The sequence below is a fragment of the Sorex araneus genome, chromosome 2 (assembly GCF_027595985.1).
Source record: "Sorex araneus isolate mSorAra2 chromosome 2, mSorAra2.pri, whole genome shotgun sequence".
In the NCBI taxonomy this organism is placed as follows: Eukaryota; Metazoa; Chordata; class Mammalia; order Eulipotyphla; family Soricidae; genus Sorex; species Sorex araneus.
In genome coordinates, this window is record NC_073303.1 from 355,043,375 (window position 1) to 355,115,463 (window position 72,089).

Here is a 72,089-nt window from a genome sequence, read left to right on the forward strand (position 1 = left end):
GTGTCATGCATTTTTTTTATCACCGTGAGAAATAGTTGCAAAGCTTTCATGATGAGCTTCAGTCATAAAATGATTGAATGCACATCCTTCCACCAGTGTATAATTTCTACCACTGATGTCCCCACGCTCCCACTGAACCCCCCCCCAATTCCATCCCCTGTCTCTATGGCAAACAATTTCCTTCTTACTCTCTCTCTACTTTTGGTTATCATGGTTTGCAAATCATGTTTGGTTCTTTATCGACTTTCAGCACACATCTCTCATCCCAAGAAATCCCTCCAACCATCATTGACTTAATGATCCCTCCTCTCTCCCAGCTTTCTTCTCCCCCAGCTCATGAGGCAGGCTTCCAACCATGGAGCAATCTTTCTGGCCCTTGTCTCTACTGTCCTTGGGTGTTAGTCTCAGAAGCACCAGTGATGTAGCAAAAGTCTTATAATTTTCTCAAGTTTTGTGGGGGAAAATAAGCATATTTTTGAAGAAAGAAGAGATGGATGTTGAGCAGTACTCAGGATGCTATGGGCACTCTGTCAAGGAGCATTGTTGCTGGTACATGCAAGAGTGCTACATCAGATACTAGCACAGGAATTATGTTCACACAATGCCATAAAGGGGATTCACAAAATTGATTCTGGAACCCAGGTTTCACGATACTTTAGCCTAGATGATCTCCCTGATTTCTCAAGATACCATGATTGTTTTAGGAGTACATGAAATGGGTACGTAAAGTTCCATGTGTGAATAGAAGGGCACATGATTCTCTTTGGTTCACTTCACTACACATTGTTTTTGACTTACAGACTGTTGATTAAAAGTCTGTTCTATAAATTATTCAAAATAATTGCTTTATGTGTCTTTTTTGTTTGTTCTTTAAACAAACTTACCACAGTGGTCACCTGTGCAAAGGTTGAGTACCACTCACCAGAGAATAATCACTTTAGTTGGATACAGGTTAATAATGGTTCGAATTAATTTAAGCATATATAAAACAGTAAACCTTTATCTTAGTTTAATTTTATACTGTATATTCATGTATAAGTCCTTACATATATGGCCAATGATTTTCTCTTAATTTTCCTTCTAATTTTAATCTATTTTCTAATTAAAGTTCTGCATTTTAATTTATAGTAAACATTCCAAGAATAGATACTTTACTTGATCAGTTTTTATATTTTTGTCTGTTTGTTTTGGGAAGCACACCATATGTGTTCAGGACATACTTCTGGCTCTGTACTCAGGGATCTCTCGGTGGGTTCAGGGAAACATGAGGGGAACCTGGGATTGAACCCAGGTCAGTCATATGGAAGGCAAGCACCTGGCATGCTGTACTATCTCTCCAATCCTATTTTTGTTATTTTTTTAACTAATGAACTTGAAAATTATTTTCCAAGCAATACTAATACAGAATTTAGTCTAGACTATTGTGTTTTGACTGATCTTTTAGCTTGAGTTATCTTGTTTACATTCAATTTAATATCAATTTTTCTTTTTAATCAAATTACATTTATTGACTCTTTCCAAAGAAATAAACTTGTTTTTTAATCAAAAAAGAAATCATGTACTTATATCTCATAACTTGTATATTTATATCAATTGTGTAATTATAACTACAACCAGCATAAAAGACCTCAGAACGAACATGATTGATTCTTGGGTACATTACAGTGAAACAGATAGGAGTAGAGCATGCCAGCTTCCTAGAGATAAGAGTGTGCTTAGCCTCAGAAGTTCATCAGAATGTCATAAAAATAAGGACGACAGCATCACTTGAGTAATCATATTTTAAGGGAAGGCCCACAGTCAGTTTCCATTTACTCACATTTCCTTAAAACTATGCATTAAAAGGACTGCTCTTTGTTCTCTCTCATCAAAAATCAAACCAGCATAACAAATTAAACTGATGATGCAGCAGATCAGATCATCATAATTCATTAATCCATCCTCACCTAATACATAGAAGACACCTACTTAAGGTCTCAAGGAATGGGAAGAAGACTGAAGGGTTTGGCTTCAATCCTTAGGGCAGAAGTGCAGATCAGCTCCAATCCAGTGCTGAAGAAAACATGTAGGCCATAAGAGCAGCAACACAATGCTGAATAGTCAGGGTAAGCTCCCCAGTAGAAGTGTCTTGACCTCAATTAGGAATCGAAACACCCAATGGGATCAACGAAAGAGTTAAGTAGAAGAAATGCAAGTTTTAAAAGTGAATAGAAGGGCAAACAAGCAAGTCTCAAAAATGAGGGCGATTTGGTGCCATTGATAAATTTAGATGTCAAAGTAAAAGGAGTCTGTAGTCTTTCTTTGAGAATACATCACAGCTGACTGGGAAAAGAGAGGGGCAATGAAGAGTCTGGTGGGAGATTAAAGTCAGAAGGACTGAACCCAGAGAGAAGGGACAGAACCAAAAGGGTTAAATTCAAGAACTGCCCCACAGTGAGAAGATTAAACCACTGGGCAGATTAGGCCTGCAGAGAGAGTGAAGGTCATTCCATCTGGACCAAACCCCTGATACATCTACAGAGCCAGAGTTTTTTTCACACATAAAAGCTTTTTGTCACACATATTCAATGTAAGGGCAACCCAGTAAGACCTGACATCCTTGATATTGCATCTCTTCATTCACTCCTTTTGTGGACTCTACTTGAACTTGGGTTTCTTCTCTCCTTGTGTTTCCATGTAGATAGTGGGCTATTCGACTTTGTAGAAGCATATGCTTCATTTCAGTCCAGTTTTTATTTTACTGTTGTGTGTAGACTCATTAAAGTATAGGTTAATGTGCAGACACAACCTGGCTACCCCCTTTCTTAGTTCTTTCTGCTCTTTCATTATTCTCCTCCTCCAAACTTCCCTGTTGATTCCATTGTTTTAAGTTTCCTTCTTGTTAGGGATGAGAAGCCCACCATTAATACCCCATACTCCCATGTGTCACATCATTTAGATATCTTTATCACTTTTCACTGGGAAAAACAGTAATTGGCAATATTTCCATTTATCTTCGCTTTCTATGCTCCATTTGGGGGAAAGATGACATTTTTTAAATAGCTCATTATTTATTTTCTACTCAGGCTTAAGTTGGATTCTAGCACTATCCTTACAGGGACCCAGAGAGCCAGACTTCCCAGAATCCTATAATATTTTATGAGCAATTTTACAATCCAGACACTGTATTATCATGTCCTTCCAAAAGGTCGTTATGTGAATTGTCAGCAAACAGTAGCTGAAAGACAGGATAAAAACTCCTGCTTTATGATTGACTCACAACCTAATCAGAACCCTTTGTTCTGGAGCACCTGTACATAGGAGCTAATGGTTCAGAGTAGCCACTAATGCTGATAGGCTCTCATGTTCCCAAATACTTTAACTGAGAAGCTTCACTGGGACATTCTAACCAGAACATTAATGAATATCAAACTATCACACTAGTTTTATTAATAAGCATACTGGGTCTCAGACTCAGAATGTGATTGGCCAGAGACATACATATAGTGACAACTTCAGGACTAAAAACAAACAAATCTTTCTGATAATCAAAGCTGTCACTGTCACTGTCATCCCGTTGCTCATCTATTTGTTTGAGCGGGCACCAGTAACATCTCTCATTGAGAGATTTATTGTTACTGTTTTTGGCATATCCAATATGCACGGGTAGCTTGCCAGGCTCTGCCATGCAGGTTCCATACTCTCAGTAGCTTGCCGGGCTTTCCGAGAGGGGCGGAGGAATCAAACACAGGTCGGCCACGTGAAAGGCGAACGCCCAACCGCTGTGCTTTGCTAAATATATCACAAATACAACATCTACAGTGTATATTCAACTATTTTAAGTAGAACAAACAGGATGACATGCAGTAAGTCTAACTTGATGTGTTCAATTGAACAACAGAGAGAGCATGAGTCCTAATAATTGACACACTTTCATCTTATCTCCAGAGCTCTTATTTTAATACTCTGTGTGTATTTACCTTGTTAGATTGCAACATTTCACCAGATTTGTTTCAATGCGATTGAGATTTTTCTGTCCCATATTCATCTTCACTTTTCTTCAGAGTGAGCTATAACTGGAACTGAATAAGTAGCGTCTCTCCAGTGTATTTGGAACATGCTAACCAATGCCACTGTTGAGACTGGCTTTCTGAAAGAAATCTGATGTGTATAGAAAGAGGGCACAACTTTCAGTTAAGCTTTCTAACTGAACCCTGGACAAATGGGATTTCCAGTAACAAAATAATGGTTGGATGTGCAAAGGGACTAAAAAGAAGTTTAGGAAGAGAACATAGAATTCATTTTCTGATTCTGAGTTTGCAGATGATTTGATGACCTTCCTGATGCATAAGAAAGGAAGTTGGTTTTGTAAGCTCAAAGATGCCATCCAATTCTAACATTCTGGGAGTCTGTGGAGACTTCACATCTGGGATATGGTGAGAAATGACTGTAAGGAACATGGACCAGAAGGGGAATGCAAAGGAAAAGCTAATGGGAAACACATGGTATGGATGACTAGAGTCAGGAAGGAAGGAGGTAGAATCAACAAGCCTGGGGGCTCTCCATAAAGTCTTCACTTCTCCAGGGGCAAAATGTTTCCAAAATCACAACTGAGCACAAGCATAAAAAGTTGGAAAGCCCTAACTCACTTTTCCATTGCTCATCAGAACAGAGCAATTCTTAATCCACCCACTGATTTCAAAACACCCTTCTGAAGCAAACAGATTCTATCATCATTTGTTTACGGATAAGATAACCGAGACTCCAGGAAGGTAAAAGATTTACCAAGATTTATCTTTTAGTGCTGTTTTGGACAAGTCCCAAGATTTTCTAGGTCTGCTCACAGGTCTTTTCCAATTCAACTTGTTGTAGTAACCACATATTTCTGCAGAATTTCTAACTTTTAAAGTGTGTTAAAAAACCATTACCTCATATTTATCCCACTCTGGCCCTGTCAGTAGGAAGTACTAGGGCTGCTTTCTCTTGCTTTAAAGATAAAAAAAAAACTGAAGCAGAAGGAAATTAATTGATGTTACCGGAATTTCCCACTTACTCAGAAAACCCTCATGAGGCATCCATAGTTCATCACACACATTCCAGATACAGTTGCCTACTGGAAAAGCCAACTTTGATCACCAAGCACTTCCTGAACATCCAGGAAACCTTAATAGTGGTGAAGATTTTTTGTTTGTTTGTTTTAAGAAACAGTTTTATTGATTTACTGTTGGTTTATAATTCAGTAAAGTTTGGGGAGTAGAAACTGATTTTAATTTTTTTTATTTTATAAGGTAGTTCACAATATTTTATTACATTTAATATTAACACCAATCGCAACACCATTACACCTTCCCACCACATTTCAGATTTTTCCATCCCTAACCCAATCCCTGCCCCAAAGCAGAGCCAAAATAATATATTTTGAATTGTTTGTTCTGAAAAAAAAGCTAAAAATGCTATTAAAAATTATCCTTACGTGAAAGAGTGTAAAGATTTACTATTTCAACAGGGGCCGTTAAGACCTTCTGTAAAAGATCACTAACATGTTGTTAAAGGTTGAGCCTTGGGGTTGGAGCAATAGTACAACGGATAGGGAGTTCACCTTGCATGCGGTAAACCCGGGTTCGATTCCCAGCATCCCATATGGTCCCCCAGCACGGCCAGGAGTAATTCCTGAGTGAAGAGCCAGGAGCAACCCCTGAGCATCACCGAGTGTGACCCAAAAAAATGAAAACAAAAAAAAAGTTGAGCCTTGTGTGCTTTTATATATATGTGTGCGTGTGTTTTTTTGTGTGTGTGTGTTTGTGTGTGTGTGTGTGTAAATATCACGATCACGAAATCCCGTTAATCACCTATTTCTAGAGCCAGCTCAGTAACCTCTCCTTTCATCCTTTCCCTGAGATTTTAGAAGTCTATCTCCACTCTGCTCTCCTAATGATGTCACACTGGGGGCTCTTTCAGGGTCAGGGGAATGAGATCCAGCTTGTTACTGGATTTAGCATATGAATACACCAGGGGAAGCTTGCAAGGCTGTCCCATGAGGGCTGGAAACTCTCAGAAGCTTGCCAGTTTGTCCCAGTGGGAGAAGTAGGCTACAAGATATTGCACACGCTTCTGGGAGCTCGCTTTTAAGTCTCTGGATGTTGGCCGTTGATGAGATTACACACACCTGGGTTCCTCTGCCGGTACCTTCATGCGTGAGGCCCGTCCGAACGTGTGGAGAGGGGCCTCCAGCATGGCTGTAGCTAGGTTCTGGTGGTCTTCAGCTGCCAGGAGCTCTGCTTAGGGTGGGGAGGGAAGCTGGAGCTCATCCCCTGCAAGGGGCCCCGGGGAAGATAGCCAGGCATGCGGGCAAGAGACTCTGCATCATTCTCTTCTGAGAGCTTGCTTTTAAGTCTCTCTCTGAATGTTGGCCGTTGATGGGATTACACACACCTGGGTTCCTTTGCCGGTACCTTCATGCATGAGGCCTGTCCGAACGTGTGGAGAGAGGCCTCAAGCATGGCTGTAGCTAGGTTCCGGTGGTCTTCAGCTGTATAAATATATATGTATACATTTCCTTCTAAGATTTGTTGCCTACAACTTCAAACCATCAAATATGGTGCAGTACTATTGGAGTATGAGTAAGGTGTGTCCTAGGAAGTGTTGCGCAGCCATAAATGTGGCCGTGTAGTCCAGGAATAGATTCACTTGTGGGTGAGGCTCGGCCAGAGCATGAAGAGAGCAGCCTTGAGCATGGTGGCGGTTGAGTTCTGGAGGTTTTGGGCTGCCGGAACTAGGTCCCTTGGGGCAGGGAAGGCTCTCCCTGGCCCCCCTCTGGAGCGCCTTGAGTGAGACAGTCTAGCACAGGGTCTAGCAGCATGGTTATTGCGAGCGTCATGTTATGCACCCTTCCAGGAGAGAAGGACATGCGATCTGAAACTGTGATTTTCATTTTTTTAATTTTTTTTTATCTTTTCTTCCCTTAATTATTGTCATTATTTTTTTAAATTTTTTTAATTGAATCACAATGTTGAAAGTTACAAAGCTTTCAGGCTTAAGTCTCAGTTACATAATGCTCGAACACCCATCCCTTCACCAGTGCATATATTCCACCACCAAGAACCACAGTAAATATCCTCCCAACCCCCCCACCTCCCAGCCCCCTACCCCACCTGTGTAGTTGATGAATTTCACTTTACTTTCTCTTTACTTTGATTACATACAAACCAAAAAACTCACTATTATTGTTTGGAGTTTCCCCCCCAGAGTCGGACCTGCTGGAAAAGAAGCATTTGATAATTTGGTTTCCATTGCTGAGAATAAAGAGATATGAGGTCATGTGGCCACAGTAGCGGCCGCAAGGTTCTAGATTTCTGTATTTTAGCATTTTAGTGACTAAGTCCAGAGGGCTTTCTGCCAGAGGTTGCATCATTGCTAGCTTGTACCTCTCTGCTACTTTATATTCCACATATGAGTGCAATCTTTCTGTGTCTGTCTCTTTCTTTCTGACTCATTTCACTCAACATGATACTTTCCATTGTTGATCCACTTATATGCAAATTTCATGACTTCATGCTTTCTAACAGCTGCATAGTATTCCATTGTGTAGATGTACCAAAGTCTTCTTAGCCAGTCATCTGTTCTCGGGCATTTGTTTTTTTTCCAGATTCTGGCTATTGTAAACTGTGCTGCGATAAACATACAGGTGCAGATGTCATTTTGACTATACTTTTTTGCTTCTCCGGGGTATATTCCCAGGAGTGGTATTGCTGGGTCAAATGGAAGCTCAATTTCTAATTTTTTGAGAATCAACCATATTGTTTTCCAAAAGGGCTGAACCAGTGGACATTCCCACCAGCAGTGTAGGAGGGTTCCTTTCTCCCCACATCCACGCCAACAGCAGTTGTTTTTGTCCTTCTGAATGTGAGCCAATCTCTGTGGTGTGAGGTGGTATCTCGTGGTTGTTTTGATCTGCATCTCCCTGATGATTAGTGATGAAGAGCATTTTTTCATGTGCCTTTTAGCCATTCGTATTTCTTCCTTGAGAGAGTTTCTGTTCATTTCTTCGCCCCATTTTTTGATGGGGTTGGATGTTTTCTTTTTTGTAGAGGTCAGCCAGTGCTTTATATACCCTTGACATCAACCCTTTATCAGATGGGTATTGGGTGAATATCCTTTGCCATTCTATAGATTGCCTTTGGATTCTGGTCACTGTGTCTTTTGCAGTGCAGAAGCTTTTTAGTTTAATACAGTCCCATTTGCTTATCTCTGTTTCTACTTGATTACTTAGTTCCGTGTCATCTTTGAAGATACCTTTAGCTTCAATATCGTGAAGGGTTTTGCCGACCTTGTCTTCGATGTACATTATGGATTGTGGGCTGATGTTGAGGTCTTTAACCCATTTTGATCTGACTTTTGTGCATGGTGTTAGGTCGATGTCCAAGCCCATTTTTTTTGCATGTGGTTGTCCAGTTATGCCAGCACCATTTGTTGAAGAGGCTTTCCTTGTTCCACTTCACATTTCTTGTCCCCTTATCAAGGATCAGATGATAATATATTTTGGATTGCATGTAGGGGTATTCAACCCTGTTCCATTGATCAGCGGCTCTGTCTTTGTTCCAGTACCATGTTGTTTTAATTGTTACTGCTTTGTAGTAAAGTTTGAAGTTGGGGAGGATGATGCTTCCCATCGTCTTTTTCCCAAGAATTGCTTTAGCTATTCTTGGGTGTTTATTGTTCCATATGAATTTCAGGAGTGTTTGATCAATTTCTTTGAAGAGTTTCATGGGTATCCTTATAGGGATCGCATTGAATCTGTATAGTGCTTTGGGGAGTATTGCCATTTTGACAATGTTAAGTCTTCCTATCCATGAGCAGGGAATATGTTTCCATTTCCTCGTGTCTTCTTTTATTTCATTGAGTAGTGTTTTGTAGTTTTCCTTGTAGAGATCCTTTACTTCCTTAGTTAGGCTGATTCCTAGGTACTTGATCTTCTGGGGCACAATTGTGAATGGGATTTTTTTTTAATGTCACTTTCCTCTGACTCGCTATTTGCTTATAGGAAGGCCATGGATTTTTGGGTATTGATTTTATAGCCTGCAACTTTGCTGTACAAGTCTATTGTTTCTAGGAGTTTCTTAGTGAAGGTTTTAGGATTCTCTAGGTATAAAATCATGTCATCTGCAAATAGTGAGAGCTTGATTTCTTTCTTTCCTATCTGTATACCCTTAATGTCTTTTTCTTGCCTAATTGCTATTGCAAGTACTTCCAGTACTATGTTGAACAGAAGTGGTGAGAGTGGGCATCCTTCTCTTGTCCCTGATCTTAAAGGGAAGGCCTTTGGTGTTTCTCCATTGAGGATAATGCTTGCCATGGGTTTGTGGTAGATGGCTTTGACTATCTTGAAGAAAGTTCCTTCTAAGCCTATTTTGGTGATAGTTTTCATCATAAATGGGTGTTGGATCTTGTCAAATGCTTTCTCTGCATCTATTGAAATGATTATATGGTTTTTATTTTTACTTTTGTTGATATGATGGATTATGTTGATTGATTTCCGAATGTTAAACCATCCTTGCATCCCCGGGATGAATCCTACTTGATAGTGATGTATGATTTTTTTTATGAGTTGTTGGATTCTATTTGCTAGTATTTTGTTGAGAATCTTCGCATCCGTGTTCATCAGGGATATTGGCCTGTAGTTTTCTTTATTTGTGGTATCTTTGTTTGCCTTTGGTATTAGGGAGATATTAGCTTCATAGAAACTGTTTGGTAGAGTCCCTGTTTCTTCAATTTCCTTGAGTAACTTGAAGAGAACTGGCAACAGGTCCTCTTTAAATATTTGGAAGAATTCGCTAGTGAATCCATCCAGGCCTGGGCTTTTGTTTTTGGGAAGACATTTGATAACAGTTTCAATTTCCTTGATATTAATGGGTCTATTCAGGTATTCCAAGTCATCTTGATTCAGTTTTGGGAGATTGTAGGAATCAAGGAATTTGTCCATTTCTTTTAGGTTCTCTTGTTTCATGGCATAGAGATTTTCAAAGTAGTCTCTGATGATCTTTTGAATTTCATTGTGTTGTGATATCCCCCTTTTCATTTCTGATTTGGTTTATTAGGGTTCTCTCTCTTTCTTTCTTTGTGAGTCTTGCTAGCAGTTTGTCGATCTTGTTTATTTTCTCAAAGAACCAGCTTTTTGTTTTATTGATCTTTCGGATTGTCTTTTGGGTTTTAGAACTGTGATTTTTAATATGAAAATAAAGCACTCAAGAAATTTCTAAACAGAATGTGGGTGATATTTACCTGGAAATAGTAATGTCCATCAAGTACAGGTAGGCTATTGCCTACCCTTATTTTTAGATGGTTTTTTACACCAGAGTTAATGACTTAAATGTACCCATATAAGTCTCAGAGACATGACAGTAATAATCACAGTGGATAAATTCAGCTTCAATTTGGGCTCAAGCTTCAAATGTGTTCTAAAATATTTGGAAGCATTGAAAAATGCTTTCCAAACTTTCAATTCTCTCTCCACTCTAATTTATCAGCACCATTATCCACCCTAAAACTTTTCCCTTGGTTCAATCCCTTGGAATTATCCCCATTGATAGATTGTCAATACATCAATAAAATAAGTTGTTTCTAAACAGAAGCTGGTTGTCAACTCTTGAAGATGGTTGTGATAAAGATACCTGCTCCATGAGAGCATACCAAGATATTCTTGGCTTCTAAGAAGAGAGGATATTAAGCAGAAATATTCAAGTGCTTCCTAATTTCATGAGCCAGCCTAGAAGTGGGTTGGTCCAGCAGACCCTCAAATATAATATTAAGTTCTCCAGAACTACTTAGTAGTCCAATATTCCATTAGCCTACTACAGAGCTGTAATGGTATCTGAGTTTCCATGTGTCCCAAGTCTTTTCTACAGAGAGGTGACACAATTGCTTGGTAGCTGTGAATTAACATGGTTATTATACTATGTATATCCTGGTATATATTTTTGGTTTGGGGGTCATATTCACTGTTCTCAGGGATTAATCTTGCCTCTGTTTTCAGGATCCCTCCTGCTCGTTCTCAGGGAACCGTATGTGGTGTCAACCTAAAGCAATGCAAAAGATTTATCAGCTGTACTACCTCTTCACCCCGCCAGCCCCCCAGTGTAATGTGGGTTTCTTTCTAAGTTGCAGAGAGATTGTAACTAAAAGCTAAATGCTATGCCTTTACTTTATAAATGATGCTTCTTACCCAATGTCACTCAGGAAGCCCTTTGAGCCTTTGGAAATAGAGGTAAACTTATCTTGAGTTAATCACATTCTGATCTGTAATAATTTTTTGATTAGGAGAGAGAAAGTCCCGGGCACAAAAGGGAAATCTGTATCCAAAGAAGTGAGCCAATACAATTTCTCTGCTTTCATCCACCTCCACCTCTCTTCTTGCCTGTGGACCACCCCTCCCACACTGCAGCATTCCGCAGATAAGGTCTACCCTGAATTCTAACTCTGCTTCTGACTCTTTGTGAATTATCCCATTCATCTACCGCCTCATCTTTCTCTTGTCTAGGCTCCAGAAGTCTGTATTTTTTGCTCCTCACTTACGGCCACCTATCATCAAATAGCTTGCTCATTTGTCACATGTTTAATTGAGACTTTTCAAGTGATATATAACTTCCATTAAAGGCAGTTGGAAAATTTTCTTTTTCTTTTTGTTTTTTCTGTATTCATTTTTGGGGGATAGACACCTGGCAATACTCAGAGGTTATTCTTGGCTCTGCACTCAGGACTCACTCTTGGCAGTGCTCAGGGAACCATATGGGATGCTGGAGATCAAACTAGGGTCAACCCCACACAAGTCAAGTACCATACCCGCTGTGTTATCTCTCCGGCCCCCAGATTAAAAACTTTATCTTAGTTCTTCTCACTCTAGTACATAGGTACATGGAAGATGTGAGTTGATTTGTAAAAATAATTTCTGCATGGACAAGGTCCTTTCTTTATCCCTGACTGCTCAAGTTGAATCAGCTAATGCTGTATATATGAAGTAGAGTAACAGATCTGGAACAAGATCAGGCATTTTCTAAGGGAAACATAGTACTGTCCAAGGCTTCTGCCCAGGAGAATTTGCATTGGTCACACATACTTGTATGAGGAAGTCCCTTCTCTGCTGATTCTGGACCACACATCACCACAGCAGGAAATCTATCCATCTGTTCTCTCTCCTTAGGGAATGACAGCATTGCAACGATCTCCTTTTACCTCTTAAGATGCCAAATTTATTCCTTCTTTCTTCATCACAGTGTTGAGGAAATATTGGTATTGGCTAAGTTGAGATTTTGATTCATTTTACCCAATTATTAGTGACCAAGTATTGCAAAATACCCGCTGAGGGACATAAGTAGCATGGAATTAGACACTCCGCCCCTTTCCCTGGATTACTGCATGGAATGAGTCTTTATATTTGTCACGGGGGAAACCAAACCCCTGATCTGACATTCACTTAATTTTCCACGGTAAAAGTTGTTGCCTTCTTCCATTAGTAAGATTAATTAAAAAAAAAAAACTTGACTGAAAATCAAGAGAATTGGCTTCTCACCCTGGCTCGATGCCCAATACCTCCTCCCCTAGTTCTCTCCATGCTAACACACCATTTTCACACCTTCCTGTCACTTAGTACCCAGTGTGATGGGCACATGGCATAGCATATCTCCATTGAAGGCCACCCAGGAACTCCTCTGGTACTCCTATTTTCTACTTAACATTGATGGAAGTGGGAAGCCAATCTTTGAAGCATTGTGCATGTGCTTGAAGGTATAAGTACAGGAACGTGTCAGAGACCCATCTGGAGACCCTGGGGACCTTAGACCTTGCTCTCCTTATCCATTGGTCCATATGCAACCAGAAAGCTTCTAAAATCTCTGTGTGTGGGTCTATGTCCGTGAGCTGGAAACAGTGATGCAGATAACCAGTGCTGACGGGGCTCTTCTGAGAATTAAATGGAATTAGAAATGTGACCATATTTTAGAAGCAAAATGACAGGGGTGAAACAGATGTTTGTCAGAACATCCTTGTGTGTGTTGCTAAGAGGACCATCCAGGAAGTAATGCTGACATCTGGTTCTAGCCTTCCTGCCAACTACGGGATCTTAGGCAGATCATAAAACAACTGAATTTCTTCATCTGTCAAATGGGTATTAAAATAAGTTTCCTGCCTTTGACACTGGGACACATTGCAGATCGAAAAAGTTAGGTACAAAAGAGTATTGATAAGTATATAACACAGTATTCAACTAAGGAAGCATTCACTGTTTCCAGCAAGTCTACCCAGACTGAAGTCCACTCCTTGAGTGCAGAAAAACTGTCATCCTCAGAGGAGTCCCAGAGGGAGAGCCTGTAAACACCAGGCTACTTTATACCTGCATAAATCCTCTAGATGTGCCATTCAACACAAGGAGCACCAGCCTGGGAGCTAAAGATGAAAGCTAGATACTTACCATGAAAACTCACATTGCAGGTCCCTTAGGAAAGCATACATCTTAGCAGTGTTGCATCCACCTGAAATAAAACAGCACCTTCCAAGGGCACAGTTTCACTCCTTCGGATTGTTGGCTAGAAATGTCCATGTTTAAGAAGCTATAAAATGGCTACCACAGACCATAACTTTAATATATATATATATATATATATATATATATATATATATATATACACACACACACAAAGGAAAACCTGCTTTGCAGAATTGTAGCTGAAGGAATTGTATAAAATGTCAGAAGTGTGGGGGTGAAATGATGCTATGATGACTAAATGCAAAGAGCAGCATCAACTGTAGATGTCACTGATTTAAAAGAGAAAAAAAAATCCCATGAAGGTTAAGAAGCAGCCATGTCCCTGAGCTGGGGTTCATAGGCACCTGCAGAGAACATACCACTAAGTTGGTCCTGAAATATGATCTATGATTTGAAGAGCACAAAGGATACCCATGCCCAAGAAAAATTGAATTAGGAGAACAAAAAAATAGAAGCTTTAATAATAGAATGATAGAATTGACCCATCCTTGAAATAGCACTTAAGACCCTACCCCAACCTATCCCAAGTTGAAGATTGAAAACTAAAACTTCCATTTTAGTTCTGTTTACTAGATTTAAAATAGACATTATAAAAATTCAACTTCTCTATTATTTTTCTGTTTTGTTGGGGCCACACCTGGTGGTGCTCAAGGCTTACTTCTGACTATGCACTCAGGAATCACTCGTGGCCATCTCAGAGGACCAGGGGTGGTGCCAGGAATCAAGCCAGTGTTGACAGTGTGCAAAGCAAACATGTACTATGCCTTTGGCCTCCAAATTCAATTTCTCTAAGGGTCAGAGTGATAGTACAGCATATAGGGTGCTTGCCTTGCACACAGCTGACCTGGGTTCAATCCCCAGAAACTCTTATGGTCCCCCAAGACCCACCAGGTGTGATCTCTGAGAGCAGAGGCAGTAATAACCCTCAAGCTTCACTGGGTATGGTTCTCTACTTAGAAAGAAAGAAAGAAGAAAGAAAGAAAGAGAGATAGAGAAAGAAAGAAAGAAAGAAAGAAAGAAAGAAAGAAAGAAAGAAAGAAAGAAAGAAAGAAAGAAAGAAAGAAAGAAAGAAAGAAAGAAAGAAAGAAAGAAAGAAAGAAAGAAAGAAAGAAAGAAAGAAAGAAAGAAAGAGAGAGAGAGAAAGAGAGAGAGAGAAAGAAAGAAAGAAAGAAAGAAAGAAAGAAAGAAAGAAAGAAAGAAAGAAAGAAAGAAAGAAAGAAAGAAAGAAAGAAAGAAAGAAAGAAAGAAAGAAAGAAAGAAAGAAAGAAAGAAAGAGGAAGGAGGGAGGGAGGGAAAAAGGAAGGAAGGAAGGAAGGAAGGAAGGAAGGAAGGAAGGAAGGAAGGAAGGAAGGAAGGAAGGAAGGAAGGAAGGAAGGAAGGAAGGAAGGAAGGAGGAAGGAAGGAAGGAAGGAAGGAAGGAAGGAAGGAAGGAAGGAAGGAAGGAAGGAAGGAAGGAAGGAAGGAAGGAAGGAAGGAAGGAAGGGAGGGAGGAAGGAAGGGAGGGAGGAAGGAAGGGAGAAAGAGAGAGGAGGGAGGGAGGGAGGAAGGAAGGAAAATCAACTTCTCTAAAAATATTTGAAATGATGAGTGGTGGTTCTTAATGAGTTCTGATAAATGGCAGTTCCTTATTAGAGATTTTTATGATCCTCTTTACCCTGCCACAATGTTTCCCTTCCTGTTGGTTCACAATGTCCAAAAAGAGCTAAGTGTCTGTTGCCCTGGTGAGCAAAATTTGCATACTGTTACTGTAAGCACTGACACTATCCCCTCACACATGCCCTCCATCAGAGGGGAGAGTTGCTGGTAGTTGATGCACTACTGACCAATGATAGAATGTAATTTCTCACATATTTGGAGCAACATTGATGCTAAGCACAAATGAGTTGTCTGTAAGGAAGATGAAGAAATATATTAAAATTCTGATTTTTTACATAAAGAAACATTTGCAATATTATTACATTTTAGATAACTATATGAAACAACATATACTTTGTATTTTTATTTTTGCTAAAAGAAAAATGTCTTCTTTAAGCACTGTTACATTTTAGAAGCCCAAATGCATTGAAACAGGAAGCTGTGGGGAGTCCATGTCTCCAGTAAGAAACTGTGACTATCAGTGGGGAAGCAGGAAGGGGTGTGTGTGTGTGCGCGCGTGTGTGTGTGTCTGTGTGTGTGTGTGTACAGTGTGATTTCAGAGGCATTGTAATCCCACCAGACAGCCAACATCCAGAGACTATAAAACCAAATTCCCGGAAGACATCTTACAGTCTAGTTCTCCCTCTGGGAGAACCTGGCAAACCACTAAGAGTTTCCTGCCCACATGGGAGAGCCTCGAAAACTTCCCATGGCGTATTCATATGCCAAAACCAGTAACAATGATGGATCTTATTCCCTGACCCTGAAAGAGCCTCCAATGCAGCACCATTGGAAAGGATGAGTAAAGAGAGGCTTCTAAAATCTCAGGGCTAGAACGAGCGGTTACTGAGACCACTCGAGAAATTCGACGATCAATGGGATGATGATGATGATGATGATGATGATGATGATGATGATGATGATGATGATGATGATGATGATGATGAACCCATTTAAGCAGAAACATACTGGCAGAGTCAGAGAGAACCATCTAACCTGCCCACTCCCATAAGTTGTGGTTCCATAGTCTCCAGAAAAACCTATGAGGGAAACCTTTCCCATCACTCAGTCCTCTCTTGTCAAACTTCTGCCTCACAATTAGGCAGCTCCCAAAATCTTCACTTTTCAACAGAGACTGCTCCAGCCTAACCATCCTAGAATAGAATCAACATATTTCAAAAATATATTTTATCTCAAAAATAGAATTTAGCAAGTATCTGGCTGAAAGAAATACAGAGAATTTAGTTCTGATTATCACAGTCAAGTTACCTCCTTGGGTACCTGGCAGGTTCCTTCCATAGCTCCCCTGAGGTTGTGAATTCTGATCTCCTGGAAGTACTTGCCATTGGAACTGAGTCCAGGGAAGGTCTGTGACTAAAGAAGTAAATCTACTTTTCTCCAAAAGTTATATAGCATTTCCCTATGGAACTAAGATGCTGGTGCCTGGGAGATGGCTTAAACGGCCAGAGCATATGCTTTGCACTTGGGAGCTCCTGGTTTGATCCTCAGTAACATATGATCTCTTGAATATTGCTGGAATTATTTCCTCCAAACCCCAAATAATTAGAAATCTCACTTCAAGTGGACCAAATTGTTTTGGTCCAAACTATTAGAAACAGAGAGTTGCAGGCCAACAAAGGAAGAACGGGGTATAAACCATGTGTGTTAAGTGGAGGAGACCAGCAATATCCCCAGATCAATGAATCAGAGATAGAGCTGACATGATCACATCATCCTGAGGGCTCAAGACTGGACTTTCTGATGGTGCTGTGCTAATCAGTGCTGAGGCAATGATTTTTCTTCTCCAAAGAAGGCACAAGGAAATATGATTCCTGGGGAAGGAAATAATGAACTGCCTTGGTTTGAGCCCTTAGCCATGGAAGGTCCTTATCATTTGTCCAAGAGTCTCTTTTACTGGTTACTAGATAGTGGCATGCAGTGCAATGCTAGTAAATGTGTCCACCCACCCCTGGTGTATGCAGTCAAAGAGGGACATGAAAATTGAAGCACAAAGCTTCACTCTTGAATATCATTTCCTTACAAGACAATGAAAGCCTCATTTGAATATGTGTTCTTAGTCACTATTTGTTTTTATTCAAGCAATCATTAACCTCCTACTATGTCTCCATCTTTTATAATAAAAATAGCAGTGTTACGAAGGATAACAACACTCCCCAGCATGGCACCCTCCCTGTGCATCATTCTGCATGGCAAAGACGGGAGAAAAATGACAGACACCCCTGAGCTAGTCACTGATAAGGCCACCAAGGCTGGCAGGAGCCAGGTGATTGTGTGAGAGATGCTGCTTGCATAGTGTTTGGGAAATTTCCATTATGAAACCCACTTACAAAGAAGGTATCTAAAAGAATAAAGGGGTGATTAATTAACAAGTGACTTGGAATACTCAGTCCCTGAGCAAACTGGCAAGGTATGCAAATTTTTACAACCTAAAGAGTCAGCTAGGAACATACATCCTAATCCAGGAGGGCTGAATTCTGTAATGAAAAATAGCCAGCATGATAGGAGTGCGGGTGGGGATACTGATAGTGTAGGGGAGGCAGATTCCAAGAGAAGGCACCAATTTCACAATTTCCGCTTCTCTGATAAAGTCCTGCCATTCACTAGTGAATTTGCTCTACAACTGCTGTGAAATGGTCATGATTTCACATGTTCCTTGCTGTGACCTGCATTTCAGAGTCACCCCAAAACAGGTCTCAGGAATGTATAGGTATACTTGGTAGAAGGTGTCTGATTCCAGTGAGATTAACCTCAGTCAGCAGAGCCTACTTGGTTGACCTTGAGCCACTCAATCTAGTCATAGCAGCAAGGGTTTGGAATTTGTATTTCCAAGAGTCTGAAATTTGGAATTTTTTAGTTCCATATGGGCAAATACCCACTTGTTTCATTTTTCTCAAAGGTTATCACTTGTCACTAGAACATATTTGCTTAACAACCTTTTAAATTTTATCCACTACCTTATTTTTATCTTCACTTATTAGAAATATTCGTCATCATCATTTCCCTTTACCACTTCAAAGTAAGTCTTTGCCTCTCCTGTATAATATCCTTCTCAATATGGAGCGGACTTGAGTCCTCAACTGCAGGTAGAATTCTTAATCTGCTCAAGCCTCATTTTCACCATATGTGACAGTGAAGCAAAATAATGCCTGTAATGTGAATAGTGCATTGCCTATAATAGAGAACAGGCAATAGGTACTATTTCGTGATTCATAAAATTATATTATCAACACAGCCAGACAGAATTCTTTGATTTTCCTTGATTTTGATCTTAGCTCACTATATCTAAGCCCTTGTCTGCAAGTTTCCCTTATATTTCTAGGCCTTTCTCTGTGTTTCCTTAAATATGTATTTCCTTAAATATAACAGCCTCAGTCATTTTAAATGTCATCTCAAATGTTTCTCTTGTCCAGATTCTCCAGACATGTTCTCTTTGGCTCTGAAACCAGAGAGCATCATACTATTTTCATGTCACTTAATATGCTTTATTACTCTTGTCTACCTTGTACCTGTTCCTAAGTTAGAGAATTCAGAAGGCTGGGAATATATTGTGTTTGACTGCTAATATATGAAAGCAATAAATATACTTTGAGTTCTGGTATTTTCAAGTTTATGATACCTGTATTTGGGGCTAGACAGATGTTAAACTTACTTTCATTTAAACCAAGAGAATGTGATGGTTCTTTAAGGCCATAGGATACGCAAATCATGTGAATGATGAGACCGAGGTTCTGGAATGAGAAGGAGGTTTTGAGTGGTATTGAGGATGTCATTTGAAAGAGGGAACAAAAAGTGTGTCATTTTCTCCTCCCAAAAGAGGAGATGGGAAGAGGGGCATCAGTCTGACCAACTTCCAACTTCTTTTCACTTAAATCATGCTTTCATGCTCTTAATACTTTCTACTCCTCAATGTCAGATGATCCGTTTTACCTCATAACAGATCCTCATCTTCAACTTCAAAGAACCATCATGGGTATTGAGAACTACTCCTTCATCCCATGCCCTTGTTTCATCCATCTCTTTATCATGGTAGATCCCGTGACTTTGAACTTTCAACATTTCGGATTGACTCTTTTTCTCTCTCTAAATAATGACCTCCAAGACAGAGGTGCTGGCTTTGCTTCCCTGCCTTGATTTACAGCCTCGATTCCTTCTCACAAATGAAACTTGTCCTTAATGAGATAAAGAGACTTTTAAGTCTGATGAAACTCTGACATGTCGATTGCTAACAAGTAATGGAAAATGTTTTAGAGCTATTTTATACTTCATGGACTAAGAAGACACTATAATTCAATTAGGCAGCTTTACAGAATTTTTGTTTTTAGTATTATTTTAAATACGTTTTATCATTAATCTGTTTTTTTTCCACATAGTAGCAGTAATAGAAATCTGAAATTTCTTGAACTGAACCAAAAGCAGGGAAAATTTCTGAGCCAGGGCAATCCTTAGAATCACTGCATTGTTAGTAGGTTTACTAACTGGCAGCCTGAAGGCAATCTATTTTATTAAGAGATTGAAAAATAGTTTAAAAAACCAGCATGTGAAGATTTCAATCAGGAATAGATGGGCACTTTTTAAAACTGCAATTGGTTTCTAAAGAATGGGCAAGATAAGAATTGATAGAGGTGAATAGCTATCAAAACGTGGGGTGAAAAAGAAAGAAGTAAATTGCCACCTACTTGAAGTGAATAGCTCTTGTAATGTAATGGGTTTTAAACTTTAAAATTGTTTTGTGCTATGACATACTGAACAGTGGAAGTCTGGATTGAGAGTGTTTATTGGTTTTTTCCAATGGAAGATTGCCTGTTTGGTATTTGAATAATAATCTCCATATAAAAATATGCTAATGCAATTATGCTAACTAGTATTTTCTATAATTCAAGACTCTGTTTATAATAATATATCATATTTTGCAGTCAGGTAGGAATCGATTTGTCCCCTCCACCTGGGCCCAGAGAAAGAAAGAGAAACTTTAATGCACAGTTCTCTACAATCCAGTGCTCTCTGGAGCTATAGTTTCCTGGAAGGTGATAAAATAAATCTTAACAAAAATACATTCATTGCCACATGCTGCTAATCAGATAGAACATTGATTGTTTCAAATTTTGCTGATACTCTTGCTTCAGTCAAACTCAGAGATGAAAACATGATGGCAGGAAAATATTAGTCAAATTCAAAGTAAAGGAAATTAAAGAATGTTTTGTATTGTTTCAAAAAGAAATAATCGGCCAGTGGCATCTGTTATTATATGCTGTGTAATAACGCACTTATAATATTAATAGTGGGCAGGATACTCTGGGTAGCTTGCCGGGCTCTCCGAGAGGGACAGAGGAATTGAACCCGGGTCAGCCGCGTACAAGGCAAACAACCTACCCACTGTGCTACCGCTCCAGTCCAAATTCATACATAAAATAAATATTTTATTAGTAAGATAATATTACCCACACAAGAAAACACAAGTTACAAAGTTGAGTCTGTAGTCATCTGAATCTGTTTTTAAGTTGTGGTTATATTAAGACTTTTTTCACAAGATTAGTCCATTGTCCTTATGCTCATTCTTAAGGATTATTAACAAAGATTCCTGGTTCCTTATAGTGCAAGGGTTTGCCTTGAACCACAAAAACTAGCTCAGAAAATATTACTAATGTAACAGCAACTCACTGAATCATAAAGTTCTGTGTCAGTGCTATTTTGGTCAGTAGTGTTATGATGAAGATGAGGGTGCAGAGATCTCCAGCCTAAGTAAAAGTGATAAATCTATCAGCAGGTGGGTTACACTCCTAGCTGTTCTTCACAGCTCATACAGTGGGCCCAATTTAGCTACTAAAATTCAGAAGGAGAGAGGATAAATCCTCTATATTGCTCTCCCCCAAACTCTAGTCAAGGTAACACATCACAGGAAGAACATTGCCAAACATGCAGCACGTGATTTGCCAAAGAAGCCCCAAAACATTGTGGTTCCTGAAATTGGGAGGTGATTTCCATGCACTAAGCATAACACTCTTAAAGACCCATGTTAAATTTTGGGTCAACCCTCTTATTAAGGTGGTAACAATTGGAGTAAAATTCCCAGAATAGTAAGTGAGGAATGGTTGAAATTTAGACTATATTTTGAAAAATGAAAACAATCATTCTCTAATATGTTCAGGGCAATCAAATAAATGGGCTTCTCTGGTTGACTCCAGAAAACAGACACAATTCCTATAATAGCCTGGGTCCACGGATCATTTTCTCTATCTGTAGGTCCCAAGCCCTTTGTGATTTTTGTTTGTGATGCTATTGTTGTTCAGGTTAATTGGGGTATAATATTTGAAGGAATAACTGACAACTGACTCCAACTATATTTGTCTCTTCACATGCTTCTCCCAGAATCTCTTTGGGAGAATACTGGGGGCAGGAACTCCAAGAACACTGATGTCCCCTCTTCCAAGGAGAGAACTAGGAAGAAGAAAACTTGGGTACAGTTCTTATCAATGTTACAGATTAATAGTCATAGAAACAAAGAGAAACCATTCCAGTCTTGATTTCCTTTTTTTCCCATATGTATTCTTTCCTCTCCCTTCTCCATATAGCTTCCCATAGAGTTTTTTCCCCTTTGCATTTGGGAGCTCTGAAACTACGTGACCAGGAGAAGTGAGTTGATTCAAGCCTCTTGCCGCTTCCCGGGGACCTTTCTATTTTTGTTCAACTGCAGTGACAGGTGATTTGAGGTGATGATAAATCCTTGCATTTAAAGCCTTGATTGCCTGAATAAATAGGTTGGATAGCTTCAGTAATTGGATAATTAAAGCAAAATGGAGATGCCAGTGGGGCCAGAAGCTGAGAAAGGCAGGGTGGCTGGAGATTTCTTTCTGGAAGAGCTGAAACCTGAAGTACAGTAGTAGACCAGATTAAACCAAAAATATGCACTCTACACAGTGAAAATAGATAGGAAGCCAAGGAGAAGGGTCTTGATTTAACTGGAACCCAAAGTTAAGTAAGGTGCAAATGGAAAGGAATAGCAAACCTGAACTTCCTTTGCAGGGTTTCCCCTAAAGCATGTTAAGATCCCTGCTTGGGACTGCATATTTTTCAGAGAGGAGAAAACAGAGGGTAATGCACTCTTCTGAATAAGTGCACGCACATGCATATGTGCACACACATGCACATACACATGTATCCTGGGCCACATGCAGACACACACACATACACAAATCCCGCTTTGTCCTTTCTTTCCCTCCCTTTCTTATTCCCTTTAAGCCTGGTCTGTAAGAGTTACATATGGACTCGTAAATCTATGAGAGGCCACCAGAGAGGGTATCCATGAAGGCATTTGTGACACTGAGACACCAAAGAAGAGAGAGCTGGGGGGGAGGCGGTGGAGAAAAAGAGTGCAGTGAATATGATGTTTGTCTTGCATGGAGTTGACCCAAGTTTTATCCCAAGCATAAGAAGAATGAGGAATGGAGCTGGAGCAATAGTACAGTGGGCAGGCCTTTTGCCTTGCATGTGGCTGACCCAGGTTCAATTCCCAGCATCCCATAGGGTCCCCTGACCACACCAGGAGTGATTCCTGAGTGCATGAGCCAGGAGTGACCCCTGTGCATAGCCGGGTGTAACCCAAAAAAAAGCAAAAAAAAAGAAGAAGAAGAATTCAGAAGAGGAGGGGGAGAGAAGAAGAAAAGGAGAGAGCTAAGTCATAAGACTAGTCTCTCCTACCTTCTAGATAATGAGTAAACAAACCTCAGGATAAGTCACTCGCCCAGTATCCCATTATGAAACAAAAGAATAGAATGATTTTCTCCTCCAGTCTTGTCAGATGAGATGTTCTTCTGTCCGGCATATCTACCATCTCTGGAGCTCTGGAAGGATCCTCATCTGTCCTAGACTCCATCTGGGAGCTGACACATCTCTGTCAGACCCCCAGCCAGCCCCAGCACTATGGTTCCTCTTTTTTACAAACACACACACACACACACACACACCACCACCACCACCACCACCACCACCATTACCACCACCACCACTAGAGATTATTATCACCAGGCACCAAGAACTTGACCACTGCTCTCTCATCCTTTCCTGAAGCAGCTTCAGAGTTGGGTTTTGAGTGAGGCCAACTATACCTGATACATAATCAATAGCTACAGCTGGTAACTCTCCAAAAGAGAATTCATCCTCATACAGAAAGAAAAAAATCTTGCTCTTACCATATATGATATTTCTGCTGTCTTCTAGAAGTGGGTCTGTGCTGGGGCACTTGGGTTATAAAAACCCTTAGGTCCTTGGTTTTCTGTTGCCTTAATGTCTTCACTCATATTTCTAACAAAACATTATTTAATTTGGCACTGTACATAAGGGATCATGAAAGTCACAGAAAGAGTAGCAGTGAAAGACATGGAAGGAGAAAAATGAAATTTTCAGTAGGGTCTAAAGCCAGGTCTTTGCCTGTAGTCGATGCTCAGTTCTTATTCGTGTAAACAAAATTATTTGAGTTAAACCTCCAAAATCACTCCCTGGAGGGTAAGCAGCAAAGCGTTTCTCTGCTTAGAGTGGCTGAAAGAGAGAGAGAGCTGAGGAAAAAGAGAGAGAGCTGAGGAAAAGGAGAGAGAGCTGAGGAAAGACAATCCTTTCTACTACTCTCATAACAACAAGACTATCTTAAACACACCAAGAAATGTGTTTGAGACTATTCAAGAGAATTCACCTACTGTTTTCAGAACTACACATCCAAGCAGGCAGGATGGAATCACAAGGCTTAAAGAAAGCCTTCATGAGGCTGGAGCAATAGTACAGTGGGTAGGGCATTTGCCTTATATGCGGCTGACCCGGGTTTGATCACCAGCATCCCATATGGTCCCCAAGCACTTCGAGGAGTGATTCCTGAGTACAGAGCCAGGAGTAACACCTGAATACTGCTGGGTGTGACCCAAAAAGCAAAAGAAAAAGAAGAAAAAAGAAAGCCTTCGTTCGTATTCATTTGTATCTGTGCATGTGTATATGAAAGATGCATAAAATTTATTTGATGGTTCAAGTTGGTTTATAATAGCTAAATCAACTGGCTAAAGCACATCTGTCTGTCTGGAAGCTATACATTATGATTTCCACTCAAATTATGAATGGTAATCCTATGAGAAGAAACCAAAACTATTGAAATCATTCCATAAAAAGGTTGAAATTAAAGATTTGTTTCTGACCTGTGATAGCAAAAATGGGAAGACTTGCTTCTGATGTCAAGATAGAAATCAAGTGCCAATGAGGTTGTCTGGCTAAAACTCAGCTGAAAGCTCTGAGGAACACACATGTAGTTTATTACTATCCCAACCAAGCCAGCGGTCCTTTCTGTACAAATCTCCTTAAATTTTTCCAGTGACCCTAAGTGACTCCAATTTTACCTGGAATCTCTTGCATCTCCACAACAGAGAAAGACAGTTGCAGAACTGCTATGAAACCCAAGATAGGTGCCTGGTTTGCTCATCAGTTTCCTGCATGTTACTGAGTTGAGTTAGAATAAGGAATTTGTTGTTTTATAGAGAAAGAAAAGAAACAACTGATTTTCATGCTGTCTTCCTGGAATACTTCCTTGGGGTTTTCCTTTGGGGAAAAAATAATGTCTGAAAAAATAACGCCATGAGCCATCAGCAGGACTCATTCCAGGAGCTGTGGTTTGTGCTGGGACACTGGGATGTACATGGCCATCCTGGTTTTTTTCCCTTAGTATGCTTAGTCTATGAGAATGAGCCCAGAGGATTGTTAAATTGTGATAATTAGCTACTTTATCATGAATGGTCTCTCCTTTGCCTTACTCCAGGGTGCTATTTGAAAGGTGATAGCGCTATTTCCATAATAGTAACTAACTGTTGGTGGTAGAAATCTGAGAGGCACAGTAGGGGGGACCCAAAAGAGAGGATATCACTGAGGAGTGGTGATCACTCACCCTTTATACCTAGTGGGTCTCCTCAACACACAGACACCCACCCACCCACCAGCTGGGCTCAGACCAGCCCAGCTGTTGAAGACTAGGAGCTTTGCTCTTCTAAGTGAGGCTGTTCCCTTACAAGGGAGTAATTCAACATTGGAAATCCAGTTTCAGTGAATGATAAAAGTGAATGTTTCTCTTCTCCAAGAGTTGCTTTGGCATTATTTAAACCCCGTCACAACGTTGTCACAACGTTGTGGTTCAGAGGGGGCGAAAGAGTGAACTTTGTAAGTTAATCAGATCATAACATTAATGGAAATGGATGGCTAGAGCTTCCAAAGGGGCACCTCAGTCCCAGCTCCTTTCCATACAAACACAACCATTTTCTAGACTTTTTTCTTTCTCTGAGCCATAAATTCACACCAGCCTCCAAAAGTATTGCTCAATAGTGTTTGCTAACATTTACTGAATCAGGTATGGTTGTCCCCAAATCTTCTGTCTAACCCATCTTGTCTCACCCCCTCCCTAGGTTTGTCCGTGAGCACTCAATCCAAGAGTATCATGGCCTGGAAGCTGGGTAGCCTAAGACTATAGTACCAGACCTCAACCTGGGATTTTTTTTTTTTTTGCTTTTCAGGTCACACCCAGCAATGATCAGGGGTTACTCCTGACTTTGCACTCAGGAATTATTCCTGGCAGTGCTCAGGAGATCATATGAAATGCTGGGAATTGAACCCAGGTCGACTACATGCAAGCCCTGCCCGCTGTGCTATCACTCCAGCCCCAACATGGGATTTCTTTTAGTCTCTACCAGCTTGTTGGAAATAAAAAGGGCTCTTGCCTAACACCAGGTCATATGGTTGCCTAAGCAATTAAGTAGGAGGTAAGCTTAATAAGTCTAGCCAATGGGCAGTGAGCCTGCAAGTAGACAGAATCTGAAAACCACAACCTTGAAAGTGTTTTCCTTATGTGGCAGAAAGAATTTTTCAAGCAAAACACACCCAAATGGAACCCAGGCACTATTATTTACTAGTTGTCTGACATTTGGCAAATTGGCAAAGTGGAATTCTCCTCTTTGACATCTGGAAATAAGGAGAGTAATGGAAGCAGCATCAAAGAGAAAACTGTTGGATCAAATGAGGACCCAGGGACATGGTGTAATAAAAGACAATTGTTGTTGGTACATAGAGTCCAAGATGAGACTCTGCCAAAAGTCAAGCATAATAGACTTATGCTGGCACTGCTCTGGGACTCAGGTGTTGAGTCCTTTTCTGTCTCAGGGAATAAGGAACTTTGTCTGAGGAGTATCAAGGCTCCCTTGTTGGGGCTGCATTCTCTTGATATGAAATCTCCCTGCTTCAAGACTGGTCTTTCGAATGAACAGCAGTATTTCTGTTCTTTCTACTTTTGTTCTCTTTGTATTCTACACACTCCAGTGGTCTAGTCTGGCAGGTTGCAAAAATAGCAGATTTGCTATTTTCAAATATAGGAAAATGCTAATACTATGCTTTTTCTTGCTGGGAGTCCAAGGCAAGGTCTGCAAATGCCTACCTGCTAACGAGCACTATATTGAGATACTTTGGACATGGAATCAGTTCCAAACTAGCAGCCATTTCCCTGACCCAAGGTTCCTGCTTCTTCACCCATTTGACACCCTGAAACAGGGACACTATGGCTTCTGAGATGGGAACACCTCAGGTTTCAGCACTAGGACAGATGGTAGGAGAAGACTTCTCAGGCTGGAACCACTGCTCTTAGTGCAGGATGGACAATAAGACAAGGAGACCCTAAAGAATACAGTCTGCTTGGATTTAATTAAAAGAAGCCAAGTTCATAATTTGGGTGTCTATTTGAAGACTGCTTAGATGACTATCAGAAATAGAGGGTGGGGAGATTAGTTTTAAGCATGACATTTATTGCTACTTCTAGTGAATCTTTTAGAAAGACTATTAAAGCACGTACAATATACAACAGTCTCTAGGTCAAGGGTTAAATAAGAAGATTGAAGTAGAAAAATGTGTTTTTCTCATGGAGATCCAGGCATTTAATTTAGGGGTATTCTAATTAATTGTTTAAAGAGGTGAAAGGGGGTGAAACCCTAGAAGGCATCACCTCATGTCTGAGATTGAGAGAGAAAGAGACACACATCCAGTTTTTATGGAGAGAATGTTGACCTGGACTCCACTCATCAACACAGGTTCCTAACTCGGAACAGAACCAGGTAGAAATTCCAGCTCAGACCTTTACAGGGTGGTATCTCTAGGCCTCAACTTTCTTGAGTGTAATACGATGATAGTAGTGATAAAATATTAGTTATCTATTCCCTGGGCATTCTGTAGTGAAGTCCCACAGACAGAGGTGGCTTAAGCAAGTATTTATTGTCATCTATTTGGGCATCTGAAACTCTGAGTTCACGAGGTCACTAGATTGGGTCCTTTAAAGGCTATAGAGAAAAACCTCTTCCCTGCCTGTCCCTTGCTTCAGATCATGTCCTGGCAATTATTGGTCATCCTGAGTATAGGATAACATTTTTTGTCCTTTCTTTTCCACCCTTTCTCCTGTGCCAGAAGGAGCTTAGGTGTACTGAGTTACACCCATCACAGTGCTTCTGAGGCACTCTCATCCTTCTCATCCTTTGTGTTTATCTTTAACTTTTCCTCTGCGCTCTTCTTTCCCAATCTGTTAATCACCTATATCCCCAAATCAGACCCTGTGACTTATAAGGTCAGATCCTTACATTTTGTATTTGTAAGTGAAATACTGTTTTTTCTCTTTCCCTTACGTTCTTTGCGTAGTTCACATTATAGCAATATCCTTTTGTATAGACACAGGAAGACAGATAATGCTATGTCTTTGTAACTTGGGAGTTGACTCTGAATAATATTTAATCCTAGGCATCTGTCATATTTACTCAACTTAAGCTTCAGTTGCCCTTAGTTACTAACACCCCAAAAGGAGGGTCCCAATGAAGGAACTGGAAGGACCTGGGCAAGCTTTAAGATACCCTGGCATCGAAATATGACAGGCCAAGCACCATAAAACATAGTAAGTTAAGAGCAGAACTTGTGGACAAATTCTGTCATGACTCAAAGAAAAGTAACTAGACAAGGACCCTTCTGGGGTTAGGAAGGGCTAATCTGGCCTGAAGACTTTTAGTCTGGGATATATAGTGAGATGTCCCCAGGAGAGCCACCTTTAAGTTTAAGTTTAATATATCTCTTACTGTGTCCATACAAAATGACTACAAAGATTATTAAGAAGTAAATTTAAGATGATCATTTAAATGTATATGGACTAAGGGAAGGAGAAATATGTCCTTAGGTAAAATTCTGCCCTTGAGCAGATCTCCTAGCAGGATGAGATCTTGGTCTTAAAAGAAGCTTTCCCAGAAGAAAGTGAAAAGCTTTTCATATGTTGATGGTGCTATCTGACCTGTGAGTATTTGCTACCTGAACTCCCAGAATTTGGGCACTTAACTAAGGCTTTGAGGCTGGGAGACTAGCATGGGGAAAGTAGAAGACAGGAATGAGAGGCAGTGTGAGACTGGAATGGGGCACTCAGCGAGACTGGAATAGGCACTGGGAGAATGGAAGAAACGGCAGGACGAAGATTGAAATAAATGGCAACTAATCACCAGTCAGGTTGGCAGCCCTGTTCCCTCCTTCATGCATCTGTTGACAGTGGCAGTGGTGGCAGGCCAGGGTGGGAAAACGGCTTGTGGCCACCTAACACACGTTTTAAGACCCCACATACTTTGTGAACACACACTAAGTATATAGACACATCAGTCTGGTCTTCATTTCACATAATGATTCTCTGTGTGTATCTGTGTCCCCAAATTTCTTCTTATATGACAACAGTCTTACTGGCCCAGGAGTCTGTCCTCTATCGGTCAATCTCTTCTTAATGAATTACATCTGCAACAACCCTATTTCCAGCAAAGTCACAATCTGACTGTCCTCTCAATTGGGACCTCAGCATGTAAGTCTGCAGAGAACACAACATCTCACAACAGGATTTTTGTAAGGATTGAAAATTATGTATGAAGTTCATGACAGATTCTCAGTTTCACATACATAAAGTTCTTATCAAAATCCCAATTACAAGACAAGTATTTAATAATGAAAGTCATTGCTGTCATCATTGTTTTTGTAAAACCATTGTTTACTAAATATATACCCCCTGCTAGGTAAAATGACTAGAACAAAATTAGGTCCACAGACATCAAATGACATATAAGTTATGGGGGTGGCAGTGGAGGGATAGACTGTGGGAACTTTCCAGGTACCACCATGTGTTGTCAATCCCTGAGCCAACCATACCGGCAAATGACTGATTATGAGCCTGTGTGTTGTGAAAACTACAAAGAAAAGTATCTTTTCTCTAAATTCTATTCCTCCTCTCCCCCTGCATCTAGCCATGAAAGTAGTCCTAAATTAATTATTAGTGACTAATCTTATTGTATGATGGTATCATGCATCTCTTCTCATTGCTTTTCACCACATACAGGCTCTTAATCAGGCCTTTGCCAGTATGGTTGACTCAGGGATTGACAACACATAGTGGTACCTGGAAACTTCCCACAGTCTATCCTATCCCCATAACTTATATCTCAATTGATGTATATGGAGGACTAAATAGCTGTGTGCATGGAGCTTTGGAAGGGAAGCTGGCTAACAGGAATGATTTCTTAGGTTCATGTCCAGAGAGGGGTCATCTGGTCAAAGTAAGAAGGCCCAGAGAGAAAGTAAAAGCACAATAGCACTAGTGACCATTCCCAAATGTCACAAAAAAAGAAAGGTTTGTCTCCTCAGTGAGCCTATCAGCTATTTACCTAACATCAGGATTTATGCCCATTCAGGGGTTTTAGGTCACTAACAACAACTAGATAATAGGGCTAGAAATTTCTGAAGTGGGAATTCAGATGATAAGTTGCTATGCCTGGCTTTGCAGCAAGCTTACCATGTGACTTTGGGCCTGATTCTTTCCTTTTTGAGACCTCAATGACTCCATCTATAAAATGAGCAGCTAGACTACATTTTCTTTGGCACAGATCCTGCTGCCACAATATTCTTCAGTATTTTTTTTTCTTTTGCTCCGTCTCAGCCTCAAAGTCAATACAAATGAAATTCTGCCAAATTATGTATATAAGGAGGTATTCTGCATCTTCGGCTTGGTTTTTTTTCCTGCCTGGCCTAGAGTAGGCTTTTGAAAAAGGGACCAAAATTCAAATAAAATCATCTGCTTTGTCTTGGAAAAGGAAAGTGCGATCAAACAGCAAGGCCTGATTGGACTTCTTCAGAGCCCATCTTTGACATGTGGAATAACATTTTCTCTGATCTGTGTGGGTGAAGATGATGAATGAGTGGGATGAAACTGACAAGTGTTCTGTGTTTTAGTTCACAAACATGGCTATAATCAGAAACTATGCCACTATTTTCTCAAAAACTGGAAGCCAGCAGTGAGGCTTACAGGTAACCATGCAACTGTAGCTGTTCTGAAGATCCCATAGCTCTATTGGTGCCTACAGGAGATTGAAGATGTCAGAGGAGTCTCTGATGAAGATTCCACCAATACCAAAGTAATTGGATCACTTTGTCAATTCAAGTAACATCCATGGTTCTATCTCCTTCGGCAAATTTAGATTAGATAGCCAGAACCTAGTACAGTGGCTGGCACCAAACAGCGTTCTTCAAAATCATTTATTAAATGAATTCATCAAGGAGGGACTAGAGCAATGAAAGAATGCATGAATAATGAATGGGAAGGGGTAGGGAAATGAATAGATTGATTTTCAGTTCTTCCTATCAAATTGACATCATTTTGTGTAACATCTGAGAGATATCTGTAGGGTCTGACTGCTTTCTCCTAATGATGAAATACCTTCTTCTTTTGAACACCTAGTTTTTCCCTTACTTGCTAGGTCATTGTAGGGGAGGTACTAAATCTATCTGTGCTGAAATGTCCTCATCTCTAAAACGAAGATCATGATATGACCAAGCTAGTTCCTAGGAGTGATGGAAGATGGATTAAGATAATCTGTGTGAGCACAAAGAGCTTTTGGGTTAGGTTGGAAGAGACGAGCAGTGTATGTGCTTTTGGTAGCTGTCTTTATCACTTGAACTCGAAAGGAAGATGAGGCATTTTCAATACATCTCACTGACTATAGCATGCCTAAAATTCCTCATCTTACAATTCCCACTGGACTAAGAAATGCCCAGATAAAGATCTATTAGTTGTATAAATTACATGAGAAGGTAAATGCATTCAGCAATTAATCACTCTTTGTTTCCCAAGCTTCAATCTTCTGACCTCAAAAGACAGAGTAGCATAGTCATTAATGCATTGTTATGAGTGCATTGGCTTTCATGTCATTCAGATAAATAAAACTGTGTAACCCTAGGCAAGTTTCTTAATTTCATGGTGTTTTCAACTATAAATGACTAATTATGTTTATTTCTTGGTGTTACCATGGGGATAATATGAGGAACATTTTGAACACTCCAAACTGTTAAAGAAAGTGATTATTATTAATATACTTTTTCTCCCATTGAAGATGTTTGTAAGAGCACTGTAATGAACTGAATGATTGTGTTTCCTCAAAACATGGTGAACTTTTAGTAGTGAACTTGAACTTCATGTTGTGTATGCACAGCTTTCTTTTTGGCACCACACACCTGAAAGTTATATGATGTGACAATTCAACATGACCTTAACCCCCACAAAAATTATTTATATATGTTCAATATATATTATATGTTATATATTGAATATATTTTAATATATGTATATACATCTATGATATATGTATGTATATGTGTGTATGTATATATATATATGCATGTACATATATTGAGGCCGTAACCTTAGGATGATGAAATTAGGAGGTGGGAACTTGGGGAGATAATGAAGTAGATATCAGCAGAAATCACCAGAGTCAAGCCCCCCTTAATGAAATTGGTATCTTTATAAATAGAAGGAACCAGAGCTCATTCTTGTTTTTTCATCTTAACACATAGTAAGAAAGTGTCCATCTACAAGCTGAGAATTCCACCTGGAACCCAACAATATGGCTCCCAGATCCCAAATTTATTTCCCCAGAACTGTCAAAGATAGTTGGATCTATGTCATCAAAATGTTGCTGCCAAACCTGAGTAATATAAACATGAATGATAGTTCTCAAAGATTTCCAACAATAGTTGGAATGATGGCAGATCACTGAAGTAAGGATCAGCTCCCAAAGTTTGATGGACACTCATCTCCCTGTAACCCTTTCCCACCTCACTCACACAAGCCAGTGCTGCAGGAACCATCCCACCCTGGTATGCTACTGGAGTGCAGAGCATTCAGAAAGGTCACCTGAATGAGGTCATCTCTAAACGAAATTCAGAGAGATGGCTAGAAGGTATGGAAATGAAGATCGAGGTCATTCCTTACTTGTCACTGTCACAGTTTCCAGGAGACTTCCTGTTGCCCTTTTTTCCTCATTCTGCTTCCCACTCCCCACCACAGAGAGTTATTTCCCCTTTTCCTTCAGAAACCTCTACCTGTGGTTTATTCCTTCACCTTAGCACTCTATAGCTTAACATGTTAGGAGGCTGCACCATGACCCCAGTTTCCTCGTCTTCATATAGGACGATGACCAAGCACAAAGAGAAAATCCCCAGCTGGAGAAATTAAGTCTTTCACTGGTTTTAGAAGTCATGTTTTTCTTTTGAATGGACCCTCATCTGCCTCTTTGCCCCAGATGAACTGGAGGATGCAGTAAGGTCAGACATTTAACCTCCACTTTTCCAGTGAAAAGGTAGGGTTCATGAAAGAGCAGAGAAAGAGAGGATACAGAGATATTGAAATGCAACACCATATTTGGGCTACAGCAGAAAGAGAAGGGTTAAAGGGAGGTTTTCTTCTCATTTTTCATTGAGATGATTTTATGGCTCAAGGGAAATGAGCAGTTTGCACATTTACCGTTTTCTATCAGTCGACCATCTGTAGGCATCACCTTTCACAAAGTGCTTATACGTTAACTGGTCACTTTATCATTGTAATATATTTGGAAAATCAAAAACCAGCTGCTGTAAAGCTATAAATTGGAGACTTTATTACATATTGTTTATCATTACTTTAGTATTTGGAGATTCATAATGCACAGACTTTGAGATCTATCCATATTGCCAAGGAGGCCAAAGTTTATTTCCCTAATAATATGCAAATGGAGCCTTTATACCAGAAAATGAATAATCACTTTCGATTAAAGGCTGAATTTTCTTTTACTCGTACTGGCAGTGCAGCCTTTTGCGTGCAGTTAATAATTAATTTAAAGAATTACCACTTCAGTGAGCCCTGCTTACATTATTTATTAAGTGTAATTAAAGTATTTATTAGTCAAGTAATAAATGAGGGACAACCCCCAGCACCTTAGCAGTGTTGTAAAATAATCACCAACCATGTTTATCTGCAAAGCAAGACTGAGTGTGGCTCAAGTGTGTTAATAGATTATTCGTGATCATTTGGTGTGCCGCAGTGTACCTCAATAATGCCTATGTGTCTGGCATGCCCACCTGCTCCTGTTGCTTGGCTTATTCCAAGGAAAACAAGTGCCTTGGTCTTTTCTCATAGCTGATTTGTGCTTGATGGTTTAGAATAAAAATAGGGGAGATTTATTTCTCCGTTCCCCCAGTCTACTGTTGTTTGCGATTTGTGTAGCTGATTCCACATTGCCATCTTGGAATGTTTGAAGGATGGCTGAGAGCATTTTCTCTAATGAATATGGCTCTATCACTAATTGTTCAAACTAGGACACGTTTGAGAGTGGAAGGGGATGTTATTCATGGATAAGCAAATTGAGAGGGTGCTAGGAAAAGCAGAAATGAACCTCCAAATTTTACCATGCCCATTATCTACCCAGCTGGGCTGCTTTTATCAGAAGTGCCTTTTACTCCTGCCTCACGTGTCACATAAAATTTTATATCCAACTCTGAACCCCTGCCTTACATCAAATTCAAGAACTTAGGACAGCCCATAGCTTTCCTTGGTCCCTTCCAGTACAAATGATGGCACCTCTTCTTGCTCTCAGCCCACACTTATATCTCTGTTTGGGCATGTCTCACATACTTGCAGCATCTTTGTTTTGTACTTTTCATTAATATACTCCATGAGATTTCAAACTAAGGAAAGAGGCAGGTTTTACTTACAGCTTTTTGGTTTCTCTAATATTTTTCCCTTGGTGCCTAACTAAGTGTACAGTAAACATAGATTATAGATTTTATATTTTGGAAGAAAGTTCCTTGTCTTTCTAGAGGAAAGGGCCAAATTTTAATCCTGGCTCGCTAAGTAGAATATGAAGCAAGCAGATAGCCTGTGGTATAGACATATGAGGGGGCTATGGTCATAAGGTCACTATCCCAAAGGCCATTTATTTCTGCCATGGGAACCATGTAAGTGTGGGACTGCTGGAAAAGCAATGAAAAAAGCTTCAAGGACCAGTCCAAACAGGCAAATTTGTCCCAAAGCATCATGCTTGGTTTTTATTTTCTCAGACATTTGCTGAGTCCTGTGTACACATCACAAGCATGATAAACAAAATAAAGATGTTTATAAAATGTTTATAAAAGTACAAAGCTTTCCCAGTGTAACTCAGATGGTTAGGGGTACCTACAAATCCTCCATCCTCAACTATATGAATCCCACATATTCTCTTCCATCTCCTTCCTAAAGGCCTTCTTCCAACTATCTCCCTGGCCATTTTAGAGTTAATAACATAGCTTTAATTCAGCCCCTCTTTTCTTAGCTCTGCTTCATCTGCATAAACTTCTGGCTCTCCTGAAAAGGATGACACATTCTCCTTTCCTCCATCACTCCAGTACTGAGCACAAAAAGTACGCTGGAAGTGAAGGAAGTGGAACCAGACTTCGGGCAACTTTTCCAGACCAATTTACCCCAACTCTTTGCTTGTCTACATCCTTCCTCCCTTCTCTATATCCCACCTGCAGAGTAGGTCACCTAACCAAAGATACTATGGTATGAATAAGGAAAAAGTGATGTGAGTCAAGTTGAAGGGGCTGAGTAGCCTTTGAGAAAGCACACCCAAAGACCCAAGGCTCACGTTTCCATAAGCATCAACACTTCAGGACAAAACTTGTACACCTATACATTGGTCTGTCTTTGGGCCCCTTTACAAAGCTGTTTCCAGGAGACCGGACAGGTTGGCCAAATACCATGTGCATTGGGCCTCGTGCTGTGGCAGTCTGCTCCTAACCTCTTAATCAAGCCAAATGCTGGGGCATGGAAAGGAGATTCGAGATCACTTATGAAAACGCTCAGCTGGCATCAGTCCCACAAACCATCTGCCACTCTTGCTATGGTCAGACTGTCCGCTGAGGCCCCTTCTCTTATAGCCATTTGTATATTTCCCCAGTCTTTTTTTTTGTTCAAGTAGAAAACAAATAGCATGATTCGATGTGCTCTGTTTGGCTGCCACTGTGAATCACAATGTTGGAAATCCATCCAAGACAGAGGTAGCACTTGGTTGGGTAAGGACCCAAACTGCTGATCAAGGCTCTTTGATATTTTACTCATCTTTAAAGTTGACCTGGCCCTGTTAGAAAACATCTAGATAATGTGCATTTTTCCCTTTCTTCTTCTGTTTCCAAAGAGCAGAGGACTTTGTTTTCGGTGTCATGCAGGGTCAAACCTTCTCCTTGGCCTTGTTAGGAGGAGGCAATCAGTGTAAAGACAATACAATTGAGGAGGAGATTGTGCCCCTGGTAGTAGCATAGATGAGAGTTTGACATAATTACCCTTGACTCTTTCCTCCTTGCCAAAGTCAGGAATGCATCACAACCACAGCACAGTGAATAGAACTAGATACACATAGGGTAGAACCCGTGCCTGTCATCATCATTCCATCTACCCATTAGGACTGGGTGATACACTGAAGAACAGTGCAGCAAACCTTGTGAATAGAAAACATCGCTGATGGCTGAAGATATAGTATGGGTGTCAAGCACTTGCCTTCATGTGTCCAGCCCTGGTTCAATCCCAAGCACCAAGTACGATCCTCTGAGAACTGTCAAGAGTGACCCCTGAGCACAGAGACAGAACGAAGCATTACTGGGTATTTCCCTCCTCTCCCCCTTGGAAAAAAAGTCTAGAGTTCTTGTATCTGTATACTCTTGTATACATTTTGTATGCTCTGACCAACTGTTCACCATCCAATCCATGTCAATATTGACCATATCCTCTTTGATCACCACCCACACCGCCAAAGGCAGAACCTGTGACAGGGGCATGCATGTAAACTGTTTAATCAGAAATTTCAAGTAATATCCTGGAAAGAAGTAGGATAAGTCATACAGAATGCAGGAAAAGGGCAAGAGGACATTAGTGCCGCATTGTTTATTTAGGCAGCTACTGCTGTGAGCACTGGATTGAAACCCTAGAGGAACTCAGAAATGGTGCAAAAGGGGCCAGAGCAATAGTACAGTGGGTAGGGCAATTGCCTTGCATGCACCCAACCTGAGTTCAATCCTCAGCACCCCACCTCAGTCCATCATGAATGATACCTGAGCACAGAGCCAGGAGTAAGCCCTGAGCATTGCTGGATATGGGCCAAAAACAAACAAATTAAAGAAATAAAAGGGAAAACTGGTGCAAATACATGACTCAGAACCATGTCAAAAGGTGAAGGTGTTGAGTACCCCTCCAATTCCCAGGAGTCATTGGTTTGAGTGTGCTGCTAGAGTTGATGAAACTCTGACCTATAATATGTTCAAAAAGCAAGGTTTCCCCTAGTTAGGGTGATAAGGTGCCCTGGGGCACAGAGATTCAGAAACTAGTAGTTGTAAGTTGACTGGAGGCCAGAGAAGCATCCACAAAACTTGAATGAGGCCTGAAAGCATCTCTAAGTGAGGGGCTTCAGGAAAAGTAATAGGTTAAAAATGTGTTTTCTTCGGGGCTGGAGCAATAGCACAGCGGGTAGGGCATTTGCTTTGCATGCAGCAGAGCGCGGGGGGGGGGGGGGGGGGGGGGGGTTTGATTCCCAGCATCCCAAATTCCCCTGAGCACCATCAGGGGTAATTCCTGAGTGCAGAGCCAGGAGTAACCCCTGTGTATCGCCAGGTGTGACCCAAAAAGCAAAAAAAAATGTGTTTGCTCTTAAGCACAAAAGTTTGTAACTGTACCTCACAGTGATTCATTTAAAAATTTTTTTAAAAATTTAAATGCATTTTCTGTGTTCTCTGTGCAGTTTTAAAGAATAAATTACTGAAGTCCAATAATCAAGCATGTGAAGACAGATAAAATGGAGATTTTGGAGAAGATAAAAGAATTTGAAATTTCTTTTTTTTTGTATTTACAAAAATACAAAAAATACTTTTTATTTGTATTTGAAATTTCCTGAGGAAATTCCAGGGGGGGGAATATGATTAAATAAAACTTAGAAGAGGTAGAATTATGGAAAGAAAGAAGAGATGAAGAAATGGAATACAATTTATTAATTTCCCAATTCATCAAATTAGGTACATGGTCAAATTGAAAAGTGGTTAAGCCAGGGAGACAGTGCAGATATTTTGGGTGCTGGCTTTGCATGCACAGGACCCCAGTATCATCCACAACACCACATGATCCCTGCACACCTCTAAGTATGACTCAGTCCCTGAGTACCACTAGGGTTTCTCTGCTGGTCTCCATCACAGTACAGCCTAGATTTCTGGCATCCTTGAGTCCAGCACAAAACTCTCTGGCCTGTTGTCCAAGTATCAGCAGGAGTGACCCCCCCAGACCCCTGAGAACTACTTGGGAGGCCTTCTGGATTTTTTAAAAGAAAAATAGTTAATTAAATTGAGGCCAAACTGAACTTCTATTCATGTTCAAATAATCATCTCAGATAGTTTACCTAGATTCATGATTATATTCTAGCAAATCATTTATGTTCAACTTTCCTGACATTTCAATTCAATAGGCGAAGAAATTTTAATCAGATGGCTTCGGAGACCCTTTCCTAGCAGAGATTCTAAGAATCATGGGTCATCAATAAGCTATTCAGAGAACCAATTATAGTCTACTTTGAAAGATGGTTTTGCTGGTTACATGAATAATTACCCTCTGATTTCTCTGTTTGCCTGTTCAGCAAGAGAAACTCAGTTAACCAAGCATTTAGGATAAAGGTGGTAGCTCATCCCAAGGGAGTAATTAGCTGAAGAGAGATCTAGTCACACGTTCCTTTTGAAAGAAGGGCAGAAAGCTGAATTTGAGTGTCAGAGATACCCTCCACTGCTGGATTCACTAATTATGCAAGGCTTGGGTTTCATGAAGAGCCTGAAATTAGAGAAGTCTGGGCTTGAACCATTCACCAACTTTGTAACTTTGGACACCTGGACCCCTGTCAGCCTCAGTTTTCTCATCTCTAAAATGGAGACAATAGCATCTACAGTCAGAGATTTTATAGAAATTAAATTAAGAAAAAAATATAAATTAAAATTAAGAGGGACAATGCATTAAAACATGTACCCCAGGGCCTGTGATACTAACAATATTATGTAAAATGATGGTGAAAGACAAGTAATTTTAAATGATTAATTTCATCAATCACAGGAGTCAGATTAGTTCATGCCATGTGTGAGTGGGACGGAAAATTAGTTCATGCCATGTGTAAATGAAATGGGGAACTGGTAGGGAAATTTCTAGCCGCATACCTTGTATGTCACTCTATTCATTAATTCTTTATTCAAGACAAACAATGTCATAGGGGAAAAAAGTTGAAATCTAGGTTAATACTCTAGAAGTATTATTTTTTAATAATGGACAGTAATTTAATGTGTTGCTTCTTTTCTTGTCAATTATTTTCATTCATCTATTCCATGGCTAGAAAAACAGGGTGCTTTCTTGTGACAGTGCTCCCAGGATGACTACTTCGGGGTGTTGACAGCAAGCTGCAGTCAAGGCCTGGAGGGACTCTGGGAATCCAGAAGACAAGGGCAAGGCCAGACATGTGACAGGGACTGGGGTGAGGACTGTGAAGAACAGCTAAGGGCTGAGAGGAGTGTGAAGAATTCTTCCAGCCCTATCTGACATCATCAGAGACTAGGCTGCAAGTGGAGGGCAGGGTCTTGGGGCTTTGTGGTGGCCAGCAAGACCCATTGCAATGATTGCTTGAACAAACAGCTGGACCCAGGGGGATATGCGTAAAACCCAACACTGGATGTATCCGAGAGCAAGAGGAGTCACTGCTCTGAGAAAGTTGGCAGAACCAGGATTGCCCCCAGCAAGCCTGCAGCCTGACAGTCCTGGGTATCTTTGCCCTTTGCCCTTGGATCATACCATTTTACTCACTCTCTCTGCCTTGAAAGCACAGACTTCGAATTCTAGTATCCTGTTACTTCCCCTCAAGGCTCCCTGTCACTCCTTCTCTCACACTTAGAAGTAGAGGTCAGGAGCCTTCTCTCTCTCCGGACCCATTCATTGCTCTTCTATACTATCTCCTGTCTCATGGCTAGGGTAAGGACACTGAGACACCCACCTCGGTCACAACACTAAAGTGACATTAAAGCTCAGCAATGTGGGCAACTCATACTTCACCTTAGTGTTTTTGTAAAGGTCAAAATTTATGCAAAAATCAACAAGGAACAAAATGTCAAAATTTTTCATAAGTACAGGTTCAGTAGCAGTATTATGTGACACTGCCTCAGAACCGGAAACAAAAGGGAAAAATCAGCAATACTTATTTTGTCTTAAAATTATTATGTTTCATTCATTGTATATTTTTACATTAATTTTCATCATTAAATTTTTTATCAAAATATTATGTGACTTGATGACTGAATTTATGGCTCACTCCAATTTTATGCCTGAGGCTGGTCCCTTCCTTGTTTATCCTAGGATGGGCCAGGAATTCTACAAAATAGCCATAATTGCAATCACTGGACACTTGGTTAGGAATCTGTTCTTGACCTTAATCTAGGCACCACCTACCAGAGTTCAAGACTTTGTCATACTTATCTTACTTCCATGATGCTTCCTATATGAGTCCTACCTCTTGTTCATTCAAAATTGCCACTATTAATTTCCCTTTCTTAGGAAATCAAAAGTGCTTAAAACTGAGAAGACTCATTTAAACATTTAAAAAAAATTTTTATTAAAGAACTGTGGTTTACAAAGTTACTGACAGTAGTTTTAGGCATATATTTCAACACCAATCCCACCACCAGCCTCAACTTCCTCCCACTAGTGTTCCCATATTCCTTCCCCACCCCAACTCCCAAAGCATTCCCACCTGTCAACTTGACAGATACATTCCAAAGTTCCAGTGGTTGCAACTTAGCACTCATGTTTTCAGCTTTGTTGTGTCTGTTTTGCATATATGGCTATACCACTCACACATGTCACCTGTGTAATTGAAGACTTGATGCCCATTGAAATATTCTAATACTTGGGTTTTCTAAAAGAGAATTATTATGTACTTTGGAGTAGTAAAGTTGCTGATCCAGGACAGAGCTGCTTGAATTACCATTCATTTATTCATTCATTCATTCATTCAACAAATATCGAGGGCTAGAAAGATAGTACAGCAGATAAGGCCCTTGAATTTCATGCGAATGGCCACAGTTCTGTCCTAGCACTGCATATGTCCTACAAGTGCCACCAAAAGTAATCCCTAAACACAGACTCAGGATCAAGCCCTGAGCATCACCAGGTATGACACCAAAGCAAAATCAAATGTTGGTTGAACATCTACTACCAAAGATAGTTTCTGGATACTGGGGTTAGAATGAAGACCAAGAGTCAATGTTCATGCCCTCAGAAAACTCAGTCTCATGTGGAGAGGACAATATTTGACACAGACAAAACAAGCATCTATCAGACAGGGTTGGGAGGTCTGAAAGCATTGAAGTTCCATGAGTAGGGGAAGCAGTGATGGTGTGGGTATGGGTTTCTATAAGGTGGCTGTGAGTAACCATATACATAAAAGGAAGAAAAGAGGACACTCTCTGGATGGGTTTAGGGTGACAGGAGCTAGTTCTTAGGCATTGTTTCTCCCCATTGGCACTATTGGCACATGGACCGAATCAGTCTCTCCTATGGCAGTGAACTTATGCCTTGTGGGATGTTTGGCACCATCCCTGGTCTCTCTTTCCTTGACACCCACACACACATTCCTTACTTGTTGTGATACCCAGGATGTCCCCAGAAAGAACTGTGAGCCATCCCATAATAGGTGACACAGTCAGAAGCAAGTGGAGGACAGGAATGATAATATACCAGTAGGGCACTTGCCTTGCATTTAATGGACCTGAGTTCAGGCCCCAGCACTCTATATATTGCTCCTCAAGTCTGCCAGGTGATATCCCTGAGTGCAGAGCCAGGAGTAAGCCCTGAGCACAGCTTGGTATGTCAAAAAAAATTTTTTTAATGAGGCCAGTGTAATGACTCTGGCTAGGTCAGGCTCCTTCCCACTCAGAGCAGCACTTTCAGGGTCAGTCAGGCCAGAGCACTCACCAGTTAGAGAGTTGGCGCCAGGACACCCTGCCCATTTCATGTTCTTTCCATGCAGATTGCTGGCCTCCTTTCAGCTGCAAGTGCCAAAAACCCCTATGACCTGGGACCTAGCCTGCACCTCTGTGTCTTGAGGAAGCTTGAGCTTGTGCACCCTAGCTGTGCATTTTCTTCTCGATTTTCCTCTCCCTGCTGGAGAGGTTCCTCAGGGACTCAAAGCTGGAAGCTCTCTCTGGGGAGCACTGTCCCCAGCTGCAGTCGCCCCCTCCACATTCTTCAAGGTGTGTGGCTTTCACAAGGGCCAGCGTCTGATGAAAGTTCACCTTCCACTCAATTAACCTTGAGAAAGAAGGATTTTTTTCCCTTCTCTCCCCCCAAGAGACTTTTTTTTCCAATGACCTTTTTGAAGCATCTTATTTTCTGGGCAAAAAGCCAAATGATATACTCTTTTCGCAGCTACAGAGCTGCTGCAGGTTTTCACAGCTGAGGGAAAGACAGCCTTTGGAATCAAGGCAAGGTTTGCACTGGGGTTGGGGAAAAACTGGGGGGATATGCCTTATGATTCCAGCCAACATTGCCTAGAGGGTTAAGCTCTCATGGGGCACAAGGCTGCAGGACCTAGCAGATGCAGGGACCTAGAGATGTCAGGTCTGCCAGGCAATGCCCCCCCACCCATACCCTCAGTTAGAAAGCACACGTGAATACAAATTTCAAGAAATCAATTCTGCTTTGGGGGAAAGTTGAATATTAATAAGGTATAACAAAGCACATCTTGCACAGCACTTTGCAATATACGAGGAGGGCATTTTTTTCCCCACCCATAGTTTATCTCTTTGAGACTCAGATTTGGCTGTCAAATAAGATTGAGTCTTATTTAAGGAGAATAAATGGATTTATGGTGCTATGATGGAATGGTGTCTATTGCCCAGGGTCTGGTGTGTGACTTGAACCCTTCATCATGACCTCATGTAGAAAACTTAACATAATTTTGGGCACAAGCCATATGTAGTGATATAGCGTACTGATTACGTAGTATTATAGAAAACTTTAGCATTGAGTACAAATGACAGTAAAATGGGATTACTATGGGGAATCCTCTATCTCAGTGTTTCTCTACCTTTTCTGACCATGCTCCCCCCCTCCAATCTTATTTCCTTTCTATTGTCTTTTCTCAGTTGGTCTGTTCACGTCATGCCTTAACCCACCACGCCCATCATAATACAATTTACTTGATTTCCACCTATATCCCCCTTAGAATCTCCTGGGGGTCAACAGGAGACCTTAGAGTCCCCAGGTGAAAAATGCTGCTCTAGATTATGAAGAGAGCTGAGATAAAAGGCCCATGTGGGGCTGGTAGGGTCTATGGTTGAAGATGCCTCTGTTCATCGGGGCAATAGAGTGCTGAGTGATCCCTTGAGAGTAACTTCCTAATATACACTCCCTTCCTCAATGGAATGAGCCCCAGCTCAGGTAGAAAAAGTTAATATGCTACTCTTCACCCTAAGACTCCCCTTACCCAAACAGCAAACAAATAAGTATCTTTATGTGGAAACTACGTGGGGGTGTCAAAAACTTTGTGTGAGTTCCTCAGGTTCCAGTAGCTTATTCCTCTAGAGAGGCCCGCTTCCTTGTCTGTCCCTGCCTACCTATCCCTGGCCCTGCTTTCGTTCTGACCCTTTCATTAGCCCTTTCCCACAAGACACCCCAGTACTCTCTCTCCTCTCTCTCCCTCCCCCTCTCTCTCTCTCTCTCTCTCTCTCTCTCTCTCTCCCTCTCTCTCTCTCTCTCTCTCTCTCTCTCTCTCTCTCTCTCAGCCCCCACCCAGTTCCACCATCTCTGATCAGAAATACATCCCCTGAACTCTGCTGACTTTCAGTCACCCTCAAAGCTGCTCCTTTCAAACAGAGCCTTTGGGTTCCGGGTTGGGGTGAGGGTGGGGGGGGGGGGGTCTCAAGAGACCATTCGCAGTAAGCTATGAGCATGTCCTTCAACATTTTCCTATCTCACAGGAAGGAGTGCTGCCTTGAACCAAGACGGCCCGGTATGGAGCGTTGCAGGCAGTCACACAAGTCAGGGAAAGGGGAAGTGGAAGGATAGGGCACCCCACAAAATACACACTGATGTACACCGACCGTCCTACTGAAGTCTCCCTCTTGGGATGCCGACTCCTCATGTAGAAACAGACTGTGGGGGAAAAACAACTCAAAATGTTTCTTTCAGGGGAACATCCACTACTCTGAAATACCTCTAGGACAGGAGAGTTTTCCTTGCCAATGTTTCGATATACAAACATTTAGAATTGGGAAAACAAAATTTCAAAAAAAAAAGCTAAGAAAGCTCTCAGTTGACTCAAACCAACAATAGAATAGACTGCAATAAACAAAGAAAATATCAATTATATCTTACATATCTTAAATTAGTAATAATGGGTACTAATGAGTTCTGCACTATTAATTCCATTTACCATCCCTCCCTGCCTCCCTGGAAATTTTCACTATCTCTCCCTTTTGCAGCTTTAATGAGATACTTGAAATTCATTCTGCTCTCTAGCAGAAAATGCTACCCTAAGAAGCATCGGAGTATCTGGGTCTTGGGGGTCTTTACAATTTTATTGATTCCTGTCTCCCGGGTTTTGCTATATAACTTAGAAGCTGGAGAAAGAGGCTTGAACTTGCCTTTATTTTGCAGAGTTGGAAGCCAAATGTATGCTTCTCAAGCCTTTTTTTACTATCTAATACCTGAAACCCTCCACATGCCCTGATTCTCCCTAACATATTTCAAATTTTCAACTCCCATCTCCCTCACAAAGGTCAAGTGAGGCCAATTTTATTTCTCCTAATTCAACTTACTGCCCCCTACCGCTTACCCCTCTCTTCCATCCACATTACCCTTCCTACTTGAGTCTTCTTTCTCCTGTCATGAATCGAATCATTCCCAATACAGACAACCTGCTGGTCCCTTGGTTCTCGGGAACTGAGTCCATTAGTACAGAGGTAAATTGGAACTGGTCAGAGGTCTTTATTACATTGGGGTACTATAAATTCTAACCAAAATATTCTTCTGCCTTAGGGGACATTTGAGAATGTGAGATGAATCCAAGTGACAGAGTCCTCTGTGGGAGCTGCTAAGCTTGACTGATTTGTTAATGAGAATTGCATTTCTCTTTCTTCCTTCCCACTCAGGACAGCATGCAGAACTATCTTCTGGTAACACCCTTTCTTTTTTTTTTTTTTTTTTTTTTTGCTTTTTGGGTCACACCTGGCGATGCACAGAGGTTACTCCTGGCTCTGCACTCAGGAATCACTCCTGGCGGTGCTCAGGGGACCATATGGGATGCTGGGATTTGAACCCGGGTCGGCCGCGTGCAAGGCAAACGCCCTACCCGATGTGCTATCGCTCCAGCCCCAGTAACACCCTTTCTTTAGGACTTGCTTCGACTTATGTTTGATCCTGGATCCCATCCTTGAGCTCTTCTAGGGCGGTGTATGTGTATATTTGAGCTCAAAATATCTAGAATAAATTTGACTCTATAAACAGTTGTGAAGCAAGAATCCAGATTTTGAATCAGACCCAGTCTCCCTGCTAGATGGAATCCATTAGTCTATATGTGATATAATGTGGAAGAATATTAAAATACTCTTAGATAAGGGCTAGACAGATAGCATCAGAGTAATGCACTTGATTTGAACATGGCTAACTCTAGTTTGATCCCTGGAATCATTTATGGTCACCAAGCACTGCCAGATTTGATCCCTGAAATGAGCTCAGATTCAAGAGTAAGTCCTGAGTGTTGCCAGGTACGGCCCCCAAACAAAACAAAAAGTGCATTTAGATTCCACCCAAACTGATTTCTCTCACAAGTGCTTAACAATATCATCTGAGAATATGAAGATAATAGAGGTAGGTAGCATTAATCATACTCAGTGCTATGAAAAGACAAAAATCTAAAAGAAATTATGATCAAATTCTTGATGATTTCTGTAAATGAATTTACATGAATTTTCTCCATGGGAAATTTTGTCGGTAACACAGAACATTGACATCATAGCAGGTGAGAATTAAAGGAGCATGGGGTAAGAGGAATGCCAAAGTTGTAGTAGAAAGTTCAAGAAACATCCCAATTTCTCTCCATGCCAGTCCTACCGGCAAGGAACTTTGCCTACTCAAGACACCTTAAACATCAAGCTACTATTAAAATAGTTACAGACTCCAAGCAAAACAAATCAATGTTCTTGTTTTCATAAATCTGTAGAAAACAACATTGCTTTTTTCCCTCTTCGACAGTTTCGAGTACAGGGCAAATATTTTTGTTCTACTCTATAAATCTAGAGTCTGATGAACTTAAGGAGCTTTCCTCTTCAACTGTCCCCCATAACAGCATCAAAAGGGAAAATAAAACCTCAGTACCATGGGCATAGAGTTTTAGAGCCAGCCAACTCTCTGGAACAGACTCTGGTTTCCACGGAGTCTTGACTGGCTTATGGCCTGCATTCTGAGCAGGCAAGGGCCTTATGAGTTGTCTAGCAGGGCCCATAAATTCCCCAGTTTTAGGGCACCCTTGTGCAGCTGCCAGGCAGGAGTATATATAACCCATGAGAGCCCCCAAGGTTCTGAGATATATGATTGGAAGCAAAGCAAGGGAAGAATATAGTCTGAGCCACTGGTCTGCCTTTGTGACTGTTCCAGATAATTGAAATGTATTCCTTTAAGGACTGGGACAATCCTGAAGTTTTAATTATTTAGTAGAAAAGCTTTCTAAATGGCAGTGTATACTTGCCTGCGAACAGGATGGTGGAATGCTTTGGTGGCAGGTGGCTTGACATTTGAATCCCATTCCTACATTTCAAAACTGAATAAATCTGCAGTGGTTTTGTGGGTGGGTGGGTGGAGGGGGCTTGTGGAGATTTTGTTTCCTTTTAACACCTTTGGACTTATATTTTCTTACCTGAGAAATGGAACAATGCTTAGCTCAGAGTTTTGTGAAATAAAAATATGGCAGCAAGAAGATTGCTTGTCATGAAAGTAGTCACTGCTTGGTGTCTCGTATTTCATAGATGTCATGATGGTGACTTCCTACTCTTAAAACAGAACAAAAATTCACATTAGTTTCCCCTAGTGTTACTCTATATGATAAATGTGTGTTTTTCTAATGCACTATGGTTCAAAATGCCACTGGGATTCCAGAAATTAGACAGAAAGGTTCAAAATCCTATCTATTTAAATAAATATAACCATCTACTTCTACATTTATAGAACTGCTTTTCTTCCCATGAGCCATGGATCAGAACTTTATTGCAGAAACCCTGTGATCTGGGTTCACTGGACTTTTATGGCAGGGGGGAGGTGGTTTTTATTATTGATTGAGGTTTTGTGATTTACAATATTGTTCAGCTCAGCCAAGTAGGAGACAAGTAGAGTGGTGAGAAACAGGGGTAAATAGTGTGGTTAGAAAGCTTGAATTCAGCACTCTGCTTCCTCATCCAGCAGTTCTGTATCCTTGGTTTCCCAATACCTTGGTTCAGGAATGGAAGTGGTGACAATGTCTTACCATGTGGGGTGGTGGCAAAAAATAAAGGAGACCATACACAAAACCTCTAATACAGTGTTTGGCATAATGTGGAACCTCAGTAAATGATAGATTTTATTATTAACTATAAGACCCCTGGAAGTATGCAAGGATGTTCAGTTTTCAAATCCACACTTGACTTTTCTTGTAGGGTATTTATAATCCTCAATCATTGCTTTTGAACACTTAGGTTTCCTCTTAGATTATTTTACTTGTTAAGTGAGACAGTACTACAGTGCACATAGATGGAATAGGATCAATCATTGAAGGTGATTAAACCTCCCTGCCCTTTTCTCAATATCTCTGATTTTTAGATGCTTCATGAGATTGGAAGGGCATAGTTTAAAATAATAGATGTGAAAGACATTAGAGCTAAACACCTAATTATCAAGGAACCTGGGCAGAGTCAATGGTTTTCCTGGCATATAGGTATGTTATGCCCTCCTAGCACAGATACAGACTAAAATATGGGTACATATCAGGAGTCTGAAATGAGCTCTGACCTGGCCTTTGCTCCCAGCCAGCTGGCTGACTTTAGGCAACTCCCGTAGTCTCCCTGAATCTCCGGTCTCTCAGCTCCAAAAAGAAAGACTTGGCATAAATAGGCTCACAAGCTGTTGTCAGCTCTGAAATTATACTCTCTGAAGAGAATAAGTCAACTCATAGCTGGAACTTGATTTACAGAACTACACAGTATCCTATAATTGTAAGGTGACACACCCCCAGCCAGTGGAACATGTATATCAACTTTCAATGAGGTCATGTGGAAGAATTAGTTATGACATTTAAAACAAAATAGTGGCCAGAGAGATTTACAGGGGTTAAGGGCACTTGCCTTGCATGCAGATGGCTCTGGTTTGATCCCAAGAGCTATATAATGGTATCTCAAGAACTGCCAAGGGTCACTCCTGAGGGCAATTTGGTGTGGCCCTAACCTGCCCCCAAATATTTCAAATAAGGTAGATTCAAATTCTACTTTTACAAAACAGAAACAAAGCATGACAGAGCAAAGAACTATCAACCAACAGGCCAAGCATTCCCAGGGATCGTTCCAGACCCCCATCACCACTATGTGTGTCCCCTAAAAAAAGAAGTAAAATGGTGTGTGTGTGTGTGTGTGTGTGTGTATGTAACACTGTGTGCAATTTACAATTTTCGGTTTTTGCTATTCAGCCCTTACCTGGGTGAAGTGCTGGAAAGTCTGGAGGAATATTTGAAAATCTGCTCAATGTCAATTCTAGTCCATCTTCTTTGGAGTGTGTGTGTGACCTTTGCAGGTTGTCACATCCTGGGCACAGCACCAAGTGATCCTGTAAGGGGGGCTGGCGTGGAGGAGCAGGACCCGAGCTGTGGGGTGGTGCAGGCAGCAGCTTCTGGGCCCTGTGCCAACCTCCAGATAATCACCAGCAGCAGGAGAGAGGTGGCTGGGGTTAGCAGAGCCTGTCTCTGGCAGATAGACGATCCCCTTCACACCAGTGCCTCACGGCAGAGACGACTAGGAGGAGGGAGTAAAATGCATGTGGGCAGAAAAGGAGCAGGGAGAATAAGAATGAGAGCAACAGAAATAGAACATGAAGGAATAGCAAAAAGAAAGGACAGTAAGGCAAGAGACAGTGATCCCAGAGATATCGGCTAAAGACAAATATCAAGCCTTGGGTGAAACAGAGGAGTGTCAGAAAATGAGAGAGAAATGAAGAAACAGAAGGAGAGCGGAAGTAAACATGTTCTGTTTTGTCAGTTTCTCACCTCAGAAGTCATAGGAGCTAATTTGGGGCTTGGCAAAAGAAACAAATTCCAGTTTCAACCATATAGATAGCCTGAGTGACCAGAAAAAGAAAAAAATCCAAATCACCAGTTTCCTCATGGGGTTTATGAAGGGCAGTTCTGATGGCTACAGCTATTAACTAAAGCTACTAAGCTTGCTTCAAATGCCAGCTTTGTTCCTTCTCTTCTGGGCCCAAGCTCACTGGATAGTGAGTGAGCCAGCTGTCTCTAGGGTTGATCTTCCCTCCCCTCCTCCTCTGACCCTGAAAGTGGAATAGTGTTGGTGAGTGGTGGTCTGGTGAAGATGCAGCCATACGGGACACACCCTTAAAGAGACATCCTTAGAGAGGATGCCATCGTAATGTGAAACACAGATCATTGTTGGGTTTTAAATATCAGAGACTTCAATTGGATAAGATATGGAATGAAAAGTGGTGTCCTTGCTCTCTAGGTACCCAAGAACTATCAATAACCACTAACATTTACTAAGATTTTAATGATGTACCAGGCGCTGGTTGGGCTAAACACTGTACATGAGCTCTTGATCTTATCAGCCCTATTCTAGAGAAGACTATGGTTATATTGACCCCATTTTGCAGATAAGTCAAAATCTGATTCCATGTGCTTATCCTAGTTGGTTTAGCATGCACAGCTTTGCATGGATTTGCAAAGATTTACTTCTATCAGAAATATTCATTGGGGGCTGTAGTGATAGCACAGCAGGTAGGGTGTTTGCCTTGCACGTGGCCGACCAGGGTTCGATTCCCAGCATCTCATATGGTCCCCTGAGCACCGCCAGGGGTGATTCCTGAGTGCAGAGCCAGGAGTAACCCCTGTTCATTGCTGGGTGTGACCCAAAAAGCAAAAAAAAAAATATTCATTGGGCATCCACTTTGTATAAGACTATGTGCTGGGACTTTATGCATAAGAAAAGATGATGAGTGGTGATAGGGAAGAAAGTAGGAAAGGAAAAAGGAGAGAAGAACAAAAAGAAAACAGGGAAGATGAAAGAAAAGATGATGGACAATGGCAGAGAGATCAAAGAGCTAAACCAAGAAAAAAAGGCTCTTCTGGGAAAGAAAAAGCATGTTTATCAGTAGCTCTTGCTAAACCATGTTGGACAGGATAGAAGTGTAAAAATGTACCATTAGGGTCAAGGAGAGAATGAGATTCTCTTTCAATAGAAGGGATGGGGTCAGCCACCTGACATGATTTCAAAACATAAAATTACATGATACAGAGAGAAGGTAGCTTCCAGAGGGAAGGCATTGCAAAGGACGGAGATTGCAGGAGTAGGTCATAGTCAGGTTTGTTTATCTATCCAACTTAATACTTGGAGGCTCTTCAAAAGAGTTGGGCAACCCGAAGAGTTGAAACTAGACAGATTGCTTGAGGTTGGACTGGGGACAGGGTTCATTAGGGATGTAGCAATGACTGGAAATATATGAGCATACCAAGAAACAGGTCTTCCAGCTCTGTGTATAACCATGTGAATAAGTTAATGACTATATTTCACTGATTCTTTCTTTCACCATAGATTTACCATGCTTGGCCTTTTGTAGATGGATGTGTGAATAAGTGAACAAAGCAGGCAGCATTCTCAGTCTCAGGGAGCTCTGATTCTTGGAGGGATGCATCCATCTTATGCCTTATCCACCAGTGATGGGATAGTGTTCATGTGGGCAGGACTTTCAGAGTTTTAAAACAGACAGAAATCAACCATTTATTCCCCAGTGCTGCTGTGTAAGCACACCTGGTCCTGGGATAGCACAATGGCATCTGGGATCAGTGATGAGAGCAGTCGCAGACATAGAAATTATATTAGCTAGAACTCTCTTGGTTGCAATTAAATTAAACTGGCCAAGGTAGTAAAGGGTAATTTATAGGTTCGTGTAGCCAAATTCCTGAAAAACCCAAAGTGGGAGCTGGCCTCATGAATAACTAAAATTGGGAATTTTAATGCCACCCATTTCTCAATTGCCATTTACGTTTCTCTGTGGATGTTATGCCATTTCCTCCAATTGGCTGTTTTTGAGAATTTGGCCTCAGCCCTTCCACAGCTTTGCGGCCTTTCAGTTACTAGCTAGAGTTGGCATGCTCTGTCCTGCTCATCTTTGAAACTCTTAGGAAACTTTTAGCTCTCCCTGGCCAGCGTGGGTTACATGTCCATGCTTTGGGTCAATCTGATTAAATCACAGAGACAATTTCTATGATGAACCTATGCTAGGTCACTCATACTTCCTTGTAACTAGAAAAAGTGGAAGAAACAAAAATGATAGATAGCACTGTAGTACTGTTGTCCCATTGCTCATCAATTTGCTTGAGTGGGTACAAGTAACGTCTCCATTGTGAGACTCGTTGTTACAGTTTTTGGCATATCGAATATGCCACGGGTAGTTTGCCAGGCTCTGCTGTGCGGGCAGGATACTCTCAGTAGCTTGCCGGGCTCTTCGAGAGAGATGAAGGAATAGAGCCCAAGTTGGCCGCTGTACAAGGCAAATGCCCTACCCGCTGTGCTATCACACAAGTTCAGACTGTGGCAACCTAAAATGCATTTAAAGGACCAGTATGCTGAAGAATATTTACTAAAAGGTCACTTCCACTCAATTCATCTGGGAATACATACCCTCCCCGCTGCCCCCCTGCCCCCAGTTATAGTCATACCACTGAACAATTTGAAGAGAGAAAATGTGGTATTGTTGTCTTTTCCTATAAAAAAAGGAAAATATGACTTTAAAAATACAGAATGGGATGTATGAGGAGAATGTGGTGGTTCAGAACAAAACCAGGGGACAGCAAGTTCCAAGATTAACTGGAGGTGCATTAGCAGAGCCTCCTGTCCAGAATATCAAGGCATGACTGCCACTCCTCCCACCACTCACCACCCACCTCCCAGTAGGCCAGAGAAACTTGGTCAGAAGCAGTGCCTTCAGCTCGAGGCTCTTCATTAGTGGAGAAGGCCAGCCCTGCAGGAAATCCCGAGCCGAGGAACAAGAGCAATTTGAAAGGATGCAGGAGGCATTAAGTCAGAATAGTTCTCCAGGGGGTGGCCAGCTAAGTGGAAACTCAGCAAATAAAACCAAAGGGGGACCAAGTGGGGCCATCACTGAGAAAAGAAAAAGAATACTCTCCATGGGCTGGAGCAGGGGGTGGGCAGTACCTTCACTAGGAATGAGAAATAAAGAGAAGAAGCGAAGTAAAGAATCAAAATAAAGAGACGTTTTAGCAAAAATCAGAGTTTTAAAACACACACATTCACACTTCAGGGAAAAGGTTTAGGAGCTCCGGGTAGAGAGTTTGCTCTGATGTAAAGAATATTGAAAGAGAAGCAGAAGCTCAGGGCCTGGCCTCACCTCTACCAGGGAGGCACAAATTTTATTTCCCTATTTTTTCAAGATGAGAGGACACGCCCTGCCCCTTACTTGCCACAGAGTGTCATTTGAGGGTCCCCTGAGATGATGGGTAGGGAATCTATTTCTAAAATACTAAGCAGTTCTGTTATGATTAATTAGGCTAGGTGAATAATTAGAAGATGACAGTAAGAAATTAGGTCACTATAACCCTAGTAGAGAGGAGGAAATGAATGAAGATGTTTTAATATCAGCAGTCTTGTAAGCTGCCATTCTGTCAAATGATACAGATGGAAGCAACTAAATTCTCTATTTAAAAAAATAGATGCACACTTGATGAGAACAGTATAATTTTTATCTCTTGCAATATGATAAGAATAACAAAGTAAATCACTGGGTATCACTGAGGCTCAATGTCCATCAAGTAAGATAAAATGAACAAATAAGTGCAACTCATAGCATGGAATATGATCAAAGCTAAGCTGAGTGTTGATAATAAATGTCAAAAGAGTTCAGAGTAGAGATTCATGAGTTTGACCTGGGAGGGTGTCGTGAAGTTGCTTCTAAAGCAGGGATTGAATAGGAAGGAAAACAAAATGATAGAAACCCTGGGAAAACTAAAATTAAAATTAAGGTCAGAAAGACCATAGGGAAAGAAAACCGTGCATGACAAAGTTGGGGGAGTGTTAGTGTGATGGAGCATCATCTGGAAATGGCCTTGTGTCCAGTTACATAAAACCTCAAAATGAGGTGAAGAGATCAATCATAAAGGAAAGGGAGCTCATTGGATCCCATGGAGCATAGCAACTGGCTTGACCAAATGAGACAAGAATACTTGCTGGACTCAAGAGTAAAATGAGACAAGAATACTCGCTGGACTCAAGCATAAACTGTTGCTTCACCAGAAAAGGGTGAAGATGGTATTAAGTACTCAGAGAAACCAAATCAGAATGCAGAGACTACGGCCAGTCACTTCAGAAGGAACGAGCAATAATAATAATAGGGACTATATGGCAGAATTAGAATCTAATTGCAGCTAAATAATGAAGACTTATGTCAGAGTAAAGATGTGTCAGTTACCTTCAGCATATCCAACCAGTAAAGTTAGAGTGAGGTATAACCCTGATGCTGGTGAGGGTCAGAAGCAAAGAAGACTCCCTAGAGGAGCAGGTCAGCCTGGTGTCCACCCAAATAGAGCTCCTGGATGCTGCTTGCTCCCACAATCCAAACTTGCTGCCATGCCCCCAGCCAGACTCCACTGTCTCAGGACAAACTTCACTGCAATATTAAGCTGTTGGAAATTTGGGTATGTGAATTTGTGACTGAAATCTCCAGGCTTCTGTCAGAGTCAGGATGGGCTACCTCCCCGTGTCTCCCTATACTTCAAGGAGCCATAACAGTCACGGACACACCCCAAAGCTGCCACCCAGTTAAAAAAGCTACTCCAGCTGTACATTCCTGATAAAAATACTGAAATCCCTGAACAAACATGATGACCTCTTAGTATCTGTATTGCAAACCATAATGCATAAAAGGAGAGAGAGAGAGAGAGAGAGAGAGAGAGAGAGAGAAGAAAAGTGCTTACCATAGAGGTAGATTGGGCAAAAGGAAGTTGGGGGAATGATGGCAAAGAAACTAAGAACATTAGTGGTGGGAAATGTATACTGGTTGAGGGATGAGTGTTGGATCTTTGTATGACTGAAACCCAATTATGAACATCTTGGTAATGCTCTATCTCATGATGATTCGATGATTTTTTAAAAATGAAGAATATGACCCTCCCCAAAAGTGCCATGTCTAAGAAATCGTAAATGTTATTTGCACCTGAAGTTAGAGACAATTAAGGACATCTAGAGAAGGAAAACAGCATGAAAAATGCAAGGTGATATGGATAAAAAAATTCCTCAGTTTTAGGTTATCTTTGAACACATGAAGCACAGAAGTGTAGAGAAGTAGGCATGGCCCACTGGAGATATTTGGATTTTGATAATCAAATGTGAGATTCCCAGGAAGACTTTATCACAGGAAAAGAGCACTGTCATATTTTCTTATGTAAGTGTATACAAAATATGAGGAGTTGTAAGGTTTGTATCGTCCCAAATTGAAATGTCTTGAGACTCTAAAAGCATTCTTTGATCGCTTTGAAGTAAGGGTATTGTGTTATCTCTCTCTTACTCTTTATTATTCATTCATGTGTCTGCCTTTATTTTTATGTATACTGCCTTTTTTAAAAAAAAGTTTTATTGAATCACTTTGAGATAGTTACAAGTATTAATGTTTGGCTTACAATCACAAAATGATCAAACCCCATCCCTTCACCAGTGCACATTCCCCACCACTAATATCCCCGGTATATCCCCCCTTTCCCACTCTTCTCCTGCCTTCATGGCAGACAATATTCCCCACACTGTCTCTATACTTTTGGGCATTATGGCTTGCAACACAGACACAGAGAGGTCATCATGCTTGGTCCATTACCTACTTCCAGCACACATCTCCCATCCCGACTGATTCTTCCAGCCATCATTTTCTTAGTCATCCCTTCTCTATTCCATCTACCTTCCCCCCTCCGCTCATGAAGCAGGGTTCCAGCTATGGGGCAATCCTCCTGGCCCTTGATCTACTGTACTTGGGTGTCAGCCTCATGTGATGTTACTCTATGCTCCACAAATGAGTGCAGTCTTTCTATGTCTGTCCCTCTCCTTCTGACTCATTTCACTTAGCATGATACTCTTCATGTCTATCCATTTATAAGGAAATTTCATGACTTCATCGCTTCTAACAGCTGCATAGTATTCTATTATATAGATGTACTGCCTTTCAACTCAACACATGTTGCTGCTGCATTTTGGATGAATAAATACTCACATAATATTTAGAGCATCATTGTAAATTGCAGTGAAGTTTCCCCTCCAGTCACTTTCTGTGTTATGTTTTAAAAATCTCTAGTTTTGTGGGGTTTTTTTTGCTTTTTTTTTTGCTGGTAAGGCCTTTTCCCATCTTTAAACTTTCTAGTCATTTTGACTTAGTCAATCTCATAACAGTATATGTTATTTTGCTTGGTAATTTATAATTAATTTACTTAAATTAAAGCAATTTACATTTTTGTTTGATATTTTTATTTGATAGATATATTTTGACATAGTCCTAACATCTTATGCATTCTACTAACATCTTATGCATTTTACTTTATGGTTTATGTTTTACTTTGCTTCTTAAATTTGGCTCTTATGTGGGTCCAAAGTGAAGCTTAGAGGGTTTTAATAATTTTATGTTTTTAAATAATTGGTTTTAGAAAAGTACCTTCCATAGAGGCAGGCTGGGGGTTGGGAGAATTGGGGGTGGGAAGGGAAATTGATAACAATTGGTGGTGGGAAATGTACAGTGATGAAGGGATGGGTGTTGGAATATTATACAACTGAAACCCAATCTCAAACAACTTTGCAACTGTGCTTCTCATGTGATTCAATTTTTTAAAAGGAGGGGTGGTGTAATAAATAAGTAGTTGTTTTTATTGTAGTGGCTTTAATACAGCTAATCCTCTGTGTTGTTATTAGCTATTGACCATCAGTTGTGCAAGTAGATAAAATTTATAATCTTCCTCTTCTACTTTTGGTTTACCCTTTTTATACAATATGCTGACTGTGGCAATGGTGATGATTATGATGATGATTATTTTTCTACTTATATTAACTTTATAATGTTTAATATACATTTGTATTTAATGTTTAATTAGTTCTACACAGTAATGTTTTGGCTCTTGGCTACCTCTGACTTTCAGTCTTCCATCACCTTCTGAATTTTGTGAATTTCAGTATTTTTCAAGTTATTACAGTTCATTAAAATTTAGATTTTTCCCTCTAACTATAATCACCTTAAGATTTTTTCTTTTCGATCATAAACTAAGTTCTTACAAATGAGCATCAATCTTTCTGCCATAACTTTTCTCTCTCTGCCAGTTGGTTGAAGTTCAGCTCTGGCTTGTTTCAGACCATATCTTAGTAACCACATTTTCTGGGTTATTTTCTGGTATTTAGTGAAGTATTTGTGCCTAAAAAACCTTTGCAGTGTTATTAATTTTTATTTGTTATTTTTGACAAATTTCAGCAATTTACTATTGGATTATAATTCCATAATATTCAGGGATTTATTATAATTTTAATGGGGTTTTTGTAAGCCTGATTCCACTGTCTTCTGGCATGTCATTTTATTGTGGAAAACTCTGAAACTAGACCAAGTTCTTCCCCTAGACAAGTAATTTTGGTTTTGGTTTATTTTGTTTGTTATGTTGTTTTTGTTTGCATCTAGAGAATCTTACTTGGGGATAATATTTCTGTATCATTTTTTTCTGAGACCACTAACTTTGGTTTTGGTTTTCTTTGGTTTTGCTTTGTATGTAAATTTATATATCTTATTTCTGAAACATTTTTATAATTTGATTTCCCAAATGCATTTTATCTTTTATTTTTTTCAAGACGTTTTATCAAGTGCTGCATTTATGCATACTCAAAGGTCTTTTGGTTTTATTTCATCTTCCTTTGCTGTAGCTAATATGTTCTGTTTCTAATACCTTTTACTGTTCACTCGCATTTTGTTCTACCAATCCTGCTTTTGGGTCTACTTTTATATGTTGAAACTGTGTTTGCATTTTTGTTATTTTGATGTTAACTAACACCCTAAATTTATTAATGGAGTTTTATTTCTCTTCCTCTCTTTTCCTGAGCTCTGCTACTTCATTTTAAGTGATCTTTCCATTAAGAGTTACTGGATTTTTATCTCTGATAACTGTTTTCTTTAGCTCTGTTACAGTGCAATTTTGTATGTTTTTCATGATCTGTTTTTCTTTATCTGCTTTCCTAAAATTTTTCTGATGGTTTATTTTTCATTCTGACTCATATTTGACTTATATAAAAATCTTTCTCTTTTGTTTTTATAGGGTTTTACCTTGTCTTACAAAAGCCTCTTTTGTCCTTCTTTTAAGCTTGGTTTTGAGTCTATGAAGTTCCTTAGTTGTTGTTTATTCATGAAATTATGTATGGTTCCTTCGAGTATGAATGAGAGCTTAGCTGGATAAAGTATTCGTGGTGAGGCATTCATTTCATTGAGCTTTTTCACTATATCTTACCACTGTCTTCTGGCGTGGAAGGTTTCCTCTGATAAGTCTGCTGTGAATCTAAGGGGTGCTCCTTTATGTGATTTCTTTTTTTGACCTTGCTGCTTGCAGTATTGTGTCCCTGTCCATGACATCCATCATTCTGACTATGATATATCTTGGGGTCTTTTTATTAGGGTCCCTTCTAGCTGGCACCCTTCTGGCTCCTAGGATCAGAACATCTACATTATCCAGCTCTGGGAACTTTTCAGCAATGATTTCTTTGACTGTGGCTTTCTCATTAGGGTTGCCTCCCTATCCTTCTGGAACTCCAATTATTCTTATGCTATTCCTCTTGGCATCATCCCCTAGGTCTCTGATTCGCCCTAGAGCTATTTTAAGATCTTTTCCAATTGTCTGTTGTAGTTTGTGGGCTTTCTGTTGCTCATCTTCAAGCTCACTAATTCTCTCTTCAGCTGTAGCCATTCTAGTGTTGAGGGCTCCCACTGTGTTTTTTATTTTGTCTACAGTGTCTTTTATTCATGACATTTCTGAATGTAGCTTTCCAATTTCTGCTCTCATTTCTTCCCATAATTTCTTTGCTGGCTGCTCCACCGTTTCTTTAAGTTTGATGAACATTCTCAGAATATCTTCTCTGAATTCTTTATCAGAGAAATCGCATTTGTGGGAAACCCCTGCTGAGGCTTCTGGACTCTTTTCTTTGTCCTCTCCTTGCTGTAAAGATTTGCGCTGTTTCTTCATGCTGTCACGGTTGTATGGGGTGGGACCTTCCAGCTAACTAGAGCTAATCTCTCTTATCATGAGTTTTCGATATTTTGGTGCAAATGGAGTAGGCTAGTGGTAAATTTAGGCTTTTGCGTTTGAGGTAACTGGGGAGATCTCCACAAAGTCAGTTAATGGGTATTGTGACGACTGTCAAGTATACTAGTAAAGGGGAAAATAACTGCGGCCGCATATGCGGCCACTGCTCCCGGCGACCACGCCCACTGAAGCAGGGCCACGCCCACTACCAAAGAGACCACGCCCCTTTTGGCCACTGGTCACTGTGTGGAGATGGGGTCCCGGGACAGGAGCAGCGTGTAGCACCGAGGGCTGGGATGCTCAGTGAGGGGAAGTGGCGCACCAGAATGAGGAAGCAGGAAGAACAGGCTCAGTGGCTGGCGGCGAGGGGCGGGGTCCTGTCAGCTGGACACTGGCTGGAGATTGGGTCCAGGGGCCGTGCGTATGCGGGCACCAAGAGCAGGGACCAAAATCTTTCTCTTTTAAAAAGAATCTTGAAGTGCCATAATTTACAAAAGTGTTAATGATGGGAATGTGTGTGTGCAGTGTTCTAAAACTATGGCATCCACCAGTGGCTCCTTCCCTCCACCATTGTCTCAGGGCCTCCTTACACCTACTACCCTTCTCACCCTTAGTAAAGTCAGATCTGTAGATCAGGTCTCAGGTTCTGTTGCCTTTGCCTATTTTTTATTACCATACCATGTTTCCTTACCTCTCATAGTTGAGGAAGATCATTCTGTATCCCTCCCTTTACTTCTGACTGACTTTAGTCTAATTCCATGCACACAGTGGTGTTTTCATATCTTCTTTTACCTAACTATTCTATTATGTAAGTATATAATTATGTATATAGCTCATTATTATATATTTCATGATACAATTATGTGTATAATATACATTATACATAATGTGTAGTATGTACATATATCTATATGTGTACCTTTTATTTGTATATATATATACTTATAACGGAATGATTTGATATAGTGGAATGCATCTATATAATGGAATAGTTGTATAATATGCAATAAAACAGAATTATAATGGGCTGGGGCAATAGCACAGCGGTAGGGCATTCACCTTTCACACAGCCGACCCGTGATCGATTCCTCCGCCCCTCTCGGAGAGCCTGGCAAGCTACCGAGAGTATCGAGCCCGCATGGCAGAGCCTGGCAAGCTACCTGTGGCATATTTGACATGCCAAAAACAGTAACAATAAGTCTCACAATGAGAGACGTTACTGGTGCCCGCTCGAACAAATCAATGAGCAACGGGGTGACAGTGACAGTTACAGTATAATGGAATATATATAATGAGTTACAATAATTATATGCAGTTATATAATTTGATGGAATAGTTAGATACAATTTACATATATAATAGAATAATAATTTCATTGTATGTAATAAAACAATGATATGTATATATACATACACATATATATCACAGTTTTTCTATCCATTTATCTGGTCTGAGACCCTTGAGTTGTTTTCAGATTTTGGCTATTTTAAAGAGTGCTGCAATTAACTCAATGCCATTAGCCAAGCAAACAGAAGCAGAGATAAACAAATGGAACTACTTCAAATTAAGAAGCTTCTGAACCACAAAAGAAACAATAACTAGAACAAAATAATACACCACAAACTGGGATAAAATACTTGCCCACCACTCATCTGACAAAAGATTAAATCCAAATATATAAATCACTTATGAAACTTAGCAATTAAAAACCAAACAACCCCAACAAAGAATATGGAGAAGACAGGAGCAGACACTTTGCTAAATAAGCAAAGCTCTTTATTTCTTTTTTATTAGAAAGTAAAAAAGTTTATTGAAAAGTAGAAGTAGAAAAGGAACTTCCTATGTGGAGAAGAACACAGTATAGGAATAAGTTTAGCATCACTGTTAAAAAACATTTTTAAAGAAGTGTGATTTGCAAAGTTGTTCATAGCCCAGTTTTAGGCATATAGTATTTCAAAACCAATCCCATCACCAATATCAGCTTCCCTCCACCAGTGTTCCCATATTTCCTCCCAATCCCAATCCCTGCCCTATCCCCTGCCTATCAATTTGACGGGCACATTATAAAGTTTCATTGATTTCAGCTTAGATTTTATGTTTTCAGTTTTGTTGAGTCTGTATTTGGGGTATATGGCTATAGCATCCATCCAATACCACCAGTATAACTGAAACCCTGGTGCCTATTACCCGTTACTTCTTGTTCTCTCCTTCCTTCTTTGATATCTTTCCTTCTCTGATCTTCTCTCTAAAGACTTGGGTCAAAGGTGATCTAGGCCTCCCCTAGCCCTCACTAGAGTATTTCCTCAACCAGTATTCTATATACCACAGATAAGTGAGATCATTCTGTGTTTGTCTTTCTTCTTCTGGCTTACTTCATTCAACTTGTTATCTTCCAGTTCCAAAGCAGTACATTCAGCAAAGCTCTTTCTAAACCATTAATTTGCATAAAGTGTTTTTTATGGGGCAAAAGCCAGTCTATCATGAATCATGCAGAGGTATATCTGTGCAAGAGTATACTTTGTAACACAAAAAAATTATATGCATGCCAATGTGTGTATGCCTATTTAGCTTTTATTTCTACTTTCCAGATGGAATAAAAACTTGGCATCTTCAAAGCCAATTAGTGTTTAACCTATCTCCTCCAATCTGCCTCCCCTTCCTGCAGTGATGGTATGCCTTGGTACTGTCTTGTTTATACAATTTCCTCTGATTCTCAGTAGAGTCAAATAGGACCAATGGATGCTTTCAAAGAAAAGTCTGTTGACCATAGATTAGTTGTTTTCCCAAAGATGGAATTGACTCTGCCATTTTAAATGAACTTGGTATTTTGCCAGCTTCATTTGAGGTCTTTGGCAGAAAATATATTTCAACATTCATCAACCCCTGGTTGGAATTTTGCTGCACTTGGAGTCCTTCTTTGTTAAAGGGAAAGCTTGCATTTCAGCTTTTCTTTTTCCTGTGGCAATTTGAAATGAATTGAGAAGGAAGTGGGCTCAACATAGGCACCATGAAAGAAGTCCCCATTAGAAAACTGTCACCGCAGACTTGCTGCCTCCAAATCCCCAGCACTTAATACTATATCAGGGAAAGAGAAAATTTTCATTCAACGTTTGTTACATGGACTGAAAAAATAGTGTTCAAAGGTGATGGGTGAGACTTCCCTATATTTAAAATCTTCCTTCACAAAAGCTTAAGTTACAAGCTCTTCTGATTCCTCCTTGCAGTAATGCAAGAAGCAATATTTCTCAAGGTTCAGAGATCTCACACACACTTTCTTCCAATCTTTAATTATATTTTCTTGGCATCTTGCTCTCTCTCATACAATTTGAGCCCAATTAGAAAGCCTAGTATACATGGTGCATTGAATTCAATAGGAATACTTCCTATTAAAAGTATTCCTATCTTCATAGAGTGCTCCTCGTCCATCTGTGAAATATTCCATAGATGGAACCCAAGACTGACACATGCAAGACAAGTGCTCTATCACTGAGCTATCCCATGTCCAAAAGTAGTTTTTTGTTTCTTTTCTTTCTTTTTTTTCCCTAGAGCAGTTTCTTTTGAGCAGTATTCAGAGGATCCTGGGACCCATTACAGTGACACTCAGGTACCTGAACCTTTTGTTTGATACTAGGGCCTGATGATGCATTGCTTCTTAGATCCTGCAGTACTGGGGTCATCAAGGCATTACTCAGGAGCACTATAATAGGCCAAGGACAAAATCTGGGTCTCACACATGCAAAGAAAGCACAACAGTCCTTGTGCTATCTCCCTAGCTCCTAAAATATAATTTCTTAACCATAAATTATATACTTTTCATTGTAGAACTTATTCTCACTTTTCAAAAGGTTGTATGGGTCTGAATGCTTCAAATTAAGAGGCAAGTTTTTCTCTTTTCCTCACCTTCATATAAAAATAACAAATATCTCCAAGAACACAAGGCAGACTACACTTGAAGTTCAGGCACACAAATGACCTGGGGCAGGTAACTGGGTAAATGATTGAGAGGAGTGGATGGACTTCAGGCCCAGGAGATATCTCTGGGAGTAATGAAATTTCCAGATTGAAAAGAAGAGCACTTGTAGAGGGCAGGCATTCTGTTCCACTCTCTTCTCCCTCTGTGCGGTTGCACATTTCAGCCAGTAATGCACCAGCAATTTCTCTCTGTTATTTCACTTATGGCAATAACTTCAGGTCTTGTCACTGGTCATAATGGTGATCTATGTATGCCATCTACAGTGGGCATGGATAATGAATCCTATTTTATTTCTTAATTAAGAATTTGAAAGTACCGCAAATTACTGCAATTAACATGGATTTTCTTCCTCATTTATTTACTTATTCCATTGACTGAAATTGTACCCTTAGCTTAAACCAACTGCAGGGTTGAGAGCTTGTTAAAATATATAGCATTCATTAAAATATTTATCCTTCCCCAACACTGAAGTTGCAATTTGGACATGGTGGTGATATCTTTGTATGCAAAATGTTTCCCAAAAAATGTATTTATTGAATTCAATCCATCCAGCTGGTAATTTTGAAAGTTGAATTTATTGACAATCCCTTGTGTGACTGAAATAAATTAAGGTTTTCAAATTAGCCTGTTGGAATGTTGACTTCAAACAACATTGTTATTTTCCTTCTCAGAGTTCTTTGGGAATATGATCAACATCATATGTTCAGAAGTTCAGTGCTCACTGAAAGATAAGAATAACAATTTGAGGGTAGTTGAATTCATCTGATTGATTTCAAAACAACGGAACTTCAAATAAATTGTTTACCACTAAATTATCTAGTAGTCTTCAAGATTCAACCTTGTCTTTATTCTTGGGTTTTTTAATTCGGTGGGCTTTTTTTCCCTAGCTAGTTTGCAAGGAGACATAGCACTAGACAGAGTGGTTGAAACTAACCAAAACTATGCTACAGAAATGTAAACCTTTTGGTGTGGGCCAGCAGCAAGTCCAAAGGAGAGCCAGCATGGGTGTAAATGGGTACAATCCTACCAGAAAGCAATTGGGAAATAGCATCTCAAATCCTTAAAAGATGCAAACCCTTTAAAATCCTGCAATTCCACTTCAAGGGATTTATTCCTAGGAAAGAATGAAGACTGTCTACCAAGATTTAGCTACGTTGACATTCATTGCAGCCCTGGTTATAAAAACAAAACAAAGTAAAATAACCAAAATGTTCAGTAAGAAAAGATTGACCTAATTATGGTATAACTTGACACGGGGATACTAAACAAATCTTAAGAACTATGTGGCTTATGTTTGTTATCTATGGTAGTATTCCTCCAAAATCTAACGGTTTAAAACAATAAACACATTATCTCATAGATAAACAGGGTCAGGAATCTGGACAGAATTAAACTAGGTCTTTTGTCTCAGCTCACAGGCTATGGCCATCAAGGTGGCTGATCTTGTATCTCCATCTGTATTTGCAGGCTGAACTAAAGATGATTCACTTTCTAGCCCATTTGAATGCTTTTTTTTTTTGCTTTTTTTGGGGGGGTCACATCTGGCGATGCACAGGCGTTACTCCTGGCTCTGCACTCAGGAATTACTCCTGGCGGTGCTCAGGGGACCATATGGGATGCTGGGAATTGAACCCATGTCAGCCGCGTGCAAGACAAACGCCCTACCCGCTGAGCTATCGCTCCAGCCCCTGAATGCTTTTTTTAAAGCAGGATTCAGCTCCTCATGTGCTGTTAGTGGGTGGTCTACCTTCTTAATACATGGACCTTTCTGTAAGGCATTTGACAAGGTGACATCAGTTTTGCCACAGCAAGTAACAGTGGGGAGAGCTATCAGAGTTTCTGTGTAATGTAACCTCCGAAAAGACTTCCCAACACTCCTGCTATTTTCTATTTATTAGATGCAAGTCGCAATTACAGGCCACATTCCAAAAGGGTAGATTGCACAATGGGGAGGATACATGAGGACAGGGATCATTGGGAACCATCTTAGAAGCTCTCTACCACGTAGCTACAGTTCATTTGCTGGGAAAAATCATTCGCATCTTATTCAAAGAGAAGCATATCATAAAACAGTTTATGACCCCAGCTTTATAAACAAAATTTACAGCAGAAAATATGTATTCAAAAATTTTATGTTTCTATGGAGCAATTTGAGACTGTTTCCTGGACTAACTGTGGTCATACCTAAACAGTGGGGTTACAAGTGAATTTTATATTCTATTTTCTAATCTGAAATTTTTCTATTTTTTCTAAACCAAACATGTTTTTCTTACAACTTTAAGAACAGTCACACTCACTGTCATCCCATTGCTCATCGATTTGCTTGAGCGGGCATCAGTAACATCTCTCATTGTGAGTCTTATTGTTACTGTTTCTGGCATATCGAATATGCCACGGGTAGCTTGCCAGGCTCTGCATGCGGGCACAATACTCTCAGTAGCTTGCCAGGCTTTCTGAGAGGGGAGGAGGAATCGAACACAGGTCGGCTGCAGGAAAGGCAAAAGCCCTACCGCTGTGCTATCACTCCAGCCCCCCTTTAAGAACAGTAGTGCTAATAAACAGCAAAGAAATTTAAACCCTTGCTTAAATCTGGTTTCTGATATCCACTATCTTTTCCTTTCAGGACTGATCCTTGATTCCTACTTGAAATCAACTAGAAATTTGTAAGACCCTTTAAAGGACCTATTGATCCCACAGATCCAAGGAAACTGTGAGTATTTTCTGGATGTTCTTGTCTTATTTGTATCTTCTAAAGTAATTGTTCCTATCAATAATGCTACCATGAAAATCTTAAATTATTTCGCCCTCTGAAGTCCATAGGACCATTTGAAAACTCTAACCTGAGAGAATTGGGTTATTGGAAGAAGTTCTTTCTCTTGAGCCTGTCTTTCCAGCTCAATTCTGGTTGCTTCCAATCATAAACAGGCATGAATATATGATCATTTTACCTGAAATATCTTACAAGAATAGATTCTATTTATGTCAAAAATAAATTAGCTGAAAAGGAGGAGGAAAAGATAAAGGAATGGGTGAGAGAGAAGATAAAGTGATTAATAATATCCACACTCATTAGCTGTGCTGCTGTTTCAGGATTTGAACGACTTCTCTAACAATGTAAAGGTTATCTTAAGTCACTCATAATTGAAAATTATGGTTTTTCTAAACACAGATTTTGTTGTGGTTGTTGTTTGATCAAGTAGATCAGCTGCATCAGGTATAAAATGGGATCTTATGGGAACAGATGGAACTTTAATGGATATGATCTTATTGTTCGTCTGAATTGGGGTTGAGTTTGAAGCTTGCTCTTTTTAACACCACTGGTCTCGGGTTGTGTTACCTCCTTTGAGCTTAGTCAGTCTGATTGCACCTGCCAGGGGCAAGGGGTAGAGGAGAGTAGTGCTTTTGTTGATGATGGAATTTTATAGAAATAAATAGTATTGTCATTACTGTGTCATTTTACAGCAGCCAAATGTAGGCTCCTGAAATGTTTCTCAAGAATGAGTGGAATCCCAGGAAGGACAATGAAGGGCACTTTCCTCAACTCTGACACTTTTAAGGACATTAATGATCAGTATGATTAATGAAATTCTCTTCTACGTTTCTGAAGCCTTTCTTTTTCCACCTCTTTGGTCTTTCCTCAGCTAATAATATGTACTTCTTTTCTGATATTTTTCTTTCTATGAAAAGCAAACTAAAAACTTAATTATTTCTATAAAGCTAAAATCTATGTCGTTTACAGCATAGAGTCAAGTTAACAATATAAAGATTTTGGGTTTGGTGTTTGACTCTAAGCTGGGTGACCCCTAGTACCAGGAATAAGGACTTATAGCAGAGATCTCCAGCTTGCAAACAACCCCAGGTCCATACTTGCTACTGGCCAAGTAATAGCCTTGTATCCTCCAGATCAGTGTTTCTCTATATGGCATCCTGTGAGCTCCTAGCATATTCCAACGGAAAATGGTGAAAATTTATGTAAATGGGGAGCAATAACACAAGACCAGGGTTGAACCAGGAAGATCAGAAGCCACAGGAAAGAAACAAATTTGGAAGAGAGCCAAGATTAGAAAAAAGATGAGAATGACTGCTCCAGATGCTGTAGGCTCTATTTCACTTATCTGTCAAATCAGGTGAATAACATCTACCCTTTCTACTTCCCCCAATTTCTTATGAAAATATTCAGAACTTTGAATTCAAACAAGTCAATAGATACTGAGTGCTATTACAATCACACATGCTGGATGAAAGCAGGAGAGGTCATCAGAAATACTGTATTATTGCCATGTTTTGTGGTCAACTTAGCTCTTCTTAATTCAGAGCTGTTAATGAAGTAATAGTGACTGCTTTCTAGCAGGAGGGTGAAGGAGCTAGATGAGATTCTATTTTTATTCTGCCTTAGTGTCCAGTTGGTATTTTTCACAACAGTTATGTCTAGTGGGTTTGTAAGTATTTTAATTATAGTGGCATTTTGCTATACATGCTCATAAAAAGATTCAGGCTAAAGATTTCAGGATACATATTTTACATCCTAAAAATGATTGGTTTCCCAAAAGGCGGGGTTAGCTTGCACCAACAGCCAGCACACTGCCACATTTGCCTCTAATTTTGATAACTACAATTTTTAATGAATTATTTCAGCATAACAGAGGAATTTGACCTTGGATAAGCCACCTGTGTTCTGGTGAGGATGACCCCAGTATCTTGGAAAATTTGTTGTCCTTTGTTGAAGAAAAAGGATGTAAGCTTTTGTGGAGTCACAGTTTCCACTAGAGCACCAACTCCTCAGCTCTGTGCTCACATTTGTGGAAGTAGAAAAGAATGAAAAATCTGTGGACTATTTGGAATCACCCCAATTGACAGCTCTCACAAAGTGGATCTAGACTAAGAACTTAAAAATCAGAAGGAAAGGAATTATGTACTTTATCTACAGTGAAAAGCTAGACAAGATGAGGGATTGCTAGGAAAATAAACTTTGACACAAAAGCAAGCAGGGATCGCACGGATATCGGAGAATAAGACTGAGTCAGAAGTGATGTAAACTCCAGAGAAAAAACAGGCAGATGACAAGTTCTAGATAGTAAAGTGTCAGCCCATGTCAAATGTCCAGAGTCCTGGAGTTGGAGAGATAGTTCAGGGGTAAGGCATTTACCTTGCATGTGATTGACCCAGATTTTATCTTCAGTACCCAATGTACTTCCCTGAGCCTTACAGTAGTGACTTCTTGAGTACAGAGCCCAGAGTAACCCCTGAGCACAGCCATGTGTGCCCCTTTCTCCCAAAAAATCCAGAGTCCCATTGAAACTATAGGAAAGAAGGGGACATTGGTAATATTAAGGATATAAGTAATAATGCTAATATAGATATTGGCTAAGAAGGATTCCATCAACTTCCAAAGAAACTGACAATCTAATTAGTATAATGTCAGTTATGAAAATAACCAGAGAAAGGCAATAAATTTAGTTCCAAAAGAACTGAGGCTAGGGCAAGAACTTAATTGCCAAGAAAAAGTGTGTTCTGCATTAACTCAAGCAGGTGGAGTATAATTTTATGTCATTTGGCCAATAAGTGTCATTTGGTCCAAGCCCAAATCTAATTCTGGCACAGAAGCAAGAGATGCATCAGTTGTCTTATAAGAAGGAGTTAGAGAGATATGGGGCCACTGCCATATGTTCATCCAAGGGAAGACCTCCCATGGAACATCAGGACTGACCTCAACATTCATTTTAACTGAATGGTAACTGGAAGGAGGGCACTAAGGCTGATTAATTCCCACCTGAACCCTTGAGTCAGCACTGAGCCCAGCACTGAGCAGGGTAGTTCTGCATGTTGGTCCAGATAGATGCCATGAACTTTCCAGTGACTTCCACTTCTTCACATACCCAGGTTACAAAGTCTAACAGAAATGATGTTTAAGAAAGACTTCCTAAATATTCTATAAGGTTGTCAAGACATTGTATTAAGACAACCATACATGCCTAGATTCAAGTAGCAAAAGCAAAGTATTTTAACATAGAATTGATGAATGGACAAAGCAAATAAAATCAAAACAATAATGAGATATCATTTCACACCACAGAGATTGGTACACATCAAAAGAACAAGAAGAATCAGTTCTGTCATAGATGCAAGGAGAAAGGGACTCTTCTTCATTGTTGGTGGGAACGCCGACTGGTTTGGCCCTTTTGAAAAACAATATAGGCATTCCTCAAAAAGCTAGATATTGAGCTTTCATACCACCTAATAATATCATTTTTATATATAGCAGAAATGCTATCTGCACTTCTACGTTTATTGCAGCACTATTCACAATAGCTAGACTCTGGAAACAACCTGAGTGCCTAAGAGCAGATGACTGGTTAAAGAAAGTATGATGTATCGACACAACAGAATACTATGCAGCTATCAGGAAAAATGTAGTTATGAAATTCACTTATAAATGGATAGACATGAAGAGTATCATGCTGAGTGAAATGAGTCATATGGAGAGGAATAGACATAGAATTATTGGACTCATTTGTGGAATATTTAAAATAAAACTTTAATATTAGACTAATACCCAAGGACAGTAGAAACAAGAGCCAGGAGAATTGGTCCAAGGTTGAAAATCTACCTCAAGTGCTGGAGAAGAAGACAGTTAGGATAGATAAGGGGCCACTATGACAAAGAAAGTTAGGAATGATCGCTCTGGACAGTGTACTGAAAATAGGTAAAAGAACAAACATGATAACCTCTCTGTATCTGTACTGCAAATCCCTATTAAGATTACCTAAGGATTAGTGGATGGGATAAAAAGTGAAGAAAGTATAAGAAATGTTGGTAGGCTTTGTTTTTATTTTTCAAAAATAAGAAATAAGTAAAACAGCTGAACTTTTCAAAATTCAGTAAAATACTTTCATCATGGTCTTCCTACAAATCTTTATTTTTGCACATAAATACCAATAGTAACACTAGCAACTATGCCTTCTAATTCTTATAAGGCTTCACAATTTTTTCAAGAAAATTCATTTACATTATTTCTTTAAATCTTATACTTCTGCTTATAGGAGAGAATTGTAATACTCCATATAAAGAAAAATAAATTGAGACTCAAAGAGATTATGTGATTTACCATTAGTTACAAAGTTAGAGTCTGGAAATGGACCTGGGAACTGTAAATTTAAGTTGTAATAAATTTAAATTATGATCCATTATTATAAGTATGGCTCCAGTAATAAACCTGTGAGTCTCAAAATCCTAAAAGTTTGGAATAAAGAAGGGCCAGGAAGAATTCATAAAAGTGGTGAAGAAATACTATGAATTTACATTTCTCACAGGCCAAGCCCTGATGTGACTGTTTTTAAGTCATTTTAGAAAAGTACAAAGAGCATCTCACATAATAGATACTAAAACCCATGAAACATTGTGATAGAAAAGTAGAGTTGCAAAGACCAGTGGAAGAGAGTCCAGAAGGACCCTAATGCATCTTTGGGAATGTGGTGAGTTCCACAAGTGTGAGTGATTTCCAATATCTAGTTAAAAAATCTAGATGTATAATGTCATAACAGTTTGCTGCATACTGTAAACTAAACATTAGATTTCATTTTGATTTCCTTTATATATATGTATATATATATATATATATATTTTTTATGGGCTGGAGCGATAGCATAGTGGGTAGGGCGTTTGCCTTGCACTTGGCCGAAACTTGCACAAACTCGGGTTTCATTCCTCCACCCCTCTCGGAGAGCCCGGCAAGCTACCGAGAGTATCTCACCCACGCAGTAGAGCCTGGCAAGCTATCTGTGGCGTATCCGATATGCCAAAAACAGTAACAACAAGTCTCACAATGGAGACATTACTGGTGCCCACTCGAGCAAATCGATGAGCAATGGGATGACAGTGATACAGTGATACAGTGATATTTTTTATACACCAAATTTTACAAAATGTAAAATAATAGTTTTTACAAACTATTGCAAATAAATTTTTGATGAATTTAAGACTAAAAAATGTTTTTAAGTTTACATATTAGATAAAAATCCAGGAAACATTTATATATATATATTAAGGAAGAATTTCATTCTTGTTTTTTTGCTTGAAGCAGTATGATTTACAATACTGTCCTTGATAGGGTTTCTTGCATTCAAAGTAGAAACTCCACCATTGTCTCGGTGTCCCCTGCCTTCCTAATAGAAGGTACTCTGCAGAATTTCAAAAACTGTCTATAAACCAAATTATAAGGATACCTTCCCCTCAGCTAAATACCTTCCTGAATCATCAAAATGTTTCACAGGGTTAGAACTACACCCAAAAAATCCTTTCTGTTCCTCAAACCAGTTAGTGGTCATCTATGCTGCTGTGAGAACTGTCTCCTAGAAGGAATGTGGCAGTTCTGGGTCTTACTTTAGAATATTCCTTCTTCCCTGGGACACCTGCCTACTATTTTAGATGTCTAACATGTTCATGGCCACCCAGAGTGTGACCAAGATACGGGTCAAGTTGAAAGGTATTTTGTTCTTGAAGCTCAAAGGAGAGAAGATAAAGGGCCCCATGCCAGTACATAGAGCGTTCTATTGAACCTATAAGATTTTAGTTTCTAATTAAAAATACTAAAAGAAATTTAGCAGCATTGACAGTAGAGCATTCTTTGCTTGTGGATGGTGTTTGACAGAGTAAACAATTCAGGAAAGAAAACACTCTTGACCGACCTCCTCTCTTTTTCCTGGTGGAAATGAGAAGGCAGTGGGGAGTGTGAGTCTGCAGGAAACAGATTTGACAGTTTTGAAAATGATTTTGTCTTTGTATTTCTCCTCATGCACACACACCGGGGTAGATCTATGCACAGGAGCCGGGTGTCGTAGGAGACACGCTGCCAAGCAAGGTAGTCAAGGCAGACAGAGAGCCCTGGCCAATACCAGCCCTCCCGGGGAATCGAGAACTTCATTTTGTGCCTAGTTGTAGAGCCAGGGAATAATAAAAGCTACAACAATCCAACAGGAGAGCATTTCTTCCAACTTAAAAGAAGTTAACAGCAGGCAATCCAGGACCAACACGGCAGCTGTGCAGTGTATCCAGGGCTCCGGAGCTTTCCATCATTCTGCTCTGCCATCCCTAATTATGAGTTCCATGGCCAAGGTCCCCTTCGTGATCTGATATAGCCATTGCTGCTGCAAATTCTGGAGGCAGGAAACAAGGAGCAATAGAGCGGAGACAGAGCAAAGTTATTTCCGTTGGCTCTCTGTGCACTCTAAAAATTTTTTCCTGGACATCCTTTACTTTCGTGAACATTTTATTGACCATCCTCAACCCGAGGAGACGCTTGGGAGTGTTTTTCTTTCATTCAATCCTCAGTGTGTCCAGCTGGGAGTTCTGTTGCTAAAAGGAAAGGCTGCTAGTTGGTTAGCAGCCACTGCCTTCGCCAGTAAGTAACTCACGGAGTGTCTAAAGTCAAGTATTTGTTTCCTCTGGGCATTGTCTCCTGTCCTTGAAAAAAACAAACAAATGAAAACTATGAACTTCATGAAGCCCTATCCTCTTTTGTTCATTTTTTCACACATTGGTCAGGCAATGAATCCTGAGACAGCCATGCATGAAGGCCTTGTCTTCCTTCACACCTCTTCCCCAAGGATAGATCTTCATCCAGTTGTTAATCACGTCCTCTCTCCAAAGTTTGGGTTCTGCCTTTATGCTTCTTGCTCCTTAGCAGTCCTCACAAATAGCATGTAGTGGGTGCCACAACCCTTCATAAGAGAAGTCTTTATTATACAAAAAGTTGAAAACTCGGAAAAGGTGAGAGACCTTTCCAAAGTATCAGAAAAGGTAACAGGTAGAACCAGAACATAACCCCAGGCTAAGCATTAACAAAGCCCACACCCTCTCCTCCCCTTCCCTACCCTTCAAAAATTTCATTCAAGAAGCGCTGTATGTGCTTTGGGTCTGAAATCCCCTTAGAGCTCTCCCTTGAAACAAAGATGTAAGTGTTGGGTATGTG